The following is a 72,089-nucleotide window of genomic DNA, read 5'->3' on the forward strand; positions in this document are numbered from 1 at the left end:
ATATGTGAAATCGTGTGTCATATTTATTGTTGTCTGTTTCTCACAAGCATATATATATATTAACATGGCGAGCGATCAACAGTTCTGGAAGTGTGTTCATCCCTGCCCTCGTTTCATCATGGGTGGGGATACACACCAAATGTACGTTGTTTGTTTGGGAGTGCAGCCCGCCCAGGCAGCTCTTGAGGGGGCTGTCTGCGAGCACTGTGAGCTTTCTCCCACTGAGAACGCTACGCTCCTGCCGAGCCCTCTTTGAGGAGGGCGGCTCGGCTCGCGTTCCTCGCAGCTCGGGTCCCGCTTCTGCTAAGGCAGAGCAACGGTTTGCAAATGGATCTGACAGAGGGGTTAGAGACGGGCGCTGCCCTATCTCAGATTTCACCTGTCAGATCTGATGTCTCAATTCGGAGTCAGGAAGCACGCGCTGCGGTTTCTTCCACTCCGTTTGAGGCAGTTACATTAATGGCATCCAGTTCTGAGGAATTGGATGTTGTTAGTGTAGCAACAGGTGACACTGAAGACTCGCCACTTCAGTCTCCTGCAAGTGAGGAGCTTATGGAGGTATTAACTTCGTGCCGTGGCTAAGTTAAACATCGATTGGCCGGCCTGAGAAACAAGAGCTGCAAGTTAAGAGCAAGCTAGATGAATGTTTCTTACCATCTAGATCAGCTCAACCTCCGCGACGGGGCTTACCGTTTTTTCCTGACTTCCACACCAAGGTGTCGAGGTCGTGGAAGAAGACCAGTTTCATATTGTGTATATACACCTCAGACTTCTACATATAGCAATGTGTTGGGTATGAGAAGACATGGTTATGGGGCGATGCCAAAAGTGGAAGAGACGCTCACGAGCCATCTCTCCCCCCAGTCAGTATCATCCCTTAAAACCCCGACGCTGCCCACCAAGACACTTAAAGCTACATCCGCGCTGGTGGGCAAAGCGTACTTCGTCCGCGGGTCAGGCTGCGGCATGCTTGCATACTATGTCCATCTTGCAAGCATAACAAGCCAACCTGCTCAAAGACCTGGGGGAAAGTGAAGAAGTAGGGGCGGATTTCATCAAGGAGTTGCGTCAGTCAGCCGACTTAACTCCTCGTGCCACCAAGGAGACGGCCAAATCCATCGGCCGATCTATGGCAGCCCTGGTGGCCACCTGAGAGGCATCTCTGGCTAAATCTTACAGAAATCAAGAACAGAAATGAGACTTTTCTCCTGGTATGCTCCACTTAACCCCTTGGGCCTCTTCGGTGACGCTATATCGTCTGTCACCAAGAGGTTCTTGGAGTGTAAGAAACAGGCTGCAGCCTTACAGCAGTTTCTTCCCCGCCGAACCCAGGTCTCTGCGGCTGCTGGGCGGGAGCAGCCAAAGCCGAGTACAAGATCCAGAAACAACAGAAACAGAGCATTGCCGAGGAGCTGGGAGGCGGGGCAACGCTCGCAGGCGAAGTCCTTGAAGGGCAAGGCAGATCTGAGGTCCATCATTGCTGCTAAGAGGGCTTCGTCGAAAAAATCCTAATGCCAGAAGTGTCAGGATTCTGAGGGTGGTCCCCTCCGAAGCCAGGCGCCGTTCACCCCATCATACGGTGCCCGTCTCTCTTCGGTGCCCTCAGGGGGGGCGCTCTGCCAACCCCGCCACAATGCCGGGGTGCAGAGGGTCCCCGTCATCCGAGGGTGGCTTCACGCTCTCTGATGCAGCCAAACCAGTTCATTCCCTGCCAGTGCGCCGCTTCAGGGCACTGTGTTGGCTGCCCAAAATACACTAGAGGCCAGCCTCAAGAGGCTGGTTCCCTTAGTAGATTTTACTTCCATGTATCCATCCTCCCACAACACAGGAAGTTCCTGAGGTTTGCTTTCGGGGCGAAGCATACCAATATCGGGTTCTTCCTTTTGGTCTAGCACTGTCACCCGTACCTTCACCAAATGTGTAGACGCGGCTCTGACGCCCTTGCGCATACAGGGCATCTGCATCCTAAACTACATCGACGATTGGTTGATTCTAGCTCAATCAGAGCAGATGGCGGTTCAACATCGAGATGTTGTTCTCGCACACATGAAGAAGTTGGGGTTGAGGCTAAATGCAAAGAAAAGTGTACTTTCTCCTGCTCAGAGAACCACTTATTTAGGCGTGGTATGGGATTCGATTGTCATGCATGCTCGTCTGTCGCCCGCTCGCATAGCATCTATTCTCTCAGCTGTAAGAGACATAAAGCTAGGCCAGTCACTCACTGTCAAACAGTTTCAGAGACTGTTAAGGTCTCATGGCAGCAGCATCCAATGTGATAACTTTTGGCCTGCTGAACATGAGACATTACAGTGGTGGCTCAAAACCAAGGGGTTCTCACTGAAGGGGCAATCCTTTTGTGTAATAAAGGTCACAATGTGATGCCTCCGTGCCTTAGTCACATAGGAACAACCTTGGTTTCTGTCCCAGGGACCTGTGTTGGGAGCTCTCAGTTCGTCGCATCACACTAACGACAGATGCATCCCTCACGGGCCTTGGGGGCGATCATGAGTGGTTGCTCTGCTTGGGGTCTGTGGCAGGACCATTATCTCACCTGGCACATAAATTGCCTGGAGATGTTGGTGGTGTTTCAGGCCATGAAACACCTCCTTCCAGACTTCAGAGGCCATCATGTACTTGTTCGCTCAGACAACACATTGGTGGCCTCGTAACATAAACCAAACCGGGGAGTGGAGACTTCACCCCGAGGTGGTGGAGCTCCTATGGGAGAACTTCGGTCGAGCCGATGTGAATCTGTTTGCATCTCGAGAGATGACTCACTGTCCATTATGGTTCTCCTTGACAAACCCAGCACCTCTGGGCCTGGACGCTATGGTACAGGCATGGCCGAGGCTACGTCTGTATGCATTTCCCCAGTTTTGCGCTGCTCCCGGGAGTTCTGGAGAGAGTTCACCAGGATGGGGTCCATCTGTTGCTAGTGGCTCCATTCCGGCTGGCCCAAGTATGGTTCGCGGACCTGATATCCCTTCTAGATGGCACTCAGATGGAGATTCCGATCAGGACCGAACCTTCTCTCTCAGGCGAGCGGGTCGATCCTTCACCCCCGCCCGGAGTTGTGGAAACTATGGGCTTGGCCTCTGAGGGGGCCCAGCTCATGAGTTCAGGTCTCTCAACTTAGGGTTGTTGAGACCATCCTCCACTCCAGAGCTCCCTCCACGAGGAAACTCTATGCCTTGAAGTGGAGATTATTCACTTCATGGTGTGGAAATCACAAGTGGGATCCAGTTAACTGCCCCGTTGGCGTGGTGCTGGAGTTCCTGTAGGAAAAGATTTTCCACAGAGCTATCCCCCTCCATAAAGGTATACGTGGCGGCCTTAGCTGCTTACCAATGCTCCTTTGAGTGGTGTATCTTTAGTGAGACACCTGCTTATTACTTGTTTCCTTCGTGGCACTATGAGACTTAGAACTGCAGTTCGCACAAAGGGTGCCAGCCTGGGACCTGGCCATTGTGTTACAAGGCCTCTCTGTGGCCCCCCTTCGAGCCTATTCGAAGAAGTCCCTGAAAAGTTTCTCACCTTGAAAAAGCTGTCTTTCTGCTTGCTATATCGTCTCTCAAGAGAATTGGAGACATTCAAGCCCTCTTGGTATCTCCCTCATGCCTGGAAATTGCACCCACCATGGTTAAAGTCTTCCTTCACCTCTAGACCGGGTTACATTTACATATGTATATGCTTGTGAGAGACAGACAACAATAAATAGGACACACAATTTCACATATAGCGCTTGCTGAAGGCACAGAAGCTGAATTGAATGGGTTTTCGGGTAGGCTTTATAGTTTCCCCACTTAATATTCTGCAGGCATTCTGTCCTCCACCCATCCAGACGTCAGACCAGGAGAAGCTGAATCTGCTGTGCCCTGTGAGGGCATTAGATGCGTACATCCGCAGAGCTGCCTTTTGGAAGAAAATCAGAACAGTTGTTTGTCTGTTTCGGGTCACCTAGGAAAGGTCACCCTGCATTAAAGCAGAGGATGAGCAAGTGGGTGGTCGAGGCCAATCTCACTTGCTTACAAGTCGGTTGGTCAGCCCTCACCTTTGGCTGTTCAAGCTCACTCGACCAGGAGTATGGCTGCTTCCAAAGCACTTTTGTTCAGGAGTTTCTCTCCAAGATGTTTGTGATGCAGCAGGTTGGTCCTCGCCACATACCTTCGTCAGGTTCTATGAACTGGACCTCGGCTCCACTCCAGGGGCGCAGGTGCTATCGTCCTAGTGTGCGCATCGATTTCACACAGACGGTGACTTTGCTCTTGCTCATATGGTGACGTGGGTATTAGCGTTCCCGCAGCACTTCGATGCAGCTCGAGTTCCCTTGAAAGGGAACGTCTCGGTTACGCATGTAACCTTAGTTCCCTGAGTAGGGAACAAGACGCTGCGTCGCCCTGCCATATTCCCAGCATGCCCGTAAGCGGCTTGCTTCGATCTTTTCAGAAGCTGAATGAATGGGTTTTCAGGTAGGCTTTATAGTTTCCTGGTCAGTGACGTCACCCGCCTATGACGTTCCGTCACTCCATTGGACTGATTTCATTCATGCTTCATGGCGCAATCATGCAGAGGCATTCCCACAGTGCTTTGACACAGTGTCTCGTTCCCTAATCAGGGAACTAAGGTTACATGCGTAACGAGACAATTCATTGTGCAGTGTAGATAGCGGCATTGATTATAATGGGAGTTTTGGCGAGAGGCCAGAACTTAGTCACTGATAAACTCATGATTGACAACTCCAGTGATTATAAATCGGGAGTGTTCTGTGATAATCTTTCTGTATATAATTTAATCACAATTTAAATAACAGTTTTTTTTTCCATCCTAGAGAATACAATGTGAAGTTGATCGTTCAGTCAAGTGGCTTGATTTGTCAATGGCTTGGATTCGTTCAGTCAATGGCTTGATTTGATCTAACGCATAAACAGCAATAAACGATTTTGAGACAAAGAACATCTGACTGTACATGAATCATTATCAGAAATCAGTGATCATAGATTAGGCATTGGAATTAACATGGTTACTTACATGTTGTGGCATTACTGTAAAAGTCTGTTTGCAAAGCCTGTGTTGAAATTGCAACTGACTACCAAAGAATCCACAATTTGGACAAACAAATAATGCTCTACTGAGACATTCACATATTTGAAGATAAATAGCCACTTTCCTAGCATTAGGATCCTTTGAAAGGCAGTGCTATTTTTAGTCCAGTGATCCTGGGCCTCATTTATAAAATGTTGCGCAGAAATCGTCCTAAATTTCTCAAAATCATTTCTCAGATGTGCGTACATGTGATTCATAGAACGAACGTACACACAGAAAACGAGCATAGCATCTCTCTTTCAGATGTGAAATCTATAAATCGCAAATGATCTTGAATTTGTGTGCACAGGTGAATGATTTCAGTTCTTTGCATTGTAAACGACACCTAATTAATGTCATTTACATATAAATGATCAACAGTCAATAGTCCAAATCCTTAGCGAGCTGCATGAATAGCTTAGATTTCCAAAAACCTGCAGTAATCTGACAATGGAAAGTGCGTACGTCTGCTCAGACCCTGATGTGGTGCTAAGCAATTTTTTTCCACGTCAAAGACCATTTTTATAAATATGAGCGTTGCCGTGGATTTAAGCGTACACACACACACAAAGATCAAATCTGTGCGTACGCACGCTTTACGCTTTATAAATGAGGCCCCCTGTATCTATCTTCTCAACTTCTAATATCACTAACGCGCCAGTGGAGGTAGGGCCAAAGATGCAATGATGTAGAAGTAGGTGTTGATTTGATTCTGCAGAGGCGGTCTTTCATCGCACTGTTAAGTCATAATATGACAAAATCTGAAACGAGACATCTTCGGAGCTTGGTTTTAATAAAAGATGTTTTTGGACTAACAAGGAAGTTTTGAGTTCTGAAACTTACAGTATGTTTTTATAGTAGAATGACAATACATGTCAAAAGATCAAGGAAAATTTGGAGTTCTTCTCTGTACTCTTAAGATGTTTCTATAGAATTCAGCATGCAGGGATTCTATGCGGTGTTTGTGCCATTTCAAGGTAATCAACCAGGCATTTTGGGCCCCAAACCTCACAGCCATACAGATGCTTGTCTAGCTTTTATTTTTATTTATTGCCAGAACAAAACCTTCTGAGGCACTGGTTTTTATACCAAGGTAGTCATATTTTAGGGTGTGTTCTGTTGCAGTGTTTCCCAGGGTTTTTTTTTTCTTTTCTTTTTTCTTTCTTCAAATTGACGGTTAGGGCCCAGTTCTGAAAATAGTTCTCCAGCAAGTCTAGATGCTTCTGTAGCCCTTCTGCAGTAGCTGACAGCACCACCAGGTCATCTGCATAGAAAAATTTCTATTTCACCTCTGAGTATTTTAGAGTGAGACTGGGTGTCACAGATTGTTCCAGAATCACTGCCAACTCATTAATATATAAGTTAAACAGAGTTGGACTCAAACTGCAGCCCTGTCTCACTCCGTGAGAGAAGAATTCTGTTATTCTATTGCTAATTTGAACTGCACACGTGTTATCTGAATACATGGATTTAATGGATGTGTCATACATTTTACCTCCTATGCAGGATTGTACAATTTTATATCATAGTCGGTCATGCCATATACTGTAGAGTCAAATGTTTTTTTTTTTTTTAAATTATGCTTTGCTTTTGTGGTGAATGTACTGGTTGACTAGCATCTGTAGTGTATAAATGTGGTCAGTGGTGCTGTTGTTTGGTAGAAGTCCAATCTGACTTTTACTCAAGACATTGTGTTTGGTATAAGGAAGGTCTGTATCTGGGCATTCCCCAGTCTTCCCCAGATTACTTGTAACACAAATGCCTCGGTAGTTACTGGAGTTGTATTTGTCTCCGTTTTTATACAGTGGGTGTATTAATCCCATACTCCAGTTCTCAGGAAAATAACCTGTCTGTCTGTCTATCTATCTATCTATCTATCTATCTATCAAGCATGCGGTGGGTTTAGTGGGGGGTAATTGAGAATAATGAATGGGGGAAAGTTACGTGAGAGGAGGCAGTGTCTCCATCGTGCTATGATTGGATATGATTGGTTACGATCGGACATGATTGGTTCGTTATATGGACAAGTACTTGAACAAGTTAAAGATATAAGATATCTAGGAATATGAATGGATTCCAGGTTGACTTTTAAGATGCATATTAAGAAGTTGGTAGATAAGTGCAAAAAGAGTAATAATATTCCACGATGTTTAACAGGAATGGAATGGGGAGGTAGTAGGATATCTTTACAAAGAATATATAGTGCACTGATTAGGTCAGCAATTGACAATGGATGTATAATTTATGGATCTGCATCGATATCCTTGATTAAAAAAGTAGAAACTGTTCAGGCTCAATCTTTAAGAATATGTAGTGGAGCTTTCAGATATCAGCCATACAAGTGGAGCTGAGAGAAATGCCTAGAAGTTTACGAAAATTGAAATTAACGATGAATTATTGGATAAATGTAAAAGGACATTCTGAGTTACATCCAGTAAAGGACATATTGAAGGATTGCTGGGAATATGGGAGTAATAAAATCAAAAGCTTTGGTTGGACAGCAACTAGAGATGCTACGTTTTTGGGTATTGCAGAAATCTCAGTTAGTCCCTCTGTTGTTATACCAAATATTCCTCCTTGGTTGCTTCCTATGCCTCAAGTAGATTTCAGACAACAAATTATGATTAACACTCTGAGGTCTGAGGGTATCGCCGGCGATACCACCACGGTTTTTTTCTTACCAGTGTGAAAGAGACTCAAAATACTCTGTTAATGTTGCACATACAATTAAGAGTTATACACCATTTTAATCTGTGGAATATCTTCTTTTATTTGTGTACACTCAGAGTAAAAACAAAATGTTGTGCTTTTTGTAAAATAAAGAAAACTAACATGATGCATGATCTCTCGTCTCCCTCTGAAGGAAGTCCAATCTGATAGTTCTCAGAAAATGAACTGTAACTTAGTGAATACTAATCACAAAATAATTAGACTTATGTCTAAAAAAATGTTGAAATGTCAGGTTTTAAATCGTGTAAGTCAAATTGAAAACAAACATTCTGTGTTTATGTAATATGTATGAAAAGAGAGCCATGTCAGAAATCCGTGATTCAGCTCATTATCCGCTAATGCGGCCACGCCCACTGAGCCAGCGCTATTCAGACGCAAATTCAGTCAATACATGCATTCATCGTCTCAATCGTGTATTTATTGTCTTGAAAAGTGTTTTGAATAGCCATAGTTAGCGATCTCTGTCCTCTGTTAGTTCGGTTAGTTCCTGGATTGCCTATTCTTCTTTAGTGCTCAGGCATTTGTGGACTAAAGGTGCACAGAGCGCCCTCCGGCTGCAAGTATGAATTGAAAACACAGTATCCAGCACTCATAGTAATGACAATAAATCCTGAATAAATATTACTCTTCTGTATAGAAAATTGACAAACATATGAGAATCCATCAATATTTCTCCAAATGTGCATGCCTTTAAGCTAAAAGCCTATATGAAATGCCATAGAGGTAACATAATTGTTCAGACACTTTGCATCACAGAAATACATTATATTTTAAAGAATATAATAGAATACCATTATTTTAAATTGTAATAATATTTCACAGTATTGCTGTTTTTTCCGTATGTTTGATATACACCATCACAGAGGGTTTTTTCACAGCCTACCTGACTGAAAGGCCTCATTAATATGCAAGTCATTTCAGGTCATTATTATGTGATTCTTTTGTCTTCTCAGGTGAGAATCACCCATTATACATGAGGATTCACACCTCCACGCATACTGTGTTTCTTGACCAAAGATATTTTAGAAAATTTAAATCTCTCTATTGTTTTATATGAACAAGCAGGCAGCATGATTTTTTATCTCATTTTGAAGCAAAAACTCTAGTCTACAACCTCAAATACCCAGAAGTCTTGTGAACAAAGATTTAATATATATTTTTTGGCTTTATTTCAGTGACTTAAGTTTTTTGTTTTTTCAATAACCACGCATAAACGTTATTCCTTCAAAAACACAAACATGTACATACATGTTCCTCACATATTATTGTAGCTTAGTTTGTGCTGAATACAGTGTAATGACACTTTTTCCATTAATATTTTTATGAACAACTGAAAAAAGCACAAATGTCAGGGCATGTCAAAACTTCTCCAGGGTCCCAAAAATCCTCAGACCCCTGAGGGTTAAGAATGAGAAAGCTATATCTAAGGAGGTTATTGTTCAACAGTATCTAGATCACAGTTACTCTTCAATGCTCCATATCTTCACAGATGGTTCTAAAGATCCTACATCAGGAAATTCAGCTCCAGCTATATATACCCAACGATTACAGATCAACATTTAGAAAAGGTCTAATTATGTATCTGTCTTTACAACAGAGCTAATAGCAATTTTATTAGCTATTCAATGGGTGAAGGAAGTTAAGCCTTCAAGGGTAGTCATTTGTTCTGATTCTTTGTCAGCTTTATATAGTTTAATAAGTGAACAATCAACTTCAAGAAAGGATTTAATCTATGAGGTACTTAGGATTAGGATTCAAGAAATGGGTATAGTCCTGAGGTTCCTATGGGTACCTGCACAAGTAGGAGTACAAGGAAATGAAATAGTCGATAAACTGGCCAAATATGCAATGAAACATATGAACATCGAGGTACAACTTGCACTAAGTAAAGCAGAAATAAAAGGAAGAATTAAAGAACTCATGAATATAAAGTGACAGGAAATGTGGGACAAGGATTTAAAGGGCAGGCACTACAGTATCCAAAAACAAGTTGGTAAAGGGAGAGTATGCTTTAACAATAGAAAAGAAGACATAATTATTACTCGACTTCGAATAGGACATTCTGGTTTAAATCATTCATTATTCATAATAGGGAAACATCAGTCAGGATTATGTACTACTTGCAATGAAGCAGAGATCATTGAGCATGTACTTCTACATTGTGCAGTGTATACCAAAGAAAGAGAGGAGTTATTTAAGAAACTGAGAAACATATGATTATTTAATTTCACTAAATCAAATCTTTTAAGTTGTGCTTCAGGACAGACTAGTATTATGAGAGAAATTCTTAGTTTTCTGAAGATAACAGAATTAGATTTTAATTTAAACTAACGAACAGATCGAGCTACATCAGCTTGTTAACTGTTTTATTTAACGGAGATGTTCGTTGTTGAGCAGTTTAATGAGATTAGAAAACTTAACGGACAGCAACATTCAGGCGGCAGTAGGTTGTAGGGCTCACAGTTTGTAAATGTTATGTAAATTTTTTTGTTTGTTTGTTTTGTTTTTTTAGAATATTTATATACTATTCATTGTTATTATCTTTGTATTTATTGATGTATATATTGTATATAATATTTAGGCTATGTATATATTGTGTGTATTTCTCTCTCCCTCTCTGTCTATATCTACCTACACATTATTTATTTATATATAGGCCTATGTATTCAAGTTTGTTTATTAATTCATGTGTCTTTTGTTTCTCTTGTGTAATTTTATATGCATTCATTTATAACAATAAATTACTTAATTTCGTTGCTCCAAATCAGCCTCTGTCGTGATGTTCACAGACATGTCTTTTTATTCGGAAGTAAAATTTGCTAGCTAAATAGGTGGTTATACTTTGACAAATATTTAACAAGCTGTTGTGATGAAAGCATGATCGGGCGAGCAGCTGACCGACACCTCCTTTGAGCTGTTGATTGAATCGACGTTAAAACACAGATGAAAGCGGTAAGCATTAATAAAAAATATTGCTAATGAAAACGGAGTAGAGCAGGCCCTTTAAATTTTTTCCTTTAAAACGCTGCTTTTTCACGCAAGGACGGAAAAAATGTAACTGGTGCTGCGTTCAATCCGTAAGTAGAATGGGGAACTTTTTGGAGAATACAGAAATGCGGTTTTGGCGGAGGCACTTAGAAGGTGAACATTTGTTTATATAAAGCATATACAGTTGTATTTTTTTCGAAAATTACCGATCGTTTCGCTAGATAAGACCCTTATTCCTCGTCTGGTATCGTTAAAGCCCTTTGAAGCTGCAATGAAACTGTAATTTTGACCTTCAACCATCTGGAGGCCATTGAAGTCCACTATAAGGAGAAAAATCCTGGAATGTTTTCATCAAAAACCTTAATTTTCTTTTCGACTGAAGAAAGAAAGACATGAACACCTTGGATGACATGGGGGTGAGTAAATTATCAGGAAAAGTTTATTTGAAAGTGAACTAATCCTTTAACTTAACCAGAAAAATTGTGTAACAGGGACATAAATGAGGACGTTGCCTCCTCATTTTAAAACACCACCGCACACCACTGCTATCTATCTATCTATCTATCTATCTATCTATCTATCTATCTATCTATCTATCTATCTATCTATCTATCGTTGGTATAAGTGGGTGGTAATAGACAAGAAATGTACTGTTTTACACCATCATGCTGATGTTTCTGCAACCTGAACCACTATAGAGAACCACCCTTATAGTAGGCCTATGAAAATACGGGGACACTTTTTGCCCCAGTACTGATGAAAGGCTAACATTTAAATACGTATAGCTTACACATAAGCTGAACTAATTTGAATAAAGGCCTCTGTTCACAAAAATATTTATTATATTTCATTATGTAGGTTACCATATATCAATGACTTACTGGTGAGATCTGAACACCATGTGTCTACAGACGTCTACAAGAGCAATCCGAAACAGAGTAGAACAAATAGTAAATGTTCATTTCTGTAAATAGCCTTGTAATATATCCAGATCTCCTAGGTAATATGCCTTGTCAGTTTTATTTTGTTTGAATCACAACTCTGACCGTGAATGCAGCAAGGCATTCACGCAAATCTTCCAAGTGTTTACTGTGAGGCGAGTTAATTTGTTCTTTCTAAACATCACCTCGTCTCGCGTGCTGTTTGCGCTCTCTCTAGGGTCCTCAGGATGGGAACATTTTTACCGCGTTTTCCTGCCGTGTCGGCCGATGTACGAATGTAAGTACGGCCTGATGTAGAAACAAGGGTAAATAGTTTTTAATTGGAAAGTGCGAACAGTGTCTCTGGAGCTTGCCGAATGACAGATAAATTGTCTGTCTCTCACTTTTAGCTTAAAACGGTCCCTCTGCGATTAGACCATCTGCTTTAGGTGACGCTACAAGTCACTTAAACACTCTTTGTAAAATGATTTAAAGACGCAGCTGAAACGTTGAGCGGATATAGCGAAACCACTGAAGTACTCAACATCTGAGCTATAATGATCAATGACCAGCTGTTAAACGCGTTGATGTAGAATTGCCAAAGAGTGTTGGGGACAACATGACGATTCTAAAAAAATAATGATCATTCAGGCAAATGATTACTGCAGTAAACTGTGAGGCTCACTAAGCCCTTAAAGAAAGAGTTCACTCACAAATGAAAACAGTCATTATTTACAGTACAAACTCTGCTGTTATTTTCTCTGTGGAAGACCAAAGTAGAAATTTTTTGAACAATTGTTAGGCAGCTATTGTCAAATAATATATTTAAACATGGTTAGTAACCATAGTGACTAATGAATGTGAAGCTCCAAATAGGATGAAAATAAAGCTCTATTCGGACAGGATTTTTGAGTTACAATTCTTATCACATCTGTGATTTCATGTACCAATTCGGATGGGATTGTATATATCTGTGTTTATTACAGAGATATGAGTAGCCTATATATGTGTTTTCTAGACGTGGGTGTTACAGAAGGTCTGCTGTGCTTGCGTGAATCACATAGGCATGACATATAGGTGTTTTTAGTGAATTACTTATTGTTATAACTTAATTTTATTATTAAAACCCCATTTAAATAAACTTCACATGAGTTTATAGAATTGGCTGTTTATAATAAACTCACATATATCATCATGTTCAGTTTAGTTTTCAGGGTTTCTGCAGGTTTCACCAAGTCAAATTTAAGACTTTTTAAGACCTTTTTAAGACCATTAAGAATGAAATTTAAGACCTATATCACGACATCAAAAACACACACACACACACACAAACGAAAATGCAGAATCACAAAATTACTGGCAAAGTAAATTTATTCAAATTGAACAGTTACTGAAGACAGGTTAGATACATTGTTGAACAACAGAGAAAAAACAAACAAACAAAAAAACATCTTGAGTCTGCAGATGAGTGTGCGCGCGTGTGTGCTACATTAATCTCAGCTCTTCTCCCTTGGCCAGAATTTCCTCCTCAATGTTCTTGAGCTCAGCTGACTTCTCCTTGCTGGCCCTCCTCAAAGCATTTGACTTAGTTATTAGTTGAGCCATCTTACTGCCAGCCTTGCCCTCAGCCTCTTCGGCAAATTTGTCTGCATCTCTGGAAAGACTTTCTGCAACTGTTTGCATAGTGTTCCTCCTTTTTTTTAGTTCCTCTAAGTAATCCTCTGCCGCCTTTCTCTTTTGGCCTTGTGCAAGGGATTCCTTCTTCTTTCTTTCTGTCTCAAGGTAGAGACGGTACCTGGTTCTGGCTGATGCCACCGAACTCAAGAGTTCTTTTGTCAGGGGAACTTTGGTAACACCACCGTGTCGAGTGACATGGTCACATACCAGCCTCTGTGCTACTAAAGTGTCCTCTTGCATGTTGCAGGTTTCTATTTCTTTATTAACAGAAAAGCCTCGTTCGACAGTGGCCTGTCCATGAGACAAAATCAGAAGCTTCTGGCAAAAATCAAAAAGCTCTTGGTAGTTTCTAAGGAAACTGCTCAAGAAGACATCAAGCCTCTTTTGCATCTGTGGGAAGGAGAGAAACTCCTCACTTCTGCACTCAACAGACAGCAAGGCATCAAATTGTTGGAGAATGACATCCCCTAAGACAAAATAACTGAAAAAGACAAAAATAGTGAATTTTTAATTGATAAATCATTACAATACATCATGACAATATATCAACAATCTGTAACGGTTATAATGAGCAAAGTCACTACTGTATCTACATTTGTTGATAACGGTGGATAAAGCCTATTTCAATACCAAGTCAGCTATTGCACACAGAACAGGTGCTTAACCATGAATATGACAAAAGTAACAGATCTGCACTCAAAAATATGATCCTGATTAGAAAAATAGAAAAGAAAAAAGTGCACACAACAAATAATAAGTGTACTGAAATGGACAAACTGAAAAAATTGTGAAATTAAACAGCTTTAATGGGTAAAGCAAAAAAGGTCTGGCCATAACACAGATTGTGTTAACAGCACTATTAAAATATTCAAAAACAATTATCTGTGCGGACCTCTTACTTTTGTTAAAAGCCTCTTCTACAACTATTCCTACCAGCAGAAACACCTCCTGTCAGTTGCTTGTCTTGCAGAAATGTCTGAACAAGACATTTCATCTGCCTCTTGCACTTGTCTGGGTCTCTAAACATGACAGAGGGGTCCAGACATGCCATCTGCCTAACTGTTGCATACTTGAGAGGGCTCTTCTCCTGAATTTTCCTGATGATGTTTGAAAGTCCCTGCATGCAGTCTCTTTTAAACTCAAGGACTCAACAATTTTCCTGCTCTGGACGTGGGAATTAAGCAGTCATAATTTGTACAATAAAATGATATTTACTGCTGCTGAACAAAATGTATAAAAAGATAATGACCACACTACCTTGAGTATTGACTCAGCACCCAAGCCGATGTCAATATCCTTTAGTGGGAGCCAGTTCTTCTTGTCAGTTACATCCAGTTTGGTTAGCTGCAGTGTGGTGATGTCCTGGAGGACCTCCCTCTTAATGAAGCGTCTCAGGAGACTCTGCCAAAAAATAATCTCAGAAGTAAATGGAAGTATCTGGTGCCCACATTTCTAAAAAATATAAAGCCATATATATCATATCCTAATTCCAAATAATGAAAGTTCAAGAAATTACTTAGTCTGCATTAACAAAGCCTATACATCAATTAAGCCTAATCCGTAGTGACAATAGTTCTGTGCTGATAATGTACAGAGCTATCCATATAAATCAGCACCTTGATCAGCTCAGCCAGGTCATTGCTGAGGAAAGGCATCGCTGGCTCATCTGTTTGATACTTCTTCAAAAAGGGGCTGAAAAGCCTGGCAACAGTAAAGGAGAAGTGTAACTTGGCCACAATGAGTGCGTCTTTCATGGCATCCTCCACTGTGTCAAAAGATGCTGTCCCAGGGTTTGGGAGTTGTTTTCTTCTCACCGCATCTATATACTGTGTAAGTGATGGCCAAATTTCAAGAGCCCTCTCTATCGCAGGCTGGTTTTCAAGCCACCGATGACCACAGAAAGATAAAGGGAAGACAGAGCTCTTGGTCACAGCAGTGTAGTCTTCTCTCCTAGCTGGGGCATTATGGAATGGCTCTGTGCATGGCTCTCAGCAGTTTTTCCACTTGCCATATGGAAAAGCCACTTTTGACTGCATTATGTAATGTGTGGAGTCCGCAGCTCCCCACAGCAACAAGTTGAGAACCTCCATACCTTTCTGCGTGTTCTTGTTGGAAGAGCTCAAAACATTTAAAATTCACATTGGGCCCATCCATTGAAATGGACACCAGTCTCCTTAGGTCAAGGGGGTCCACACACTCCTGAGGAAAAAAACAAATAAACATAATACTTTAGTTCATATTAATTTACACATATTCTGTTATTTCTGGTGTTGTTTAACCTGTCAACTGTCACCCCCACTTAGACATGACATATGAACATGAAAATGTATATGAACATGCATTTTCATGAATGCATGTTATATAGACATGAAAATGCACTATCCAAACTTAAATGGTTGTAATTCAAGAATACTTTGGAATATAGACATAAGGCTGTTCTTGTTTTAAAGATGAAATTTGGCAGATTATTGTAGAAGTGAAATAACATACGTAAGGGAAAATATATATTTTACAAAACGTCTCGGTTACGTATGTAACCCTCGTTCCCTGAAGGAGGGAACGGAGACGTACGTCAGTAGTGACCGACGAATTGGGATATCGCTAGAGAGCCCTATCACCTTCGAGTGAACTAAAACAAGCCAATGGAATTGGCGTGCGATATTTGCATAATGCGCACCGCCTCCGACAGGTGTATATAAATAGGAAGCTGATGCAATCGCACTCTGTTTTTCGCTGAGGAGACAACTTGTGTCCGCACTACAGCGAGGGTACAGAAACTGTGGCGACGGGACGTACGTCTCCGTTCCCTCCTTCAGGGAACGAGGGTTACATACGTAACCGAGACGTTCCCTTTCAGTCGGTCACGTTCGACGTACGTCAGTAGTGACCGACGAATTGGGATCCCAAATAAAGCGCCACAGTTACGAAACCCCTTCCAGTGCCCAGCGCAAGCTCTAGCCACCCGTCGCACCAATTGGACGGTGAAGGGGGCGAGCTTACGCCGAGAGAGTCTACTGCTGTTCCGACATACCCACTAAGTAAACTAGACTACACTGGGGAAGCGAACCCGTAGGGGACGCTGCGGAGGCCACTACCTACCCAATGGGGAGGAGTTTACGTGGAGAATACACATATGGACTGGCCCGGGGGGCAGTACGCATATGGAGTCCCTGGGATGGCTCTGCCTGGTAGGGGGAGACTCATCTGACAGGTGACAGCAGAGCTGGCTCTGCTAAGGGAAAGACACGGACTCACCCGTAGGGAGTTTTAAACCGTGGATAATTACACATATGGGACTGCTCACGTAGAGGAGTCACGACATATGGACCCCAGCCAACAGACAGCGTCAGCGACGGATGTAGGCCTGGCATCAGACACTCCGCAATGTCCGAGCCGAAGGGGGAGGCGGAGGAACTCGACAGGGTTCGCCAAGCGGGGAACACGACTGGAGTGAAAAGTATGCATGTATCCGGCCCAGGGGGCGGGAATGGCATTGCAAGCCGACACTTAGAGCGGGTACAACACGTCTACCGACTAGTGGATGCGAGTACACGTGAAGATACCGGCTCTACACGTAGGCTATAAAACCTAGCGAACGTGTTAGGTGTCGCCCAGCCCGCAGCTCTACAGATATCTGTCAGCGAGGCGCCATGAGCCAGCGCCCAGGAAGAGGCCACTCCTGGTGGAGTGGGCTCTCAACCCGAACGGGCAAGGCACGCCCTGGGATTCGTACGCCAGGGCGATGGCATCCACTATCCAGTGGGCCATCCTCTGCTTGGAGACAGCCTTTCCCTTCTGCTGGCCTCCGTAACAGACAAGAGCTGATCTGAGGTCCTGAAGCTTTGCGTTCTGTCTACGTACACACGCAGAGCGCGGACGGGACAGAGCAAAGCTAGGGCTGGGTCTGCCTCCTCCGAAGGCAGCGCTTGCAGGTTCACTACCTGATCTCTGAAGGAAGTGGTAGGAACCTTGGACACATATCCGGGCCGGGGTCTCAGGATAACGTGAGAGTCACCGGGCCCGAATTCCAGGCACGATTCGTCGACCGAAAATGCGTGCAGATCCCTAATTTGCCAACAACTGCATGGTGATGTGCGGCGATAGCGGCAACATACACCTTGAGGGTGGAGGGAGACAGCCTTCGCTCCAGGCCCTCATGCAGGAAGGAAAGCACGGATCTGCCGAGCATAATCAGGGGTCCTCTCGAGAGAGGAGCACCATTCAACGAACCGGTTCCACTTCAACGCATAGAGGCTCCTAATGGAAGGAGCTCTAGGGGAAGTGATGGTGTCTACGACCGCTTGCAGGAGATCACTCAGAACCTCCGCATCCCGTCCAGGGACCACACGTGGAGGTTCCACAGGTCGGGACGCGGGTGCCACAGGGTGCCCCGTCTCTGAGTCAGGAGGTCCTTCCTCAGAGGAATCGGCCAAGGAGGGGCTGTCGTGAGGAGCATTAGGTCCGAAAACCAGGTCCGAGTGGGCCAAAACGGAGCCACTAGCAAGACCTGCTCCTCGTCCTCCCTGACCTTGCACAGGAGCTGTGCGAGAAGGCTCACTGGGGGAAAACGCACATAGCGTAGACCCCGGGGCCAGCTGAGTGCCAGGGCATCCGTGCCGAGCATGCCGCCGGTCAGGGAATAGAACCACTGGCAGTGGGCAGTTCCTGGGGAGGCGAACAGATCTATCTGGGCCTCGCCGGAAGCTGCCAGATCAGCTGGACCGCCTGGGGATGGAGTCGCCACTCATCCGCAAGTGGAGGCTGCCGTGAGAGCTCGTCAGCTGCACGGTTGAGCACACCTGGGACATGAATGGCACGAAGCGACCTCAGATGCTTCTGACTCCATAACAAGAGATGGCGGGCGAGTTGCAACATGCGACGGAAGCGTAGACCACCTGATGGTTGATGTATGCAACGGCCGCAGTGATGTCCGAGCGGACCAGTACGTGCTTGTCTGACAGCAGCTCCTTGAAGCGGCCCAGTGCAAGACGTACTGCTAGCAACTCCAGGCAATTGATATGCCAATGCAGTTGAGGCCCCGTCCAAAGACCCGACACTGCATGCCCGTTGTACGTGGCCCCCCATCCGGTGGCAGAGGCATCTGTGTGGACCACAGCGTGCCTGGACACTTGATCGAGGAGCATTCCTGCCCGCAGGAAAGAAGGATCCGACCACCGAATGAGGGTGCGACGGCAGCTCGGTGTCACGGGGACACGGAGCGTGCCGCGCTGCCACGCCCATCTCGGGACCCGGCCGCAGAGCCAGTGTTGAAGCGGCCTCATATGGAGCAATCCGAGCGGCGAGACCGCGGCTGCAGATGCCATATGCCCCAGGAGCCTGTGAAGTCTTTCAGTGGGGCCGCTGTCCTGCGCTTGAGCGAGCTCAGGCAGTTCAACACCGACTGGACGCGCGCCTCGGTGAGACGCGCAGTCCGTGTGACCGAGTCTAGCTCGAGACCGAGATAAGAGATCCTCTGCCCGGGGGCGAGTTTGCTCTTGTCCCAGTTGACCCGAAGACCCAACCGGCTGAGGTGAGCTAAAACCATGTCCCTGTGTTCGCACAACTGCTCTCGCGAGCTGGCCAGGATCAACCAGTCGTCGAGATAGTTGAAAATACGAACGCCTTGTTCCTTGAGGGGAACAATGGCCGCCTCCGCAACCTTCATGAAGATGCGGGGTGACAGGGCCAGCCCGAAGGGTAGGACTTTGTACTGATATGCCCGACCCTCGAACGCAAACCGCAGGAAGGGTCTGTGTCGAGGAAGAACCGAGACATGAAAGTACGCGTCCTTCAGGTCGATCGCTGCAAACCAATCCTGGGGACGGACGCATTCGAAAATGCGCTTCTGCGTGAGCATCTTGAACGGCATCCTGTGAAGATACCGGTTCAAAATGCGCAGATCCAGGATTGGCCGTAGCCCACCACCCTCTTTGGTACAATGAAGTAAGGGCCATAGAACCCTGACTTCATATCGGCTGGAGGGACCGGCTCGATTGCATCCTTCGCCAGGAGGACAGCAATCTCCGCCCGGAGAACAGGTGAACTGTCCAATGACACCTAAGTGAAGTGGACACCCCTGAAAACCGGGGGACACCGGGCGAACTGAATCACATAGCCGAGTCTGATAGTGCGAATGAGCCAGCGGGACGGGCTGGGGAGCGCTATCCAGGCTTCCAGACACCGAGTCAGCGGGACCAAACGCACCACAGATGTACCGGAGGTGGGGCAGCGAAGCAGAGTACGGGGACCCGACTCGGACGGCATGGTAGCGGCCCGGAGTGTGATCAGACTCTGCAAGGTAGCAGTGCGTATGGGAGACGGCACACGGGGTGCGGCCTGCACCATCACACTGGCACCTGCTGGCGATGTGAGAGGGGGCTGCGCGTGGCAAGGCGGGCCTCGCACGCTGACAGCCACAAGCAGAGTACGGGGACCCGACTCGGACGGCATGGTTGCGGCCCAGAGTGTGGTCAGACTCTGCGAGGTAGCAGTGTGAAAGGGAGACAGCAGATGGGGTGCGGCCTGAACCATCACACTGGAACCTATAAGTGAGAGGGGGCTGAGAGTGGCAAGGCGGGGCCCCGCACACTGCCAACCACACCCTCTCGGAACCTGGAGGTTCAGACAACAGTTCTATTCGTGGGTACCGCTGGACTCCGGAGAGCCAGCGGCGGAACAGACCAGAATTCTCCCCCGGCCCTCCTCCGGGGAGAAAGAACTGTTTACCTCAGCTCCAGGTCGCCATATCTCCAGGACCGCTTCCCGCTAGCCAACTGGGTTGACTGCGGGCTAAGCGGGCTGGGTTTTAGGCCAGCTTGTGAGATGAGTGCATCGAGAAAGCGTACTTAGACGACGACATCCCAGCAAGACCAGCCAGGGGTGTTTCCGGACCACCACGGTGGACATTGTCTGGCCAGGGGCCTGCGCTATGACTTGCACCATGCGTAGCTCAACCCCGACTCAGAACTACCCAGATGCAATGAGTGCTTTGGCCTACCACGGACTTGCCGGTGGCCAAGACCCATGCAGGGCAGAGGTGGTGTGATCGTAGCACTGCCACCCCACCCCAGAGGGTAGTGAGAGAGAAAAAACTTGTAATGCAGATTATGGCCCCTTTGGTGTTCCATATTTGACACCAAAAAAGGCAACAAACCGCCAAGTTTTTCCATGCACGTCTGGGCAAAGACAGGGGGCGGGGCAAGGCGAGTACGCGTCGCACCACGCCCCCAGGGCCCGGGAAAGCATGGTTGTCAAGTCTGAATCTGATTCAGCATGAGCACATCACAACCGTGGGACACTCAGCCTCATCTTCACGTTCAGAACTCAACAATACTCTCTCCAATGTAGCAGTCGACGTCTAATCCTCTGCTGGAGCCCTGACTAAGATGCTAGGTCCCCCATGAGAAGGACCAGCAATCCATGCAGAGGCTACCAGCCATGTTGGACCATGAACGTGGCCGTCCAACTGGACGACACACGGCGCACTGGGCGCCGACGTGGCTATGTTGAACTAAACATGAACCACCCACGAACAAAGTCACAACATGTTTGCGATGCACTAGAGGAGTGGGGGCCCACGGAGAATGGCTCGGCGGGTAATGCCCCACTGTGATCCTCTGGTCACCCAGGCTTATTAACCAAAGTAGTATTTCTCTGATTCAGAAAAATAAACTAGATCGGGGAATAAGTGAGGGGACTCCACCTCATTAAAGGCACTCGAGTCTCGACCGTGCATCTAGAGCGCCAGACAGCGCGCAGGGTCGCCATGGCAACGCGCGCTGTCAGCCGGCAGCTCGACGGCACACGGCGCGCTGAGCGCTCAACCCTTACGAGAAAGGCGAGACAAACAACGCGCCGACGTGGGCATATTCTCATAAGAGAATATGAACCACCCACAAACACAGTCTCAGCACGCTAAGCAGACATGAGAGAAAGTGATTGTGGCCGTCAGTGAGGATAGGAAACGACCGCCTCCAGAAACGCACAGACAGAATAACGTCTTGAAAAAGACGCAGTGTCTGTCTGTGAAGCTCTTTTAGAAGCTTTTGTTCTTTGTGCCGAAGCACACAGGGAACAGCCGCGATGTGACTGCAGGAACAGCTTTCACTCCCTGAGTCACATACACAGAGGAACCGGCCCAAATCGCAAACCAAACGGGGCAAATAATGCTGTGAAAACAGCAGTTGAGAGCTGAATAACAGCTCGGAAAGCTCACTCTGGAAAAGCTCGCAGCCTCGCTGTACGGTGCCATAATACCAGCACTGTAGAACGAAAGCTCTTCAAAGGCTTGAGAAGTCACTCTCAGTCTAATAGCAGGAACACACAGGTTGGCTCCGAAGCGAAAGACAGAGTGCGATTGCATCAGCTTCCTATTTATATACACCTGTCGGAGGCGGTGCGCATTATGCAAATATCGCACGCCAATTCCATTGGCTTGTTTTAGTTCACTCGAAGGTGATAGGGCTCTCTAGCGATATCCCAATTCGTCGGTCACTACTGACGTACGTCGAACGTGACCGACTGAAAGGGAACAAGTTTTACTCTAAAACTGCAAGGAAATCAAAGCCAAAAGTCTGAACAAGTTGTGTTCCAAATTTCAGGTTGATATCTGAAAAAATGAGCTTTCAGTCAGATTTTGTTTGGGCGCAGTACCACACTTTTTCACTAGATGACAACCAAGCTCCATTACTGACCATATAAAGGCGCCTCCATTTCCATATATGGTTTGAGTGATCTGAACCATATATTTTCATACAATTTATGAAGTAGACATCCTATATAGAAGTAGTATGGGAAGTTTGGCAGAATTTGATATGAATTCAACCTCTAATAAACATAAAAACAACATAGATGTGGGTTATAGATTGCCACCACAATCATAAATGTATTTTTTTTTTTTTTTTTTTTGTTCTGTTAAAAACATTTTCAGATCTTTTTTTCTCAAAAATTGATGTAATCTTTTGAACTCTTAGCATGAAAACAAACATGTTTCAACCAATCTTTAATGATTTTTCATGTTCATCGCCATTTCAAAATAAAGGTCTGAACATGCCTTATGAGTATGAAAATATGCTTGTTGCAAATTGATAAATTACTGCTCCTCTGTAAATTATTTTGACAATCAGTCACCAAATATAAAAACTAAGCTTTCAAATGATATATAGTTTGTCAAGATTAGTTTAGGTTTAGTATAGGATATTACTGTTTTAAATATGTATTGGCTGTGGGCCCACCGGTGGGCCAGTGACAGTTAACAGGTTAAAATTAACCAAGAAATTAGTATGCTTGCATTATAATGCTGGCACCCTTCCCTTTTCTATTGTGTAAATATTCAATGTCCATACTTTTTTACTATGCCCATTGAACCATGTATATAAGCCTATATAATGGTCAACATCCTAATACTCAACTATCTGGCCCTTGGCAGATAGGTCTTTTCCTTTCAGCCATGGATCTGCTCAAGGTTTCTTCCTTTATACTGTTATTGATGTTATACAAATTAAGATGAATTAAATCAAATTTAATTATTTCTTGCAAAATAGCCATCTAGCACAATTATAGTTGGACACCATACTGTTCAACAGGTAGTATAAATAGGAAAAATTGATAACAATCCACTTAATGCAAAAGAAAAATTAAGCCAAATCACTCATCTGCTAAAATACACACACACACACACACATATATATATATATATATATATATATATATATATATATATTTTTTTTTTTTTTTTTTTTTTTTTTTTATTACACACGTGACAGTAAAAATGTTATAATAAAACATTTACTTACTTTCACATGCTTCATTAAGTCCTCGGCTGTAGCATGCCCCATGAACTGGGATCCCAGGTATCTTGACTGTACCTGCCCGCCTTCCCAAAAACGTACGTGAAGGTCCAGCTGTTTCATTTTGGTGGTGCGATTCAGACTTTCGTCAAACATCAGCACGAATGGTCCAGTCACTTTCGAAATTAGTTCTCTCTTGATAAAATCTGCAAGTCCAAAGCGCGCAATGTATGCAGTTTTATCTTTCCCGCACCTGAATGTTTTAGCGATGTTAGAGTCCGGAAACATTGTCTGAAACAATTCACCGATTTCCTCATTCGCATTATAGGACTAGTCACGGTGTGAAGGACCCAGAGCACCTCCGCTCTTAGTGTTGGCTCTGATCCGAAAGCGACACGGAGGTCGCTCACAGGGGTTGCGGAGCTGCAGTGTGTTTCTCGCCTAGGCAGTGTGGAGCCACCAGATACTTGGCAGAACTGGCTGATGACTGTCGTTTGCTGGAGGCCCTTCACAACAGTTAGATGTTTCTCACTTTTTGCATGATACTCCAGCGCCCGTACACCCAACGTTCCCAGTTTAATCGCTTTCTTGCATAGTAAGCAGTAGGCTTCAAATACGTTGTTAGCAACTGGCCTTAACCAAGTCCTAAATTCAGTTTTTTCAAGCCAAGTATCGCTAAACTTGCACTTCCCCATAGCTGAAAAGTAAAATCCGTTTTACGTCTGTGGTGCAAATCGAGAAAAACTCGTGCCAATAACAGAAAGCTGATTGGCTGTTGCATGTTGGTCTGTTTTGTAGTCGTAATACAGCGAATTATATTTGGACTAGCGAAAGAAAGAACTACAACACCACGGAGTAAAAAAAAAAAAAAAACATTCTAAAGTGCTGAAGGATCATTAGAGGTAGCGCTACATGGCAATCAAAATTAAGACCTGTTTAAAATTATTTAAGACCTAGAGCAGCGAATTTAAGACTTTTTAAGGCCTAAAATTCTGATTTTTAAATTTTAGACTTTTTAAGACCCTGCGGAAACCCTGGTTTTGTTCGTGAACTTTCAGTTTGTAATTCTAGAATTTTACATTTTACAAAAAGCAAAAGAAAACAAAAAATACATTCAGAAAATATATAAAAAACAACGAATGATAATATCAACAATATAAATGGTTATTAATAATTATTAATATCATCAACCATTAATAATAATAATGAAAATAAAAATAAATAAAAAAAAAATAAATAAAAAGACTAAGAACCAGGGTGTGTATGCAGTTCCAGTGGTAGAGCACAAACAATCAAGCATTCAGTAGAAGGCAGAGCAGACAGCATGTTATGCACTACATTACTGATCAGAGCTAGCATTTAACTGGTTAAGATGATCCAGAAATGGTTGCCATATACTGTAGAATTTATCAAGGTTACCCATAATTCCATACCGGACTCTCTCCATGTACAATATTCCAGTAAGATAAGTCAACCAGGTCTTGAACTGAGGAACAGTATCCGATTTCCAAAGTCTTAAAATGATGCTCTTAGCAATAATCATTCCATAAATAATGGTGCTTTGTACAGAGACACTATGTTCTGACAGAGAAACAGAATATCCAAATAATGCAATCTCTGGATCAGGCTTAAACACAAAACTATACATGTCAGAAAACCACTTAAATATGTCACACCAAAAATTATACAGTTTAGGACATGTCCAAAAGAGATGGGTAAGAGAGCCCTCTGCAGATTTACACCAATCACATGTAGGAGAAACGGTTGGGAAAATCCTGTGCAATTTAGATTTTGAATAGTGCAATCTATGCATCACCTTAAATTGAATTAACTGATGCCTGGAATTAATAGAACAAGAACGAACCCTGCTAAGGCTCTCCTCCCATACTTCATCTCCAATCTGTATACCTAATTCCTCCTCCCAGGCAATTTTTAAAGAATGCGTAGAAAAACTAACTTCTTCAACACAATTACAAAGTCTGAAATCAAATGTTTGGAATCGGGTGAGCCCAGCAATAGTCTATATATCCTTCTTTCCTCCGTCAGAGACTCAAAACTAGACACGGCATGACGTACATAATTTCTGATCTGTGAGTATCTAAAAAGTGTGTTGTGGGAAGTGAAAATTTCTCCTTTAATTGAGAAAAAGAAGCAAAATGTGTATTAATGTATAAATCTTCCAAGGTAACTATACCACTCAGCCTCCACATGTTGAATGTTGCATCTGAGAGGGAAGAGGGAAACGCGTGATTGCGATATACTGGGGCAAAAATAGCAGTGTCAGGTAATCGGCATCCCTTCTTAATTTGGTGTCATATTTTCAAACAGTTTGAAACAATAAAATTATTTACCTTGACAGATGAAGGCAATACAGAAGCAGAAAAGAGGAGAGCTGGGAGTGAACTGTTTTTAATGCCATTTTTTTCAATAGAAACCCAAGGGGGAGTGTCAATTGATATTTCTGTTTTATAATCCTCCTGCCAGTAAACTAAGGCCCTCGTATTCGCTGCCCAGTAATAATGCAAAAAGCAAGGCAACCTTTCTCTTTCGGTTTTTGTAAATGTATTTTTGAAATTCTGTGAGCTTTAAAGCCCCAGATAAAAGGCAGGATTACCGAATCTAATGATCTGAAGAAAGCTTTGGTCAAAAAAATAGGTAAGTTTTGAAAGAGATATAAGAATCTAGGCAGAGACACCATTTTGACAGCATTTATGACCTATGATAGAAAGATGAAGAGTCCTCCATTTGCCAATGTCTATTTTTAGATCCTCTAATTTCTTAAGAAAATTCAACTTAAAAATGAATTAAGGGTTTTTAGGCAGAAAAACTCCAAGATACTTAAGTTCTGTCTGTGATTTTGAAAGGGAGATTGTGTAGGAATTCATCATCAAGTTCAGCACTTAAAGACATGAATTCACTCTTCTGCCAATTAATTGTATATCCAGAGACTATACCAAAAGATTTGATAAGATCTAACAGTAAAGGAATTGACTGCTCAGGGTTTGACAAAAAGAGGACAACATCATCCGCATATAAGGAAATGTAATGATCTACATTTCCCAGTCTTACAGGTTCGACAGATGGATGGTTTCTAATACTGATCGCGAGGGGTTCGATCGCAACTGCAAAAAGCAAAGGGCTAAGGGGACATCCTTGACGTGTCCCACGATGTAATAAAAATGATTTCGATTTTTCTTGATTTGTGAGTACAGCAGAGGTTGGGTAAGCATATAGCGTTGTAATCCATGACACAAAACCACCAAACCCACATTCTTCCATAACCTTCATCATATAGGGCCATTCCACCTGATCAAAAGCTTTCTCTGCATCTAAACACAGAGCAGCCGCTTTAGAGCTTTTCTTATATTTATGGTACATAATGTTCATTAATCTCCTAACATTAAAAAATGAAAATCTATTAGGAACAAAACCAGTTTGATCCGAATGTATAATTGATGAAATGTATTTATTTAACCTATTGGCTAATAATTTTGTAAAAATTTTTATGTCAGAGTTAAGTAATGCGACAGGCCGATAAGATGAAGGCTCAGTCTCCTCCCGACACTCTTTCAGTATTAATGAAATATTAGCATCATATAACGTGTCAGGGAATTTTTGAATTTCAAGAGAATGAGTGAACATCCTCAGTAAAAGGGGAGCCAACTTTCCAAAATATTTTTTATATAATTCAATACCAAAACCGTCTGGCCCTGCCGCCTTGCCATTAGGAAAAGATTTTATAGCATCAATGATCTCTGGAATAGTAATGTCAGAGTTTAAGGCCTCACAGGCAGCGTCACTCAATTTAGGGAGATTCAAAGGTCCTAGCCAATTAGAGATGTCCCCTCTTGCTCTTGATGTATATAATTGTTCATAATATTCTCTAAAGCGATCATTTATAGCTTTAGGATCCACAAGCATGTCTCCTGCTTCTGATTTAATTTTGTGTGTGGTTTTATTAGCTTGTAAACCCCTCAGCTGTCGAGCCAGCAATTTATGGGGCTTATCCCCTAACTCAAAATATTTTTGTCTTACCCTTAATAATTGATCCCATACCTGTCCAGATAGAATAGTGTTATATTCATACTTTAATTTGAGAATAGTCTGTAAGGTAGAAGGGCTAGAGGAAATTCTATAAGAGGGTTCCAATTGAGATAATTCCTCTTCTATTTCTGAAAGGCGTCTACATTGAATCTATGAAAACATGCACAGACAAATCCAAATTAAACCCTGCGGCTCGTGACGACACATTGACGTCCTAAGACACGAAACGATTGGTTTGTGCGAGAAACCGAACAGTATTTATATATATTTTTTTTACCTCTAATACACCATTATGTCAAACTGCCTTGAGCGTGCACATGGCATCCAGTGAGGTGTGTTTTTTCAAGCACCTTATTACGACCTATATTTACAATTTAAAGTAATGCGCCCTCTAGCTGGCGTAAAAATAATGACAGTGTCATAACATTGGTCATCATGAAATGACGTATGACCGTCGTTACCAATCAAAATGCGTGTTCATTTAAATGCAATGTGTGGACTTTTTAGACTGTCCCTTACCTGTCTTTTTATTAACAGCTACACCTACACCTACCCCAACCCTAAACCTACCCTTAGTGATTTATAGTGCATATACACTTCATGAGCAAATGCGTTCCCTGGGATCAAACCCACGATCACATGATCGCATATTGTTGTATATTGCAATACTCTACCAATTGAGCTATGCAAAACACAAAATATGATTCAGATAAAAGGGAACAATGCATTAAAATGAAAGTGTCCTGTTGTCGATAGGGGCGCAACTTTAGTAAACGCCCTTATGGGTTGTATTTCAGGTAAGTGACAAACAACCTATATGGGCCTATATCTATTTATCTATCTATCTATCTATCTATCTATCTATCATTGACCCATATAAAACTACAAACTACAGTGCTTTTATGATTGTTATTTTTTAAGCTTTTGTATGGCAAGAGATGTCTAATGATACAGCATGAGGGTGAGTAAATGTTTAACACAGAATGTTCAGTTTTGAGTGAATTATCTCTTTAAAAGTATTAGCACTTGTTGTTTACAGTTCTCAATAGATAGACCTTGAAATTTGAAATGACAAACCATCCACCAGGGCATATTGTGCCCTATAGTGGTGTTCGTGTCTAAAAATATTCTTTGCCTGTGGTAGCACATAGCCCCGTCTCTAAAAAAACAGCAGTGGTTCCTGTCGCTGCGCTCCATGGCTGTCCATCTGGGAGGCAGCCTGCATACACTTCTAAATGAGAAAGTTGGGTCTGATCGTCCAGCCATGACAAAAATAGATTACTCTGGGAAAAAAGAGAGGGGAGAGACCAACAGAATGAGTGTGTATTTGTGTGTTTGTGTTGTGTGTGTGTGTGTGTGTGTGTGTGTGTGTGTGTGTCATTGGATCGATTGACATAAGGTAGACAGTCGACTTGTAGAATGTGAAGTGCAGAATGCCTGTATTGTTTGAAAAGCTGCAAAAAAGGCAAAAATAAATAAATAAATAAAACAAACATCAACATAAAGTCAGAGTGCAGTTAAAAAAATTTCAACCCTTCACATTTTGAGCTGGGGTTTGAGAAGTATTTATTTTTTTTATTTTTTTTAAAATTTGCTTCAAGGAATGTGAAATTTAATGCTATATTAACCTGTTACTGATATGTGACTGTTAAATGATTTGGTGGGTTAATGCTGCACAGTTTTATGTGTTTAAAACAATCATACTAAAAGTAAATTTGAACAAACCCACAGTATTTACAAGTAATAGCTAAATATTTTGTCAGGTATGGAAGAGGATTAGGGCCAAGCAGTAATAAAAAAATAAAACCATCTCGAGATTAAAGTTGTTAAATTACGAGAAAAAAGTCTAAATGAAATGTTGAGAATAAAACTCATTAAATTCCGAGAAAAAACTCTTTAAATTTCGAGAAAAAAGTCGAGATAAAATGTTGAGAATAAACTCGTTAAATTATGAGAAAAAAGTCGTTAAATTTCGAGAAAAAAGTCGAGATAAAATGTTGAGAATAAAGTCATTAAATTACGAGAAAAAAGTCGTTAAATTACGAGAACAAATTTGTTAAATTATGAGAAAAATGTCGTTAGATTTCAAGAAAAAAGTCGAGATAAAATGTTGAGAATAAACTCATTAAACTATGAGAAAAAAAGTCATTAAATTACGAGAAAAAAGTTGTTAAATTATGAGAACAAATTCGTAATTTAACAAGTTTTTTCTCGTAATTTAACGAGTTTATTCTCAACATTTTATCTAGACTTTTTTTCTCGAAATTTAACAACTTTAATCTCGAGATAGTTTTATTTTTTTTATTATTGCTTGGCCCGAATCCTCTTCCGTAGTCAGGTCATATTTATTTGCCGCATGTTTTTTTTCCCTTTATAGGAGCCAATGGCTCCTTAATGAATGTTTTTGTCTGGAGCCCTGTGTTTGAATATTTTATTACAAAAATCTTTAATATTGTGCCTTTAAGCCATTTAAGACATTTACTTCGATAAATGAAAAGATTAACGCATTTACATTGTCAGTTTATTAAGCATAATCGGATTAAGATCGCTCATTGATTATTTTTATTTAAAGAAATTGTATGACTAACATCTCAGATGAAGCTAATAAAAAAATAAAAAAAATCTGACCAGCATCGCTTTGAAGCTCTTCTTTTTCTCGAGAGAGTAAAAGTGCACAAACAGATAGCAGGGTAAGCAGGAAAAAGAAGTATATTTTCTTTCTTTTTTACATTACAGATTGCTGCATTTATTAGATATGTTGCAGCCATTAGATATTTTGGCCTCATGGCATTAAAATCGAAAGCAACAGAGAGTACAGGGCCAAATGGTTAGCCAATAGCGCTTAGGTTCGAAATCAGGTAAAAGTGTAAGTGTCACAATCTTAAAAACCCACTTCATGTTTTACTGATAAGCACACAGCATTTGCCAAGAGCTTGTGTGATAACGCTACTGTACGTCAGAGACGTGGCCAGCTAAAAAAACACAAGGTATACGGAATTCCATTTACAAGGACCAGCGACACATGCATCTGAAAACATTGCTTTTAATAAATGTGCTACAGGGTTACTATGGAAACAAAAGCTGTCCATTAAAGAAAGAGCCCATTGTGTCTGGGGGGGAAAAAAAGCTGTGTTTTGCTGCTTGAACATCTAAACATTTGAAAATAACCCTGGGACTGTGCCCTGGAAAACTAATCATGAAAGGTATCTGATTATATACGTTCCCATTCAGTCGGTCACTTCGACGTACGTCGGATGACCGACGAATAGGAATCTCGCTAGAGAGGCCAATCTACTTCGAGTGTAACTAAACGAGCCAATGCACATTGGCATGCAATCATATGCATCAGCTGCTCGCCTCGCAGCGCGGGTATATAATGAGCAGCAGGTGCGTTGCATCTTCAGCTTTTCGCTTCGGAGCCGAACTACACATGGTAGTATCTACGAGCGAGTGTGAAAGGAACGAGCCAGCTCTCTCTACTGCTCTCTCGTCTGGTGCAGGTGGAACAGCACAGCAGCGGGGCCGATTCTCTCCTTTTGTTTCTTGTTTATTTTCTTTTTGCCCACTGAGCAAAGAAAGCTGTGTGTCAGCTGTGAAAGCCGTTCTTACGGCTGGTACGGTGCGCTTTAAAGAGCGCTGAAAAGCTGTTTTCACGGCTGGTAAGAGCGGCATCTCCAAGGAGAGTGCACACGACAGGCTGCACATTTCCCTGTCTGTGCTGCAGCGGCTTTCCCCTGCGTGCTTCGGCACTTGAAAGAGCAGTTCCTGAAAGAGCTTACACGAGTAGTTCGCGTCTTTTTAAAGATGTCGTTCTACTTGTGTGTTTCTGGATGCGGTCGTTACCTGGCGCCTCGGGATGGTCACCAGCGCTGTATCGCGTGCTTGGGCTTAAGGCACGCTGAGGCGGCGTTTGTGGACGAGTCATGCACCCATTGTGGGATGATGACCGTCGCGGAGTTGCGGTCGAGACTCCACTTCCTGCAAAGGGGTGGAGTCCCGGTCCCGGCGCCTCGTTCCAATCCTCCTCAGAGGGTTGCTTCGGGCGCTGGGACTGGTGACTTGAGGATCACGGTGAGCGCGCTTCCTTCGGGGAACCAACCCCCTAGGAACCCTCATCCCTCGTGCACTCCGCAGCCAGTAGAGCTGCCGGGGGAACGCGGTGGACCACCCCAGAGGTGTGTACCATCCGTATCCTTCGGAGCTCCCCATGACGACCAGATGTCGATCGCTGCATCGGAGGGTGAGCCTGATACTTTCGGGGATGACGATTCGGCGCAGCTGCCTCCTTCGGGGGTGACATCTGTGCCCGATTCAGACCCGGAAATGATGGCTATGCTTTCCCGGGCCGCCAACAGGGTCGGGCTCGTGTGGAATCCTCCACCGTGTCCCGAGCCCTCGCGGTTGGACGATTGGTTTCTCGGGGTGGCAAGGGCTGGTTCTCAGTCCCCCACCCCAGTGCCTTTCTTCCCGGAGGTGCATGAAGAACTCACTGGCACATGGACGGCACCTTTTACTGCCCGAAACCGTGTCGGTGGGTCCTCCTCCCTCACCACCCTTGATGGCGGAGCGGCGAAGGGTTATGCGCGCATACCCCCTGTGGAACGGGCCGTTGCTATGCAACTGTGCCCTAACTCCACCTGGCGGGGGGAGCCGTCTCTCCCTTCCCGGGCCTGTAAGCACTCGTCGGATCTTACCGGCAAGGCTTATCAGGCCTGTGGGGAAGCCGCTTCTGCCTTACACGCTATGGCGTTGTTGCAGGTCCATCAGGCCAAGGCACTGAAGGACCTACACGAGGGTGGTCATGATCCGCAAGTTCTACAAGAACTTCGTACCGCGACGGACCTCGCGCTTCGTGCGACGAAGGTTACGGCGCGGTCAGTGGGTCGTGCGATGTCCACCATGGTGGTCCAGGAACGCCATCTCTGGCTGTGTCTCGCGGACATGAGGGATACCGACAAGGTCAGGTTTCTTAATTCCCCCGTGTCCCAGACCGGCCTCTTCGGCGACGCGGTCGAGAACTTTGCCCAACAGTTCTCGGCTGTACAAAAGCAGTCTGAGGCCATTAGTCACATCCTGCCGAGGCGGTCAGCTGCTGCACCCCCACCGCCGGCGGCACCTCAGTCTGCCCGTCGCCGAGGGCGCCCCCCTGCGGCCGCCCCCGCTCCCACGCCGCAGCAGCAGCCTCCATCCAAGCGGCGTCGTGGAGCCGGTCGCGGGCGGGGTGCCCAGCCCGTCCCGCCACCCCCTAAAAAGAAGGGTGGCAAGGCCAAGTCCAAGCGGCCCTAGGACGGGCGACCCGGAGATGGATGGGACTGCTCTTCAGGAGGTGGTGACCGCACCGCTCCTTCCCCCGGAGGAGGGCCGGGTGGAGAATCTTTTGTTTCCCCTTTTTGTTCCGCCGCTGGCCCAACGACCAGCGGTACCCAAATTTTCAATAAAAGAGCAGTTTCCTCTATCTCCGGGTCCGAAGAGGGCTTGGAGAGCAGTGGGAGGGCTAGAACCTCACCACTCTCATCCACCTCTTCTGTCGCCAGCGGACAGCAGCGAGCAGCAGGTAGGCAAAACCTCGACTGCTCCCTCTGTCCACCCGTGGAAGCAGGTAAGTGTTGCACAGCACACTGTGACCCCGCTTCGGGCCGCCTCACACAGAGAGCCCCCCGGGCCGCGTCCCTGCGTTCCACCTCGCTGCCCCGCGGCGGGTACGCCGGTGGTCCCCTTGGTGCCGCTTGTGCGGTCTCTGAGAGCCTGGCTAGCGCTCCCCAGTCCGTCTCGCTGGCTCCTTCGGACCATCAGGCTCGGCTATGCGATTCAGTTCGCCCGGCGCCCCCCCAAGTTCAGGGGCATCCTCTTCACTTCAGTGAAAGATGCCGATGCCCCTGTCTTGCGTGCGGAGATCGCAGTCCTACTGGCGAAGGACGCGATAGAGCCGGTCCCTCCAGCCGATTTGAGGTCAGGGTTCTACAGCCCCTACTTCATTGTACCCAAGAAAAGCGGCGGGTTACGACCGATCTTGGACCTGCGAGTTTTGAATCGGAGCCTCCACAAGCTACCGTTCAAAATGCTCACGCAGAAACGCATTTTCGAGTGCATCCGTCCCCGAGATTGGTTTGCAGCGATCGACCTGAAGGACGCGTACTTCCATGTTTCGATCCTTCCGCGACACAGGCCATTCCTGAGATTCGCGTTCGAAGGTCGAGCATACCAGTACAGAGTCCTACCCTTCGGGCTGGCCCTGTCTCCCCGCGTCTTCACGAAAGTCGTGGAGGGAGCCCTTGTTCCCATGAGAGAACGGGGTGTTCGCATTCTCAACTATCTAGACGACTGGCTTATTCTAGCACAGTCTCGGGATCAGTTGTGCGAACACAGGGACTTGGTGCTCAGTCACCTCAGCCAGTTGGGGCTTCAGGTCAACTGGGAAAAGAGCAAACTCGCCCCAGTGCAGAGGATCTCTTTTCTCGGTATGGAGTTGGATTCGGTCGAACAGATAGCACGCCTCACAGAGGAACGTGCTCAGTCGGTGTTGAACTGCCTGAATACGTTCAACGGCAGGACAGCGGTCCCACTGAAGTTCTTTCAGAGGCTCCTGGGGCATATGGCGGCTGCAGCGGCTGTAACACCGCTCGGTCTGCTTCATATGAGACCGCTTCAGCACTGGCTTCACGGCCGAGTCCCGAGATGGGCGTGGCAACGCGGCACGTTCCGGGTGCCAGTCACTCAGGAGTGCCGCCTAACCTTCAGTCCGTGGTCGGACCCTTTGTTTCTTCGGGCAGGAGTGCCCCTAGAACAAGTGTCCCGGCATGCTGTGGTTTTCACAGATGCTTCTGCCACCGGCTGGGGTGCCACGTACAACGGGCATGCAGTCTCAGGGGTTTGGACGGGACCCCATCTGCATTGGCACATCAATTGCCTCGAGTTGCTGGCAGTACGCCTTGCTCTGAGCCGCCTCAAAGGCCTGCTTCGGGGCAAGCATGTACTGGTCCGTACGGACAACACTGCGACCGTTGCGTACATCAACCGTCAAGGTGGTCTACGCTCCCGTCGCATGTCGCAACTCGCCCGCCATCTCCTCCTCTGGAGTCGGAAGCATCTGAGGTCGCTTCGCGCCATTCATGTCCCGGTGTGCTCAACCGTGTGGCCGACGAGCTATCACGAGCTGCGCTGCCAGGAGAGTGGCGACTCCACCCCCAGGTGGTTCAGCTGATCTGGAGAGAGTTCGGAGAGGCTCAGGTAGACCTGTTTGCCTCACCAGAAACCTCCCACTGCCAGTTGTTTTACTCTCTGACCGAGGGGACACTCGGGACAGATGCACTGGCTCACAGCTGGCCCCGGGGCCCGCGCAAATATGCGTTTCCCCCAGTGAGCCTACTTGCACAGACCCTGTGCAAAGTCAGGGAGGACGAGGAGCAGGTCTTGTTAGTTGCGCCTTACTGGCCCAACCGGACCTGGTTCCCAGAACTCTCACTCCTCGCGACAGCCCCTCCCTGGCCCATCCCTCTGAGGAAGGACCTCCTCTCTCAGAGACGGGGCACTCTTTGGCACCCGCGTCCAGACCTCTGGAAACTCCATGTCTGGTCCCTGGACGGGACGCGGAGGTTCTAGGTGACTTACCCCCTGAGGTACTTAACACCATCACTTCGGCACGTGCACTGTCTACGAGACGTGCTTACGCCTCGAAGTGGAACCTGTTCGTCGAGTGGTGTTCTTCTCGCCGAGAAGACCCCCGAAGATGCTCGATCGGAGTCGTGCTTTCCTTCTTGCAGCAAGGGTTGGAGCGTAGGCTGTCCCCCTCCACCCTCAAAGTCCATACTGCTGCCATATCCGCTTACCACGACCACATAGATGGCAAAACTGTTGGTCAGCACGACCTGGTCGTCAGGTTCCTTAGGGGGGCGAGACGGTTAAATCCTCCTCGTCCCCCCTCCATACCCTCTTGGGACCTCGCTCTGGTGCTAAGAGCACTTCAGATTGCTCCCTTTGAGCCTTTGCTGTCAGCAGACTTAAAGATTCTCTCTATGAAGACTTTGCTGCTGGTGGCATTGGCCTCCATCAAGAGGGTAGGGGACCTGCAGTCTTTTTCGGTCGACGAATCGTGCCTAGAGTTCGGGCCGGGTGACAGCCACGTGGTACTGAGACCCCGGCCTGGCTATGTGCCCAAGGTTCCTACCACTCCCTTCAGGGATCAGGTGGTGAGCCTGCAAGCGCTGCCCTCGGAGGAGGCAGACCCAGCCCTGGCTTTGCTCTGTCCAGTTCGCGCCTTGCGACTGTACATAGACAGAACTCGAAGCTTCAGGACCTCAGACCAGCTCTTTGTCTGTTACGGAGGCCAGCAGAAGGGAAAGGCTGTCTCCAAGCAGAGGATGGCCCACTGGATAGTGGATGCCATCGCCCTGGCTTATCAAGCTCAGGGCGTGCCCTGCCCGCTCAGGTTGCATGCTCACTCCACGAGAGGTGTAGCATCCTCCTGGGCGCTGGCTCGTGGCGCCTCGCTAACAGACATTTGTAGAGCTGCGGGCTGGGCGACACCTAACACGTTCGCTAGATACTATAGCCTTCGTGTCGAGCCGGTCTCCTCCCGTGTTCTCGCCTCAGGTCAGAGGCACGGAGAGGCCCCGGCTTAGTGTCGGCTTGCTGCGCTACATGCGCGTTCTATTCTCCAGAGAGTCCCTACAAGGCAGACCCTGTCGAGTCCTCCGACATCCCTTCGGCAGCCGACGTGGCGGAGCGTCGGTCGCCAGGCCTATACTCCGTTGAATCCTTGAGAACCGGATTTAGGCTGGGTTCCATATGTGTGACCCTACGGGGATCCCATATGCGGCTTCTCCACGGTTGCTCCTAATCGAAGCCCGTGTCTTTCCCTCTGGGAGAACCCACCAAGTTGGAGTCACCCCAGTTCTTCCATATGTTGTACAGCCTACAAGGTTAGTCCATATTCTTCCATATAACTCCTTCGGGGAAGCATATGGATTCCGCAGCGTTCCTTATCTGACGTAAGGTTACGCTCCCAGTGGTATCTAATAGTCTCACTGAGTGGGTTTTGGGAACAACAGTGATCGACCCTCTCTGTGTGAGCCCGGTCCCACCGTCCTTAGGCAAGGGGGTTCAGGTGGCTCACAACAGAGCACTGGAAGAGGGCACCTCCTGTGGCGCTTTGGTAGGGATTCCTATTCGTCGGTCATCCGACGTACGTCGAGGTGACCGACTGAATGGGAACGTCTCGGTTACAAAGGTAACCCTCGTTCCCTGAAGGAGGGAACGGAGACGTACGTCCCGTCGCCACAGGCGCTGTCCTGCTGATGCTGCCACCTGCTGGGTTCGGCTCCTCAGCGAAAACCTGAAGATGCAACGCACCTGCTGCTCATTATATACCCGCGCTGCGAGGCGAGCAGCTGATGCATATGATTGCATGCCAATGTGCATTGGCTCGTTTAGTTACACTCGAAGTAGATTGGCCTCTCTAGCGAGATTCCTATTCGTCGGTCATCCGACGTACGTCTCCGTTCCCTCCTTCAGGGAACGAGGGTTACCTTTGTAACCGAGACGTTTTGATATCAAAATGCAAAACCACATTTTAACATTTTCTGACAATGAGTCGGTACTGCAATTCTGTAGGGTGTAGTGAGTGACTCCCAGGGTGTTGCTATGCCCTGATCACAATGCCAGCATGTTGCTACATGGTTGCTTACAGGCCTTGGCCCAAATCTTTATATGATGATCTGGTCTACTGTACAAGTGGTTTGGGTCCTTCTTTCAGTGCAAAGGTGCAATCATACAGTATTTACCATTGTTTGGCAAATGTGAAATCCAGGAATTTTGCTTAAGATTGAAAGATTTCCCTGTGCAAATTTTACAACAGACTCAAATTGGTCATGTGAAAAACGCAACATTGACTAAAGGTGCAGTCACGTTTACCATTCAGAGAATTTTCGCTGGCAAAATCCAGTCATTTCAATAGGAAGCCATGCGATTGGGAATTACACATAAGGTGAAGATTCTGCAACTGGTTCAAGTTTTTGACGGATTTGTCGCGTTGACCAGCAGAAAGCTGCACGGTTTGAAAGTGACTTCTGTGCGAGCTGTGCTTCATACATTGCTACACGATGTGAAATTGTACGGTGAAAATCTCAAGTCAAATCATTTCGAAAATAAATAGCTCATCTCCTCTCTAGGGATGCACCCTAATTATTTTTGGACTGTCACAAGTATAAAGCAATATTTTTTGAACTTATACTCAATGGTTAGTCTGTGAAGCCAATGACTAAAGTGTGAATTTCATGAATGAAAATACACACTTCAAGTTAAAATCGTATGGAGACGTTGTGTGTATACAATGCATACTATGATTAATGATATTATGATGTCTAGTACCACAAAATAAATGGGTTTAATAACTTTTTTCCAAGTGAAGTGAATTATTCTAAAGTTTCACTTTCTTCTGCCTGTCTTTTACCAAACAAGTTATATATGCATATCTAACTAACTAGTTGATAAATCACACCTCTCAAAGCGTTCCAGAGTTTTTGCGTACTGACATAGCGTGTTCATTACTCATCTTTAAATTGACTGCTTTGAGGCATCCAGTAATAAGGAAATATGATCGTTTCCTCCTTCCATTCCCTGAATATCATCTCTAATTACATTTCTGCTTCATGTCTGTGTTAAATGAATGCTCTCTGCCATTTCCTCTTCATTTCTGTTAGCATTCCAGAAAGTTCTAACACACAGGGAAAGAGGCTCAGATTGCTGCTTTTAGGTATATGTATAAACAACCACCTAGATTGGTAATCATTTCGCTTTGCCCGTGTTTGCAGAGGAAACAAGCTTGGCTTCAAAATGGCTGCTTTCGAGTACTCTATTGATCACCTCTGAAGATGACTGCTGCATGACAATGTCACCAATTCACAAAAATGAGACTAGGAGAGAAAATTAGCCCATTTTGTGCAGTTTGTGGTTGTTGTTTTTTATCATGAGGAAAATGGAGCTCTCTCCGACGTGGGTGAAATCATGTGAAGTACTCTGATTCTGGGCTATGATAAACAAAAACTGAATAGAATTCGTTGAGAAACAAATATGTAAATGTTGCCATGAATCAAAAGAGTTTAAGCATTTTCAGGCGCTCCAATTGGCACCTGTCTTTTCACCGCAATTTCAGTTTGGGTCATAACAGAGATCAAAGAAAGGAAGTAAATGAAGATCTGGGGAGGGGAGCTGTTAGATTAGCATCTTCGGTACCAACCTCCTTTACACAGGTGAAATGCAGTTAATTAAAAATCGGTCTATCTTGGCTTCATTCACAGTGCTTGTGAAATCTTTGCCTTAAAAGAAGAGGAACTGGCAGTGATTAGTTTTTTTAGCAATAAATAAATAAATAGTGGTGTCAGTTGTCAGTGCTTGGCCAGTGCATTGCAAGCATATTGTCCTGTTGTAAATACTTAGGGGGACAATATAATATTATGCATATATGAGATTGAACTCATATTGATTGCGTGGGGTTGGAAAAGATGAGGGAACGCGGACTGACATGGCACGTGGTGTCGTTTATGCGCTGAGAGCGAGGATGAATGATAAATGCGGACCAGGACCCACGCTGGGAGCCAAATGGAGCTGTCTGCCACAAACCACCATTTTGAAGAAAGAAGCATTTGCTTAACATATTACTACAGCTGCTGGCATATAATATGATATAATATAAACACAGTAGCAATGCTATTTACACTAGGTGAAAATAGCGATAGATTCTATTTACAACATGTAAAAGTATCAGTTCTTTGCAATAAGAGTAAATAGTAATTAGATGCTATCTATACTTTATATTGGCAGACACTATTTGCACCTCAGTATTTTTGTACATTAACAGGATGCAATAATATCATAGTGTGTAAATTATCATATTTATTAAAATTATTAAATGGATGCTGCCTTATTGGGAGAATAAAAACCCTCCCTACCCTTTCCCTGAACCCTACCCAATAATCACTTTTAATATTCTTAAACACTTTAAAATATAAATATACTTTTTTTTTTTCCATGTTTAAAACATTATTTTCATTTTTATTGAAAATAAATGCAAGCTTGGCAAAAGGCGGATTCAAATCCGCGTCGATTGCGTTAAAAGCCAGGTTTGCGAGCCTCACTACTGCTGCGCCACTGAAGATGTTGAATTCTGTCTTTTATTTTTTTTAATTTGAGTGGCCCAACCAGACATTGGTGGGCGGAGCTAGTGTACATAGCGTTTGCCAACAAGGGACGCTATTTGCACTTAGTGTAAATAGACACTCTGTTATTTTATATGTAAGGAGAACTCAACAACATGAGAGCAGGATCCAAATGCAAATGCATTAAACAATACAATAACAAGAGTATCATAACATAAACATGGAAAACATGGAAAACTTATCTAAGCTCACCTAACAATACAAATGGACAAGACCTAACAAAAAACATGAAACACACGCGCTGCATCCGTATATGCCTACTTTCATACTAGGCTATACAGTATGCAAAAAAAAAAAAAAAAAAACAGTCTGCCAAAAGAATAGTGTCTCCAAATTCCTAGTTTTTGAAAAAAAAAGATAGATGGCCATGTAGCCATGAAGCAATGATAAGAGCACTGCAGTCTCTGAAATGACAGACGTAAGTTTAACACAGAAAGAATAAAGCAGTCAAATTTTTGACCAGTCTATTTATTAACTTACATCGTCTTCTGTATAGCAGAATAACCCGTGTCATCGCGGTCGTGATCAGACGTACAGTTCAGTGTCCTTTGCATAACGTTACAGAAGAAGACGTGATGAAATATGTGCGCATACACGCTGCTGGTTCATGTTTAGAGCACTAGAGTATATGAAATAGGTCTATAAGAAATCGCTCGCTCCGGTCTATATATCCATGTGGAGAAAGTTTATCTCATCACGGCGCTGCGCGCAGAAACCGCTCTCTCGCGCGCGCCGCGTGAAGTTTGAATTCTTCGCTGTAATCAAGGGCTGAATCCGAAATCGCCTCCTATAACCTCAAATAGGGCATTATTTGAGGCGACAGCCATTTGTAGTGGTGTCTGAAACCATAGTGGACGTTATTGAGTGCACTCATTCAATGTCACATTGCACCGCAATAACGAGTGTACAGCCGATGTAACGTTACACACAACGACTGTCCGAATTCACTCACTCGTTTTCATTCACTCTTTCAAGTGAACAATATAAGTGGATAACGTAGGGAATAGTGAATGAGGCTTTAGGGGGGTGATTTCGGACTTACCTGAGGCTGTGATGCGATCTCAGCTGTGCTCTCACTACAGTGCAACAGTGAAACGGGACGCTCTCAAACAAGTGACGGGCTGCGCCGCGTTCTGAACGTTGGTTAAGCGACACATACCGGTATTGCGGTATCATCAAAATTCATATAACAAAAATAAATACCGGTATTCGGTATGAACCGGTATACCGCCTAGCACTATAAGTGCTCCAGATGGAGATTTCTGATCTATGATTAACGCTTCAGCCTGACAGAATCTATGGTGAAATAAAAGAACATAGTATTTAATTAAAGTATTTAATCATTTGATTAGCTCTCTCCTTTTTATCCAAAGCAATTATGGTATATGGAAATACACAGTTCTGTCATGAAACTCTAGATGGCGCAGGCTGATCTGCTTGCAGTCACATCATTCTTTATAGGGCACAGCTGATTGGTTTCCGCTGTCCAGTAGCCAATGAACTCGCTGCTCAACGTTCAAATACTTGGTCAGCATTTGCTTTAGTAGTTTGCAGCGTGCTTTCAGAAACCCTCCACCTTCCCCAGCTCCACCTGTATACTGTACATATGCTACGGGTAATTCATGCCTGATATATTGTACAGCAGCAGCACGTCTCACTTGCTCACAGCAGCGTGTTGTGTGTATTGGCAGTAGCAAGTCCCGTCCTTGCTCTGCAGCAGCAGCAGTAGAGGCGGAAAACCTGTAAATGATAGTGGTTAAACGGATTGTTGTTGATCCGTGATCCGTACGGACAAGCCCCACATTCGGGAGAGTGATTCGTGGATCAATTGAGTTTAACCGAATAGAGAAAGGTTATCATTTGCATGTTTTTGTCTTGCTATACACATTAAATAGATATAAAACCATTCCAGCTCTAGAAGAGGCAAAAGAGGATTTAATTCGGTATCGCACGCCACGCTGTTATCGGTGCGCACAGACGCATTACATCTCGCGCGCAAACAGAGAGAGAGAGAGAGAGAGAGAGAGAGGCGTTTCATATCGCTCGCAAACTCCAAATTGATTTCTCTTTCGCGTCCTCAATGCACTTGGATGGACACATACACGCATTATGTCAGTCAAAATACCTCTCTCGGCAAGTATTCTTGTAAACACATTTGGTTATGTCTTAAAGGTGCCCAAGAATGCTTTTTTCACAAGATGTAATATAAGTCTAAGGTGTCCCCTGAATGTGTCTGTGAAGTTTCAGCTCAAAATACCCCATAGATTTTTTTAAATTAATTTTTTTTGGGCATCATTAACTATGCACTGATTTTTTTCAGCGCGCCACCCCTTTAATTCGCGTGCTCCCTGCCACACGAGCTCTCGATTATATTACAGCACATTTACAAAGTTCACACAGCTAAAATAACCCTCAAATGGATCTTTACAAGCTGTATGCATGCTTCGAATTATGTGAGTAAAGTATTTTGATGTTTATATTTGATTCTCTATGAGTTTGAGGCTCTGCTCCGTGGCTAACGGCTAATGCTACACTGTTGGAGAGATTTATAAAGAATGAAGTTGTGTTTATGAATTATACAGACTGCAAGTGTTTAAAAATGAAAATAGCGACGGCTCTTGTCTCTGTGAATTCAGTAAGAAACGATGGTAACTTTAACCTCATTTAACAGTACATTAGCAACATGCTAACGAAACATTTAGATAAGACAATTTACAAATATCACTAAAAATATCATGCTATCATGGATCATGTCAGTTATTATTGCTCCATCTGCCATTTTCGCTGTTGTTCTTGCTTACCTAGTCTGTTGATTCACCTGTGCAGATCCAGACATTACTGGCTGCCCTTGTCTAATGCCTTTCATAATGTTGGGAACATGGGCTGGCATATGCAAATATTGGGGGCGTACACCCCGACTGTTACGTAACAGTCGGTGTTATGTTGAGATCCGCGTGTTTTCCGGAAGTCTTTTAAACAAATGAGATTTACATAAGAAAGAGAAAGCAATGGAGTTTGAAACTCAATGTATGTCTTTTCCATGTAATGAACTCTTGTTATTCAACTATGCCAAGGTAAATTCAAATTTTGAATCTAGGGCACCTTTAATTGAATGAGATGAGAATTCGGATGTGTGCCTGCATGGGGTCTTACTCTTAAAGTGACAGCAACCTATAAATACCTGCTGTTGTCTGTCATGTAAATCAAACAACAAAACACAGCTTTAACAAAGATTAATCTATATTAAATTGATACAGTGAACAGTCTCATTTAGTTATTAAATTTCTGTACATGAAAATTAATACTACAGTTAGACCTTATAATTTATTTGTAACATTCATGTTGTATTTATCTATGCTTGTAATTGGTGTACAGTATTTGTTCTTTTTACTGTCTGTTCACTTGCCTCTAATAATGTATTAGTTAGGCTAGTAGTTTCTGCTGTGGTATCGGAGTAGTTAAAGTGGGCTAAGTAATAAATGCAAAGTTACCCCCCACCTCCCAATTTTTTTTTTGCTGCTGATCCGAAAAATGATCCAATCCCTGACTTAATAACCGTGATATGATCTGAACCGTGAGTTTTGTGATCCGTTGAACCACTAGTAAATGAACATAGAGAAAATTATGACTACATCAAACTAATAATAATTGAATAATCATAACAAATGAAATCAAAATTTAAGTTTTTTAGCTTTTAGTATGAATATGTTAGCCCTAAGGTTATGAATAAGCTGGTGTGTTCCAAAACAATGACAAAATTTCCAATTAGGAGATATAAGCATTCAAAACTTGAAATCAGTCATTTGTTCACACATTTACTAGTTTCTACATGGTGAATGGCACATTGTGCACTAAATAGGGGATAGGAAATGATTCAGACAGTGTAAATATGCTTTTCATTGACGTGAATGAAGTCTGTTTTTGCGTTAGTGTCATGTGAACCGCCGCAGCGCGAGCACATTCTGCTCTGGTCCAGAGACACGAAAGCACAGAGTGGATCATATCCGTGAGTCGGCTCAGACCACAAAAGGTATCGGACCCATTTGATTTCTGCACAGAATGCTGTATTTTAAAGTGATAAAGAGGAGATTTGGAGAGGAAACGGTTAGAGATTAGAAGGAAACTGAGGTTTTACCAAGTTTAGCGGCTCTGGCCACGCTGTGGTATAAACAAAACGCTACTGGCTATTTTAAAAAGGTGGCGGAGCTGTCCGATATGTCCTGCCCTGTCTTCCTGTTTCAGTTGAAATTACATCAACACATTGAATAATGCTGCTTGTTCCATGGCAATTCAGTGGGCCTTTAATTTCTACTCTTCATCGGGGTCCTAATCATACACCCTGCCGGGGTTTTATTTTGCGATAATAACCGACTGAGTGTTCATTATCCCTTACAGAGCTTATATTACCACTAATCTGCCAACAATAAAGAAACTTAAGTTTCTTTCATACTTTGCACAGTGAAGTGATCCCTAGTTATAATTCACCACTCTTTTGAAGCCTTTTGTGGTGATGTCACTGGCGTCTTTATGTAAGATTATTCTTATCATGTGGGACAGCCTGAGGACAGACAGACAGGCATCTCCCCTTTAATTCCCCCGGGTGGCATGTGTCTCCTGTTGTCTGTGCCATAAATATTAGCTTAAAGGCTAAGAGGACTCTTTCATTCACGTATTAGCTTCCACACTGATGTGATTTCCACAGGCGGTCATGCTCATAAGGGCTGAACAGCGGCTGTGTAGGATGAGAGGAATGTTTCTGTGATCTTCTTTCTGCTTGTGTCAGCTTAAGCGTCTTTGACTCTGGCGGGGTTGAATGAAGCGTTTGCCTACAGGATGTCCCTCTCGTGAAGAGCGCTGGAGTCAATGTATTTGTCCTCGGCAGAGTTGTATCAGTAGAATCAGTAGGGCCCTATTAAGTCCTTTTTATTTTTTCCAAATTCTGTATTTTCTCCCAAAATCTTTTTTTTTTTCTGCTTTAATTTTTAAGTATTCCATTTTTGTTTTTTCTGAATTCAGTTTATTTCCATTTTAATTTTTCTGGATTCTTTTGTAATGGTTAAATAAAATTTTACTAATCAAAAGCATGTCTAATTAATTGAAATCATGAAACTTATAAAATTTTAACAATTTAATAGTTTAATAACTAAAAAATAGTTTAACAAAAATGACATTTTTAGGGCTCTATATGAAATCTGTTTAATTTCTTCCCAAATTCCATTTAATTTTTCCCAAATTCCATGTTTTCTGTTTTAATTTTTCTGGATTCCATTCCAAAATTTTTTATCGAATTTTAATAATCAAAAAGCAAGACTTTCAATCAATCAATCAATCAATCAATCAATCAATCAATCAATCAATCAATCAATCAATCAATCATTATTATTATTATTATTATTATTATTATTATTTACAGTAAAAGGGCCCTATGAAATTTTTTTTTTTTTTTTCACCCCAGAAATTGTGTTGTTAATATTTATTATCAAAAATGGTTGTAATTAAATAAAGGAATAAAATATTAACAATTTAATTTATGTATTAAAATGTAATTAAATTAAAATTTAACATTTCCTTTTATTTAATTTATTTTGGCAATTTTCAAAAGAATAGATGACATTTGGGATGCTGAGAAATACTTATTAAAAGTGATCTTGGCTTGGTTATCAAATAGAACAGATGTCATTCAGCCTTAAAAATAAAAATGTGTATTGTACAGTAATTAATTTATACCCTGCCTGGTTATATATGAAAATAAATTAGAATTCCCTTAGTTTTTTAGAGCAAACCCTTCAGGTAAACATAGCTATCACAAGCAGCAAACATTAAAATATATTACTTTATTCAGCATTTCTAAGAGCCCTCCGAAAACCGGAGAACCGGTATCTATATCTATAACATAATGAAATCTGAAAATACAGCATCTACCAGCAGGGGTTAACTTTAACAGCTGAACCTAACCAGCCGTTGGTTTTGAACACTATATCATAATATGGATCGGATCAGGTCTGTTAGCCGTGTGAATATAAGTCCTTTCTGACAGTGCGCTGGCTCTTTTGTAAGCCCAGTGGCACGTGGGTGTGTGTGTAATGGGGCCACACGTTACCACAACACGCTGACTTGCATTTATGGAGCGAAGTCATTGCTCATTATCTGCCACTGCTGGACTTATGTAATGCACCTCAATAATCAGTCCAATTTCTTCATAAAAGGTCACCTCTTGCCATCACTGTGAAACATGAAGAGTCCTTTCAGACCAAACAGTGCTGTCATTTTAAATATCAAGCACAGAAATATGACTGACATAAATACATGGGTCGACATCAAGAATTGGTTTTGTTTTCAAAGGTCATATTCACAGAGTTTCCACACCTTTTGCCCATTGCATTTCCATGACTTTTCTGTGTTTTTTTTTTATTACTGAATTCTTAAAATAATTATATACAGTACATTGCACTCACAAAGAACAATTTCTAAACTGTGAAATATTTTAGAGCTGAACATAACTAGAAGACTTATGTTCACTGTAAATGTTCTTGAATTTTAAAGGTGCCCTAGAACCAGTTTTTACAAGATGTAATATAAGTCTAAGGTGTCCCCTGAATGTGTCTGTGAAGCTTTCAGCTCAAAAATACCACATAGATTTTTTTAAATTAATTTTTATAACTGCCTATTTTGGGGCATCATTAACTATGCACCGATTCAGGCTGTGCGGCCCCTTTAAATCGCGCGCTCCCTGCCCCCCCGAGCTCTCGACTATAAGTGTATTTACAAAGTTCACACAGCTAATATAACCCTCAAATGGATCTTTACAAGATGTTCGTCATGCATACTGCATGCATGCGTCGGATCATGTGAGTACAGTATTTATTTGGATGGAACATTACACACTGTTGGAGAGATTTATAAAGAATGAAGTTGTGTTTGTGCATTATACAGACTGCAAGTGTTTAAAAATGAAAATAGCGCTGCTCTCTTGTCTCCATGAATACAGTAAGAAATGATGGTAACTTTAACCACATTTAACAGTACATTAGCAACATGCTAATGAAACATTTAGAAAGACAATTCAATAATATCTCTAAAAAATATCATGTAATCATGGATCATGTCAGTTATTATTGCTCCATCTGCCATTTTTTGCTGTTGTTCTTGCTTACTTACCTGCATAAAGTCTGATGATTCAGCTGTGCACATCCAGACGTTAATACTGGCTGCCCTTGTCTAATGCCTTGAACATGAGCTGGCATATGCAAATATTGGGCGCGTACATATTAATGATCCCGACTGTTACGTAACAGTTGGTGTTATGCTGAGATTCGCCTGTTTTTCGGAGGTCTTTTAATCAAATGAGATTTACACAAGGAGGAGGAAACAATGGAGTTTGAAACTCAGTGTATGTCATTTCCATGTACTGAACTCTTGTTATTCAACTATGCCAAGGTAAATTCAATTTTTGATTCTAGGGCACCTTTAAGATGTTATTTATCTCCATTCATTCCATTCATTTTTTTGCAGACCTGGAAATCATAATTTTATAATATTTTCATTTTTCTGTGACTACTTAGCAATGAGAATTATTATTAGGGCCCGAGCATTGATGGTGTGAGGACCCTATTGTAATTACTCTGTCAGTTATTCTTCTTCTCCGAAATGAATCACATTTTTTTGGCCTAAACGTGCTCAAAAACTCATGAAACTTTGCAGAGGCTTCAGAAGTGGTGTAAATGTACGTCTGATATGGGTTTCAGAATCAGGTGTGGCAAAATGGCTCAGTAGTGCCACCTACAATATTTAAATTAAGCGCCTTTTGCGCTACATTTCACGTACAGGTATGAAATTCGGTAGACACATGTAACAGCCCAATACCTACAAAAAACTCCCAGGGTGCAAAATCTGAAAACCCAACAGGAAGTGAGATATTTAGAATTTTCTCTGCAAATTTCTTGCTATTTCAAGACGTTGTACTTTGACAAACTCCCTCCTGGAGATTTTGTCAGAATAATGTCATATTTGGTCAGTCTAATCTAAAGGCCTTTGTGACGTTAAATTACAAAGTTTTCACTGAAGGGCGTGTCCGTGGCGGCCTGACTAATTTCAATGTTTTGCCATGAAACAGGAAGTTGTTGTAACTCGGGTATACAATAGAGTGCCTCAGGGATGACACATTTTTGTAGGCAAAACCCAGGAAGCGAGTTAGCATTTTAGGACTTCCGGTTCCAACGCCGTAAAGTCTAATGGGTTTTTTGAATGGGTTTTTGCTAAATCGCCTGAAATAAGGTCTGTGGTTAACAAAGCCTATAAATACTTTCACGTTTTGATCTATGACCATAAAACACACCAGTTATAACCCGCTTGTGATTTTTTTAAAAACTTTTACTGTGTCTTAAAATCGGCGGTTGCTAACAAATTGCTAAAAGGGACTACTTCCTTTGGCTGGGACTTTAGATGTCATCATTAAAAACGGGACAATTTGGACAGCATTTCTCATAAAAAAAGTGGATAAGTATTCAATACACAGCGCCGATCATAATCAGCGAGCATGTTTATAAATAAAGTTGTTTTCTAAATAAAGTCTGAGGAAGCTTGGTGGTGACGACGTTGATCTGCGACTATGGTGTGCTGTAGTCCGTTTATAGCCTACTGTTAGCCTTTTATATCTGACCGACTTTATTTAGGCTTCAAAATCTATAAATGTTGTGTTAACTTGTAAAGATTATCTTGATAGACAAAACGTGTAAGTGTCATAACCCTTTGTTAAACACAGAGCTTATTTTCTGCGATTTTCCAAAAGTCTATGGGAAAAATGCACAGGCTTTCAACCGAGGGAATCCCATGTGCCGCTAACTTCCGGGATTGGCCTACAAAAACACGTCATTCCCTGGGGTACTCTATAGCCCTGTCCAAATACCCACACTTGCGGTCTTCGCACTTGACCACTCGCCTACTTATATGACTTATTTCCTGTATTTGGCTCAAGTGTTCAAGTGGGCGTGAAGACTGCAAGTGTGTGTAGAACTTTTGAAATACCTGATGGGACACACTTATAGTCTTGCAAAAAAAATGCAAGTGTTTACAGAGCTTTTTTTTTATTTTTTTTTTTTTATTATTTTCAGTGCTTTGCATTTTAAAATACACTTCTAAATGTTTGTTCAGTGGTCGCTATGTAACTAACAGAAGACACAATATTAAAATTGTGGTGCTTCTTTAGCAGTTGCAAATGATGTACAAAATACACAGCCTTCGCATCTTTGCATCAATAAAATGTGCAACACTTTATATTTTACTACCAAATTATATGTAATATATAATTAATTTAACTTACAGTCGAATGTTTTCCTTGACATCTCGCGATTTCGCGATTTTGAGTTCCTGAACATAATGCATGATGGGATACGCTTAGCCTCGAAATACTGCTCAGAAGCGTTATTCAAGATAGTGTGGGTTTAGTGTGCATTAAGGGCACTGCACTTGGGCATTTTTAAGACATGGGACAGTCTTGCGCACTTACTTCCTGTCGCGTGTACGCGCTCTTAAGTGGCCAAGACCACAAGTGTGTGGGTATTTGGACAGGGCTAATGTCCGATCCACTTCACATGTTTTAAAAGAGTCCTGGCCTGAAGGCATCTACATGCCAATATTCAGTTAGTCATAGCGCCATCTGCTGGCAACAGGAAATGGCATGTTTTACACTGTGATTAACTCCTCATAGAGATTTAACCAGATCAACATCATATGTGGTCAGTCTAATTTTAAGGCCTTAGCGATGTTAAATTGCGTAGATCTTGAGTTTTCACTGAAGGGCGTGTCCGTGGCGGCCTTGCAAATTTTCATGTTTCGCCATGAAAGAGGAAGCTGTTGTAACTCAGGCATACAATGTCCGATCTGCCCCAAACTTTGCAGGTTTGATAAGAGTCCTGGCCTAATGACTTCTTTTATGCCAATATTCAGTTAGTCCAAAGCGCCACCTGCTAGCAACAGGAAACGGCATGCTTTACACTGTAATTCACTCCCAGAAACACATTTAAATATGCCAGGAAGTATCAAACATTAGAGACACATTAAATCATGCAACACTTGGCTAAGTGCTAAAGTATGCGATTAATGCCACAAAACGGGAAGTTGTTGTAACTCAGGCATACAATGTCTGATCTGCTCCAATCATCACATGATGATAATAGTCCTGGCCTGAAGACATCTACATGGCAATATTCAGTTATGGTCAAAGCACCACCTGTTGGCAGCAGGAAGTATGGCACGTCAAAATGACTTTGCCATATTTCTCCTGTATCTACTCACTTACATGCATAGGCGCCCACTGTTCACTGTATTCCTAAGGCCACCAGGGTGGCCGTGATCCTGGGTGCGAAGCACCCTTTCATCACTGCTTGAAGCTTTAATTATTATTATTATTATTATTATTATTATTATTATTGTGAAATTATGCACTCATTTGGAAGTTTCGGTAACACTTTACTTGAAGGGGTGTGCATAAGACTGACATGACACCTTCATAATCATGACATGACACGTGTCATGAATATGAAGGAGGTTTTATGAATGTTTATGACAACTGTCATTAAGTGTCATTCGCTCAATTATGTCATTTTTAATGCAAAGATGACATTGTTTGAGATGTCCGAGTTATGACAACTTGACATAAACCAATACATCATAACCTGTCAGTGTCTTTGTCATGACAACTTGACATCATTTAGCTTTATGGGTTAACATTGCATTAAACTGTCATGTGGTTGGTTTTGACATGAGGCCATTATAATAGTGTCATGAATATGTATCTTGAGATCAAGTACAGTGGTACAAATTGAACTTGTCATTAAAATGTCATTAAGTGACAATACTCTGACAAATAATTTTATAACAGCATCATGACTATTTTTCATTTCATGTTTTTTTTTTTTTTTTTTTTTAAGTTTCCTCCAACAGAAGGTCAGATAATAGACAATTTCAAATTTCGTAAAAAAGATGACACTGTTATAAAATAATGGTAACACTTTATTTTAGGGTCTTTTAACTAGTTGCTTATTACTATTAGCATTCATATGGCTAAAATATTGGCTATTTATTAGTACTTATAAAGCACATATTAATGCCTTATTCTGCATGATCTTATTCTACATTCTTAATCCCAATACCTAAACCTAACAATTAACTATAATAAGCAGTAAATTAAGAGTTTATTGAGGGAAAAGTCATAGTTAATCGTTTATATATGTGTATACTGAAATGTTACCAAAATAATGTGATGTAATGTTAACCCATAAAGCTAATTCGCTTTTTTTTTAAGTTTGATAATTAATCTGCTATGTCATGTTTATGACAGGTTATGATGTTTTGTTAATGTCAAGTTGTCATGACAAAGACACTGACAGGTTATGATGTGTTGGTTTATGTCAAGTTGTCGTAACAAAGACATCTCAAACAATGTCATCTTTGCATTAAAAATGACATAATTGAGCGAATGACATTTAATGACAGTTGTCATAAACATGCATAAAACCTCCGTCATGTCAAGATTATGAAGGTGTCATGTCAGTCTTATGCACACCCCTTCAAGTAAAGTGTTACCGAAGTTTCCATAAATTAATGTTTATATTAGTCCAGATGTTGAGGTTGTGATTAAGTACACTCTTAAAAATAAAGTTTATTTAGATCAGTGGTTCCCAAACTGTGGGGCACGGAGTTATGAAAAGTGGGGTGCGGCAGGGCTGAGGGATAGTAGTTAGCAGATTATTATGCAAAAAGAAACCTCTGCAGGGTGAAACAAGACTACACTGCATAATTATGGGGGGTGGGGGCTTGAAAATATTCTCTACAAAAGGGGGGTTTGGCAGAAAAAGTTTGGGATACACTGCTTTAGATTATTTAAAAAAAATTCACACAAAGAAAAAAAAAAGTGGTTCACTGAAAGGTTCTTCCAGGAACCCAAAATGGTTCTTCTATGGCTTTGCTTGTGAAAACCCCCTTTTGGAAGCTTTATTAATATGATTATGAATCAAGCTATCATGTTGCAAAGTGGTATTATTGTCCTAACATAAAAAAGAAACCCTCTGTGTAAGAAAGTACCACAAGTGCCACATTCAGGTTTGTAAACTTTTCTAACAAGATTCGAGATTTCTTAACTTCTGATTGGCTGGGAGAACACCACCAGGCTGAAGCAGTGCATGCATGGTAAACTCTAATGGTGCATTTCCACCCCATAAACCTCTCAATAATAAATGAAAACTCCAGGATGCTATTACCCAACACAGGAAGTATTTTTTGATGGTGTAGATTAGACATCATTTGTGTATGGCCTTTTATCAATGCGTACTGCACCCTGCATAAATAAATGTAGTCACTTATTGATACTTAATAGTAAAATTTTGCTTTCAGAGTCTCATTAGGAAAGTAAAATTTTGCAATGAACTCATACATATATATTCAGTGTTTGCTTTGATCAATTCCTACTGTTTTATTGCTTCATCAGTCCATGTCTTACAGATTCACCTCCACAGTCATGCCCATGTGTTTTTAACCTGTGTTTAAGAGACTCTGAACGGCAACAGAGAGCACAGGCTGCCTGTGTTTGCCCGATGAAAGCTTCTGAGTATTAACAGCGGGAGTCTGTCCAGATCGATGCTCTGTGGGTTAGTGCTGGGACACATGGCGGCCTGCACTGCTGCTGCTGTGTCACTGGGTCCATGCCGAGAGGAAATCAATACTCTCCCAGCCGCACCATCTTACTGTGTTTGGCTTGTCTTTCGTGTTCAGTTTTTCTTTAATTTTCTCATTCGGTTCAATGGCAGGGAAATAATCCATATTGTAAAGGCTCATTGCAGGAAGTCCAAATCAGTTTTTGCTTTGTGGTAAATGCAGCAGATGTCTGCTGTAGGAGAATCTGGCTCCATTTGAACTGTGATTGCCTCTCTGTCTCCATTAAGTCTCAGTGGGAAGTGGGTTGAATTATAGTAGCACACAGTGTGGTAGCTGGAGGTAAGACCTCCATGAACTGTGCACTGAAGTGGCTAAAGACCTACAGTATAGGACAGACAAGACTAACATATGTTGAAGTACAGTATGTTTGTTCAATTCTGGCATTATTTACTCACCAACATGTTGTATGCTGCTGTTTTGTTATCTAAAAGAATCTTCACATAGATCTTTTCCATTCAGCAACAATCAAATATATGAAGTATTTGAGTCAAATATGATGCCTATGGCACAAATGAGATGTCAGTGACATCAAATGTCTATGTCAAACCTCAGCCATAGTTGCTGTGAAGATTTTTAGTGAATAATAGTTTAAATAACGGTCTATTCATCATTTAAAGTGAATGTATTGCAGTGTTGCCACGTCTGCAGTTTTCCTGGGCTACTTTTAAGTTGATGCCGCAGGTAAAAAATATTCCCCGGGTTGATTTCCACTCCCGTACGTACAATTTTGGTACTCCAACACCCCCAAAACACCACCCAGACGTACAAAATTAGTGGAGAATTCAGCCCCCCAGTGGAGAAAATCGCATTGGGCTATTTTTGGGCTACTTTTGTCTGGCTATTGGGGCACAGACCTGGCAACCCTGATTACAAGTCTATTATATCTGCATTTTAGTTCTTTTTGGAGCTAGACAGTCTAAGTTCATTATAGTGTAAGTTCATTATTGTTGTACACTAAAATAAACTAAAAATAAAGGTTCCACAAATCTTTATTTTTTATTTTATTTATTTTTTTTTTTTGCAGTGGTGCCTTAGAAGAACCATTTTGGGTTCCCAAAAGAACATTTCTACGGAAGAGGATTAGGGCCAAGCAATAATAAAAAAATAAAACCATCTCGAGATTAAAGTTGTTAAATTTCGAGAAACTCGTTAAATTTCAAGAAAAAAGTCGAAATAAAATGTTGAGAATAAAGTCCATTAAATTACGAGGAAAAAGTCGTTAAATTACGAGAGAACAAATTCGTGAAATGATGAGAAAAATATCATTAAATTTCGAGAAAGTCAAGATAAAATGTTGAGAATAAAGTCATTAAATTACGAGAAAAAACTCGTTAAATTTCAAGAAAAAAGTCGAGATAAAATGTTGAGAATAAACTCGTTAAATTACGAGAAAAAACTCGTTAAATTTCGAGAAAAAAGTTGAGATAAAATGTTGAGAATAAAGTCATTAAATTACGAGGAAAAAGTCATTAAATTACGAGAACAAATTCGTTAAATTATGAGAAAAATGTCATTAAATTTCGAGAAAGTCGAGAATAAAATGTTGAGAATAAACTCATTAAATTATGAGAATAAAGTCATTCAATTCAGAGAAAAAAGTCGTTAAATTATGAGATCAAATTCATAATTTAACGAATTTGTTCTCGTAATTTAACAACTTTTTTCTCATAATTTAATGACTTTATTCTCAACATTTTATCTCAACTTTTTTCTCTAAATTTAACAAGTTTTTTCTCGTAATTTAACAAGTTTATTCTCAACATTTTATCTCGACTTTTTTCTCTAAATTTAACGATTTTTTTAACGAAATTACGAGGAAAAAGTCATTAAATTACGAGAACAAATTCTTTAAAATATGAGAAAAATGTCATTAAATTTCGAGAAAGTCGAGATAAAATGTTGAGAATAAACTCATTAAATTATGAGAATAAAGTCATTCAATTCAGAGAAAAAAGTCGTTAAATTATGAGATCAAATTCATAATTTAACGAATTTGTTCTCGTAATTTAACAACTTTTTTCTCATAATTTAATGACTTTATTCTCAACATTTTATCTCAACTTTTTTCTCTAAATTTAACAAGTTTTTTCTCGTAATTTAACAAGTTTATTCTCAACATTTTATCTCGACTTTTTTCTCTAAATGTAACGATTTTTTTTAACGAAATTACGAGGAAAAAGTCATTAAATTACGAGAACAAATTCTTTAAAATATGAGAAAAATGTCATTAAATTTCGAGATAGTCGAAATAAAATGTTGAGAATAAAGTCATTAAATTACGAGGAAAAAGTCGTTAAATTACGAGAACAAATTCGTGAAATGATGAGAAAAATATCATTAAATTTCGAGAAAGTCAAGATAAAATGTTGAGAATAAAGTCATTAAATTACGAGAAAAAACTCGTTAAATTTCAAGAAAAAAGTCGAGATAAAATGTTGAGAATAAACTCGTTAAATTACGAGAAAAAACTTGTTAAATTTCGAGAAAAAAGTCGAGATAAAATGTTGAGAATAAAGTCATTAAATTACGAGGAAAAAGTCATTAAATTACGAGAACAAATTCGTTAAATTATGAGAAAAATGTCATTAAATTTCGAGAAAGTCGAAATAAAATGTTGAGAATAAAGTCATTAAATTACGAGGAAAAAGTTGTTAAATTACGAGAACAAATTCGTGAAATGATGAGAAAAATGTCATTAAATTTCGAGAAAGTCGAGATAAAATGTTGAGAATAAACTCATTAAATTATGAGAATAAAGTCATTAAATTCCGAGAAAAAAGTCGTTAAATTATGAGATCAAATTCGTAATTTAACGAATTTGCTCTCGTAATTTAACAACTTTTTTCTCATAATTTAATGACTTTATTCTCAACATTTTATCTCGACTTTTTTCTCGAAATTTAACAACTTTAATCTCGAGATGGTTTGATTTTTTTTTTTTTTATTATTGCTTGGCCCTAATCCTCTTCCGTACATTTCAGTGAACTGTTCTTAAAAGAATATTATTTTCTTAGTGTTAAAAACATTTGATAATCCAAAGAACCATTTTCCGCTATAAAGAACCTTTTGCACTTTGAAAAGGTTCTTCATAGAAGCATAGATGCCAATAAAGAACCTTTATTTTTAACAGTATATGGAAAAGAACTGTATAAATGTTCTTCAGAATTCTCCTTTTGTGTTCCATATAAGAAAATAACAGCTTATGGGTTTGGAATTACATGGTCAAATAAAAAAAATGACAGTATTTTTATTTTGTGTGAGTTTGTATAAGGGTTGTGCTATTATCCTTTTAATACAGCAGTGATGAGAGTTTAAACTGTATTCATTCAAAATAACCAGATTAATTTGCACATGCTTTCTTTCAACCAAAGCATAACGAATTGCAGTTTCCCTATGATAACATAATAATGGTAGATTAAATTCCATTTAATCCAATTTTCATCTCAGCATCTAGTCTGTGCACTTTATCAAACTGGCCTGGATTTCCCTTCCTCTTCCAATGACAGATCCACCGCTGTGCCTCCCCCACATGACCTCAGAACCCAGACAGGACTATTTCTAGCAAATATGCTAATGTGTTTTCCTGAGAAAAATCCTTCCTGCTGAAATGGGAGGCAACCCCCACACAGGTGATCTAAATCTGTGATAGCATATGTCTCAGTTTAATGAAAATTTGGGACAGCATAGTGCAAAAGACTATGAAATTATTGAAAGGCTATGAAGCTCTAGTTTGTACTAAATATATACATTTATATATTTACACACACACATACATAATATAATTAGCTATATATTACATTATATAAAATATAATGTAATATATAGCTAGTTATATTTTTTGTTTTGAGTAGATTATAGATCATTATGAATCTACTAAACGCACCCATACACTGCAACATAATCAGGCCAGAATCGGATTTTGGGCCCAATTCTCCCCTTCTGACAATCCTATAGGTAAAGTCCCGATTATCTTGATGGTTCTACAGATTATCTTATCAGATTTTCTTGTGGTCTGATGTGTGTTTAATAGTTGATTAAATCTGCCTGGAAAAACGTTGGGGCCACACTAATCTCAAATCATAAATTACCACCATGTTGATTATTTACGAATCAGAAGTCCTGTTGTGTGGGGGAACACTGAAGGATAAACGCGCATGCACTCTGTAGATTGTCATGAACGAAACCAAATCAGAAAGCGAGCTGATGAAGGATGGAAGCATAACACGACTTCATCCAAACCTTTTAATTTTGTTCATGCATTTTTTTTTTTTTGTTGTTTTGTAAAAAGCAGTCCAAACACTATTGTCACCATTTCTTTTTGCCTGTTGTCCACCATGTTTGTCACCTTTGACTGCTAGAGATTTTGCTAGATTTCCCCGTTTTCACAGTCAGGAATCTATTTTTTTATGAAAGGAATCTATTAGGGTGTCTCAATCAGCTCCCTAGCACGTGAATCAGTATTTTAGGCACATGAATCTGGGCACTGGTAAGGACTCTGGTTCACTGCACATTGGGACAGTGATTACTCAATTTCCGGTGACATGACTACATACAAACTTACAACAAACATACAATGCTAGAGGTCGCTTTTTCAAAACATTAAAGGGATAGTTCACCCAAAAATGAAAATTTGATGTTTATCTGCTTACCCCCAGGGCATCCAAGATGTAGGTGACTTTGTTTCTTCTTTAGAACACAAATGATGATTTTTAACTCCAACCGTTGCCGTCTGTCAGTCGTATAATGGGAGTAAATGGAAACTCGATCAATAAGAGTCGAAAAACCTTGCATAGACAAATCCAAATTAAACCCTTAGGCTCATGATGACACATTGATGTCCTAAGACACGAAACGATCGGTTTGTGTGAGAAACCGAACAGTATTGATATCATTTTTTACCTCTAATACACCACTATGTCCAACTGCGTTCAGCACTCGCTTAGTGAGGTCTGATCGCGTTCTGACAACGGCAGTGATGTCTCGCTCTCATTATATGCGCGAGACATCACTTCCGTTGTCAGAGGGATAAAAAATTATATAAATACTGTTCGGTTTCTCGCACAAGCCGATTGTTTCGTGTCTTAGGACATCAATGTGTCGTCATGCAAAGTTTTTTGACTCTTATTGATCGAGTTCCCATTCACTCCCATTGGAGTTAAAAATCATCATTTGTGTTCTACTGAAGAAACAAAGTCACCTACATCTTGGATGCTCTGGGGGTAAGCAGATAAACATCAAATTTTCATTTTTGGGTGAACTATCCCTTTAATAAAGTCATAGCTTGATGATGCCATGAATCAGCATGGAATCATTGGAGTTGTCGTCTTCACTTCCACAGCCGATGGAAAGCAATCTGACGGGACTGTGGTAAGGAAGCAAGAGCAAGGGTAGCGCGGATATGACGTCATTGACAGGCGACGCAATGACACGGAACCGTTACACTGGATAAAATAGCTGTTTTCTTCTGGATTTAAATGTTGTTTGGAATAATAGATAATGTAAGTACACCAGTCATCAACAAAATATATAACATTGATCTAGTGGCTTTTAGGATGTATTTAATCCAAAAATCTTACATATTGTGCCTTTAATCAACAACAGGCAAGACCTATTATCTTTTTCATAATTTTATATAATTTTTTGTGCTGTTTAAATACTATTGTTTTCTGTTACATATCCTTACAACATTTCAGCCGAAATATTAATTATTGAATGTTCAACTAGATGTGTCACTAACCTGTCTAGCGAATGTATTTTTGCTGAACATTAAAAACAAACAAACATACAGACAAACAAAATAACTGTTTGTCTTTTCTAATCCTTTCTATTGTGTGTCATTGTATCTGAGTTGGCGTGTGCGTTTTATGTTTCCCGCTTTAGAAATATGATGTTAATTTTTAGGTAAGGGAGCATAGTGAGCATTGATGCTCCATGGTTTTTGCAGGTGCATTGTGGGATTTTTAGGGAGCAAATGTTCCAGTGCAAACAGAAAATCTTCTGCACATACACATTTAACAGAATCCTTGGAAAATCTAGTGAATTATTCATGCGTGTCAGTTCGTAACACCCAGATTTATTCAGGAGACAAATAGCCTCATGAAATATGAACAATAAGAAAAGCGTTATATGGATACTGTCACCTATGGATGTCTTGCTTTGCCATTTGAGTTTTCTTTTTCTTTTTTCTTCTTTTGTAAGGAGAACATGTTGGTTTTGGTAGGGTGTCGAATTAGACACTGCTTCATGATTTGGTTTAAAAAAAAAAAAAAAAAAAAAAAAACTTGAAAAAAGACCTAACCTCTCAAAGGATTTATCTACTATGCATTTCTGCATTAGATTCTCTTTAGATAAGTGTCAGTAATGGCTTTGCAGATGAGCTGTATCCTAGTAATGCATTGAGAGGAAGTCCCAGTAAATAGCTTCCTGTCAAACAGGACATAAACCTGCAGGAGGTGCTCATTTACTCTCGCATGCAGCTGCTAATCACAATTAGAGAACCACAGAGAAGGTCACATCACTGTATCGCCCTGATTTATTGATGACACATCCTCATTGATGATGCTTGCAGTAATTCCTGACCAGTTATATCCTTCTGAACACAAATATATGTACTAGCTACTTGATGCTACCTGCTAGCTTTGTTTTAGTACATAAAGTCAACCAATATCAACTTCCTGGTTCAGGAAGTTCAGGGCACCATGGCAGAGAAGGCAGTTCACCAGGATTGTCCTACGTGGTCTTGACCTTTAGCCCAGCCACGATGATAGGATACATACAGCCCCATCAACCCCAAATCACACAATTTTGTTTTTACTCTGGGTATACACAAATAAAAGAAGACATTCTATAGTTTCAATTGATATATTCTGTCTCTATGACAAAAAATGCTGCAATTTGAAAAATGTTTTGCTGCAATGTGAAAAAAATCCTGCAAAACGCGCCGGTGCGTTTCCCGACTCCAGGGGGAGGAAGGGCGGTGGCGGTGGTAGAGAAAAATCAGCCATCCTTGTCACCAAAATGTGGTGTAGAATAAATCACAATGCATGTCTGATTGAGCTATGTGTGATTGGTTCTGCCTAGTTCTGTGGGTGTTAAAGAGTTTTGGAGAGTAAGAGTGAACAACTCTCAGTACTCTTACTCTCCAAAACTCTTTAACACCCACAGAACTAGGCAGAACCAATCACGCATAGCTCAATCAGACATGCATTGTGATCACAGACCAGTCTTTCTTTTTCATAAACAGTGCTTTTTCACCCTAGTGGACACAACAAACTACACTAGGGTGACCACCCGTCCTGCTTTGCGTTGTACCCCACAGCATTTTCACCCCTTGTCCCGCATGTCGCATATTAAGAAAATGTCCTGCGTTTTTATCAGTCTGTTGGTTTTTAATTATCATATTAAGAAAATGTGCATGCATTCTTTTGCAAAGAAAATGGCATGTGGTCAAACGAAAGCAGCATCCATAATAACAGACATGCTTCAGCCTTGTGTGCTCACTTGTGCTGAAGGAGAACAGAATTGATCAACTTTTTGCCTGCTGTGGTTGTTTTAATTCACATCCTTTCTAAAAATATGAACGTTTTTGGTTTAATATATTCTTAATATATAAGACTATCAATTAATTAATTTCATGTTGTTTTATATTTTATTTGTTCATTATTCATTTTGTTGGATTTTAGTTGGAATTGGTCAGAACTGTTTCAAAAATAGTTACCTACATGATGCCTGCTGCCTTTGGGATCAGTGATGTTGAATTTAAATGACATGTAAAATAAAGACATGTTATGCTACATTGTGATGTAATGGTGTTTTCTGAAAGGCACTAAAGAACAAAGTATTTTTATAAACTGAAAGCCAGAATACAAATGTTTTTATGAAGTTAGATAGACATTATATAACAGTTATGTTCAGGTTATGTTGTCCCACACAAACTTAGTAATCATCCCACATTTGGTTTGATGGTGGTCACCCTAAATTACACTGTTCTTCATGTTTATGTGAGTTGTACTTGCCATCAGGATTTTGAAGTGTGCCTCTGTATACTGCCCTAATTCACAAGTTACTATGATAGTTTGGTGCTGAGATATGACAGGCGCCCACAGGAGCCTCAGAGATGAGTTGAAATGCTGTCATCTTGGGCAGAAGAAGAAGAAGAAGTATTGCTTATAAGAATTAGTTCTGTAGTCTTTGTTTCATGGCATCTGCAAAATGAAGTGCTTGTGCCATCTTGTGGTGATCAGGAGAAATGATTACTGGAATGCAAATGGCATGTTTAAAGTCATTATTTGTTTTTCTGTGCAGTTTAAATTAAAGCCAATGGAAGGTTTTGGTCTTGTATTGTAAATCTCAAACTGTTGATCATTTACATCAGCAGCATATATCGTCACATCATCATCCAGCCCTGCTTGATTTTAACTTAAGACCTGATTTTTTTTTCCACTGATCAGAAAAAAAAACAAAACAAAAAAAAAACAACAACAAAAAAAAACACTTGATATTTGCTCTTCTCCAATATATAAATGAGTCTAAAAAACAAGATTTGTGCAAACTTTTATTAGATGGACACCAGGACCAGGGTTGAAGCAACAAAAAATGCATCATATTTTAACCATACAGTACTTTTGAACTAGCATTGAAGATTTTGAAAAGAACATATACTGGAACTTTACCTAATGAAAAACTGAAAGACAGTTTATGTTCACAACCAGTGTTGGGGGTAACACATTACAAGTAACTCAAGTTCCGTAATCAGATTACTTTAAAAAAAAAAAAAAGTAGGCATTACTTTTAAATTTACAACAAAATATTTGAGTTACTTTTTCAAATAACCTAGTAAATGACTTTGTTAGAAGTTAAAGTCATTGTTTAGAATATTACTTGAGTAAAAGTTTTAAAGTATGTGATATTTTTTGTACTTAAGTATGAAAAGTATTGTTTTATATATATATATATTATTTTAAACATACTTAAGTATTGAAAGTAAAAGTACAAGTAAATGCAAAATACAAAAGGAGCAAAAGAATATTTAAAATTGTATACACAGTTTGAGCAGCAACATTGTGTTCAGTTTTAACTTTCTTACATTTTGTTTTCTTTAAATTAAAAAGGCAAAATGTTTGTTTTAAATATAAAAAATACGAATTATACCTTGATCATACATGATAATTCATAGTGCATTAATGTAAAAGACGACTTTAAAATGTTAAAATGTAAATTGTAAAATGAAAATGAACAGTGAACAATATTAAACCTATTTAATGTTACAAACTCTTATTGTAAAGTGTTAACATTTCATATGAATCCAAAGTCATGTTTAAAGGTGCAAAATGTAAGAATTTTGCAGTAAAATATCCAAAAACCACTAGGCCAGTGTTATATATTTTGATCACTTGAGTACTTCAAGTATCCCAAATGTTTCCAACTGTTTGTAAATCGTGAGAAAATTGCAATTTTAACCAAGGCCCAGGGACATGTAAGGAGTCGCCTGTCAATTCCGTAATACCATGCGTTATCCTCTGTTTCTGTTTTTTTTTTTTTTTGTAGAAACCATGGAAACACCAAAGACGCTTTAATATATTACATGTTTTAATAGACAAGGGAACATCTGTTTTGATATATTTATAGACAGAAAACTAATTGTTATATAGCTCAACGCGTTTAGTCTGTATCTAATATGATAAACAGAGCTGCGTTACCTCATACTCATGACCAGAAAAGCGGAAGCGGTGCCGGCGACTGTGGCATAATAAAAGTTCTGCTGCTTATGAGGCGTGTGTTGTGCAATCGCTCCAGCAACCTCGTTCAGCTCCCACAACACTCGGTCCTGCTCTGCTTCATACTACAGTAACATTGATAATCGCATCCATGAACATGATTTCTTCCTGAGTCCTATCCTGATTATTTTCCACCAGCTGTGAGGTGAAGACCACATGTCCCAAGATTCCGCGCTCAAACTTGGCGTCATCAAGCTACGTCTTGTTTGAATGGGCTTCTAGCAGACAGAAAATCCTACATATTGCACCTTTAAAAATGGCCATCTTTACACACAAAGGCATAGCATATTATGATGTGTGAAAGTATACATATAATAAATGTGTTACAGTGCCAATAAAAAAACAACAACTGAAATCGAATGCATTTCTGTCGGCTGCATGATGAGGATAAAGTTTAAATATGCAACTTTGTTGGATAACAAATGCATAACAGCGAACAAATGGATATAAACTAATGCAAATAGATGGTAACAATCGTGACATTAAACAGTTGGTGTTTTTGTCACATTGTTTTAACCGCTTGAGGTACAACTAATGTTAGCATCCTCTCAGCCTCAACAGCAAATGTACTATTGTTTTCCACTTATGCAGCATCTAGTCAATAAACTAATTAGGCTACGTTATAATGATATGAAAACATGTACTGCAGTATAACATACCGCTTTGTTGTCTATCTTTTAAATCCTTTTTTGAAGTGTCAGCCTCACGTCACATCAAAACAAACTCTATGAGACATCAGTTTTTATTTCGCCTCTAGAGGCCGAGTATAATGACAGCGCATTCTTCTCAGCCCAGCAACGGACGCAACCCGGAAAATTAAATTAAATCAACTGTGGTTTTGCAAGCATTTGTTTGCAGTGTTGTCAACTTAGCAACTTTGTCGCTAGATTTAGTGACTTTTCAGACCCCAAAGTGACTAAGTGACTATTTTTCAAAAAAACGCCTAGCAACAAATCTAGCGACTTTTTGGACAAACCTCAGTAACTTTCCAAATGTCACCAGCAGTGCCCTGTGAGCGTGAGGTCTTGCTCACACCTCTCTCAGCGTTCAGTGAGTGGCTGGGAGGAGCAGCAGCACATTCCATTGAGTGCAGGGCATCTGACAGACATGAATGAGTGCAGGGGCGGCTGCAGGATGTTATCTCAGAACTAGCAGCCACCCCCACTCCTCTTTTTTTTTTTTTTTTTTTTTTTTTTTGCTGTTCGCAAAAAACGATTAAATCAATTATTGCATTGGTGGGAACTATCTCATGCTGTACAAATCGATTTATCAACTGTCTTTTTCCTGTTCACGCAACTGCACAGTGATGTGCTTGTGTACATAGATGTTATCTCTGAGTGGCTTTGTCTCAAAATGTGCATATTGTTTTCAGAGAAACGTGATTAATGAAAAACGAAGCCTCACTTTCTTTCCAGTCACTTGAATGCTTCACTTTGCATGTCAGAATGTTTGAACCCAGACTCTACAGGTATAAGGATGTTCAGTTCAAGTCAAATTACTAAGGGTTTTCCACTTTTGATCGCAAAAATGAAATTGCCCTTTGCAGTCGTAGCGCGGTGCCCCTACGTTCCCATTTCTTCGATTTCTACCGAGGTTGACCCACAACCCTTCACCACCCCAACGCGATTTTGCCCCTGCCCTCGCAGAGGTTTGTGCATTTCCTCAAATAGTAAAAGAAAAACTCCACAATTGTGTTTTCACAACTTTCAAAAAGAGGAAAAAAAGAGTGATTGATAACGGCAATCAGAAGAGAGAAGATGTTATTTGTACTTCCATTGCTGATGTATTAGTTTTTTTGTAATTTGATGCAAAGATAATATAATACTAAGTATAGTGTTATAAATGTACATACGTTTTTCTAAAAATGAAAGTATAAAAAAACTTTGCCAGATTTACGATATTGATGACCATTAAAACGCGTCATCACAGTCTGTGCAAAGGGTCCATTATACTCTAACAGAGTCCACCAACTACTTCATTACGTAAGGTCAGGGCTCTGAACCGGTTCAAGGAACGAAAACGAAAACCAGAAACGAACGAAATTTTGACCGGAACATAACCAGAAACGGAAACGAAATCAAATTTAATCGTTCTGAACAGAAACGCTAATTTGAAATGGCCATTTACCGGTTAATAACGTTATTTTATCGTTCCGTTTAAAATTTTGATTTGGCAGTCAACCAATCACGAATTGAAATAGTACAGCGAGTGAAATGCCCGCGCTGATGCGCTCAAGTCATCACAGGTTAGGTAAGTCACAATGCACTGGCTGGCATTAGTTATTCCGATGATATATGTCACCAACTGTCAAGTATTAGGCCTACATTTAAGTGAAAATGAATGTCAGCTTGTTGTGCGTTTTGAAACCAGCGAAATTTGCAGGATAATACAATTTTCAACGTCACATCACGCATCTGCAGCGCTTCTGTGAACGGAAAAAACTAGGCCTACCTACATATAAAATAAAAGGGAATATTTAGGCCTATAGGCTAAAAAATTAGGTCTACAGATTAACAAAACGAAAGTGGTTATTTGTGGCGCAGTCCAAAGATCTAGAAAAGGAAACCGACATTCTGTTTGTTTTCGTTATTTGAGTGTCTTTTGTAAATGTATGAATTATGTCTTGCTTTTACCTATGAATTACGGAGACAGGTTTCTGTCTTATAGAAGGAAAACAAATCCAGTGGTCGCACTGGCGCCTCACGCACACTAATTCTTGCATTGCTTACTTGATATTGAAGCCTGTTAAATAAAATTCTGCACTGTAAAAAATGACCGTGATTTTAACAGTAAAAGACTGTAAAAATGCTGCGGTGAAAAACTGTCAATTGGTTTACAGAAAGTTTCCGTACCATATACGGTGAATAACTGTAATAGATCTAACGGTACATTTAATGTAATTTTACGGTAAAATACCATTAAATTCACAGTTTTTGGAAGTGAAAAATAACAATTCATTGTCAAATTTACAGTGAAAAAACGTAAATTGACATTCCCACAATTCCCTGCGTGACACTTCACATTTGATATATTTTCGTTGAAATAACTCTGTTTCTTCTTAGTTTTTATCATTTTTTTCTAATCAGTTATGTACATTAGGGTTTTATGTTACATCTAATGTTGTTAAATTAATGTTTATTGGATTTCATGCATGTTACCATGATGGTGTTTAGTGTGTGTGTGAATGACACTGTGTGCACCTTCTATATGTTGTCCTTCTCAGCTTGTGGAAAAGCTACTTTGATTCATCATGTGACTCTTATCACCACTGTGTTTGGTGACTGTCAGTGTATTATAAAGGTACAAAACAGATATTAGTAGTTCATTAGGTTGGTAAATTAACATTATATCAGTTAATGAAATACATTATTTTACCGTAAATTTAACAGATTTTTTTTTACGTTGCTACTGTATTTTTTACAGTAAAGTTCTGGCAACCACAGCTGCCGGTTTTTTACCGTAAATTTTACTGGGATTTTTTTTACAGTGTGTAATACAATCTGCCGTTTACCACTTGTGACCACCGCCTCACTGTGCTGTTATATGTGAAGGATGATGTTTAGTTGATAATGCGAGTGAAGTAAAAAGCTTATATGGAATACAGTTGGATTCGTGCCGATTGAGAAAGGTAGGCTACAGGTTCACTTTAAATGAATTCGTTTTGCATCTTATTTGGTTTTATTTCCAATAAATAAATCAGTTTCTCGCCTTGAATAGCAATAGAAGCTGGAATGGCGTTAAAAAATAAGAGAGATTTTTTTTTTTTTTTATTCGTTTTGGCTTGACGTTTATATAGCCTGAATAGTCCAACTGTTAATTTTAGAGGTTTTGTTGTGGAGTATAGGCTAAGTGGATAGGTAAAATAATATAGGACAGTTTTGTTCATAATTTATGTTTACAAACATTATAAACAAAGCTATGTAGACTAGGCTAGTTGTAAACATTTTACTTTATTTACCGATAACTTTATTATCATTATTTCTGAATGTAATAAAATGCGACGTGTAGGCCTATGCGACTTAACTTTTTTCCTCTAAGGAATAGCGTCGGTATTTTTACCATGCAGCAAACATTAAAATATCTTGAAAAAATACTTTAATATATAAACCATTGTTTTTCCTTTCGTTTAATAGGTTTACATTTGGACAGAATCTTGTTATAAAAGATATAATTGCCTAATTGTATGCCTATTTGCTAAGATGGCAAATACACTCTCTTTGTTTTTTAATAAATAAATTATTATTTTTATTAAGTAGGCTACATGCAAAAATAAAAAATAAAACAAAAATAACGTTATTAACCGTTATTTTTTCTTATCAAACCAGTTTTGAAACCGGTTTTCAGAAACGTTAAAATACCAATTCTGCTCTGAGTGGAACGATTGAATTTTTTTTTTTTCATTTTTAAGCCCTGCTTCAGGTTAAATCATTCTGATTGGCTTAGAAAAACAGACAAAAATAGTAATATTCCACATATGGACAGATAGTCAGAAGCATATCTCCATCCTTCAAGATGCAAACAGACAAAAATAGTAATATTCCACATATGGACAGATAGTCAGAAGCATATCTCCATCCTTCAAGATGCTGACGCTCGGACCCTGAACCCTAGGTGCCCTAGAACCCTATTTCACAAGATGTAATATAAGTGTAAGGTGTCCCCTAAATGTGTCTGTGAAATTTCAGCTCAAAATACCCCATAGATTTTTTATTATTCAAATTTTTAACTGCCTATTTTGGGGCATAATTATAAATGTGCCGATTCAGTGCGTGTCCCCTTTAAATGCTCATGCTCCCCGCCCCCAAGCTTGCAACTCTATAATACATTGCATAAACAAAGTTCACACCGCTAATATAACCCTCAAAATGGATCTTTACAAAGTGTTCATCATGCAGCATATCAGATCATGTAAGTATAGTATTTATTTGGATGTTTACATTTAATTCTGATTGAGTTTGAGGCTATGCTCCGTGGCTAAAGTTAATATAGCCACGTACATATTAATGATCCCGACTGTTGCGTCACAATCGGTGTTATGTTGAGATTTGCCTGTTCTTCAGAGGTCTTTTGCACAAATCAAATTTACATAAGAAGGAGGAAACAATGGTGTTTGAGACTGTATGCCATTTCCATGTACAGAACTCTAATTATTTAACTATGCCGAGGTAAATTAATTTTCAATTCTAGGGCACCTTTAAGTCATGAAAAGACATCTGCAGGTCTCAAGCAGAGTGCCAGATGTTTAAAAAAATGCTTTTACACATTTTGAAGAAGTCTTTCAAATAATTTAATATGTGACCCGCTCTGGCGAAATGAGTCGGAAGTCGCAACGTTCTATTTTAAAATATGGGCCGATAATGTCATGATTGATCACAGGAAGCAAATGCGAGTTAACACGTTTTATTGAAAAGAAGAGAGATGGAACACAGTCACTGAACGGGCAGGCCTCTGGTGACGCAGGGATTGAGATGATCGGCTGGTGGTGCGTGGTGGTGATGAGGGGTGCTGACGTGAAGTGAATCCAAGGTCCAGACATAGAACGAGAACACGAAGAAAACCGAACTGGAACTGGAGACGACACGACTGGAACTCCGGGCAGGAACAGGACGAGACAACACAGCACAGAACACCAAACAACGATCTGACAGGGAAGATGAGAATGAGGTGAGCTTATAAAGGGTAAGTGAATGAGCAGCAGCTGGTGAAGTGATGAGTGGCAGCTGGATCCACTGATGAGCCACGTGGCCTGGACACACCTACAAACACACACACACACATACATGCCCACCGCTGTCACAACACAGAACACGCGACAAGAAGGAAACAATGCATCTGCGAACTGTGACAGTACCCCTCCTCCTAGGAACGCCTCCTGGCGTTCCCCGACTCCCTTACCTGTCGATTGTAATCATCGATAAGGGTGTGATCCAGAATGTCTCTGGCAGGTACCCAACTCCTCTCCTCCGGACCGTAACCTTCCCAGTCCACCAAGTACTGGAATCCGCGTCCCCTCCGCCTTGAGTCCAGAATACGGTTGACCGAATAAGATAGTTCCCCATCAACGAGTCGCGGCGGTGGGGGAACCGGGACTGGCGGATTAATATTGGAATGAAACACGGGCTTAATTTTAGAAACATGGAAGACGGGATGAATCCTCCTGTACGCCGGAGGAAGTTTGAGGCGGACTGCCACCGGACTAATGATCTTGGTGACGGTAAACGGACCAATAAATTTGGGAGCAAGCTTATTAGAGACGGATCAGAGAGGAATATTCTTGATAGAAAGCCACACTTTTTGACCAACGACGTATACGGGAGGCTTTGACCGGTGGCGATCGGCCTTGGCCTTGGTGCGCTCCTTCACTTGGAGAAGAGTCTCTCGGGCTCTCGTCCAAGTGCGGTGACACCTCTGGACAAAGGCGTGAGCAGCGGGGACCGCAACCTCGGATTCCAGACTAGGAAAAATAGATGGCTGGTAACCTACACTACACTCAAACGGCGATAGGCCCGTGGACGACACTGGTAACATACTGTGGGCGTACTCCACCATTGAAAGTTGCTGGCTCCAGGAGGAAGGATTCTTATAGACTAAACATTGCAGCGTTCGCTCCAAATCTTGATTGGCTCTCTCAATTTGACCATTGCTCTGGGGATGAAACCCTGAGGATAAACTGACAGTCGCCCCCAGCAATCTACAAAACTCTTGCCAAAATCTTGACACAAATTGGGGTCCCCTGTCGGAAACCACGTCCATCGGGAGGCCATGAAGCCGAAAGACGTGGTCAACGACTATAACCGCTGTCTCCTTGGCTGATGGTAATTTGGGCAAGGGGATGAAATGAGCCGCCTTTGAGAACCGGTGCACTACGGTCAAAACAACCGTGTACCCCTGGGAGGGTGGGAGGGCCGTGATAAAATCTAGCGAAATGTGGGACGAGGGTCTCGAAGGGACTGGCAGCGGTTGGAGCAACCCATCCGGGGGACGATTGGAAGTCTTACCAACGGCACAAACTGAGCAAGCCAACACAAAATCGCGGACGTCCCGAGCCATAAGAGGCCACCAGAATCGTTGCTTGACTAGAAATTTAGTGCGTTTAACTCCTGGATGACACGCTACATTAGAACAATGACCCCACTGGATGACCATGGACCGTAATCCCTCCGGTACAAATAAGCGGTTCGGTGGACACCCGGGCGGAGGCATTACCCCTTCTAAGGCCGTCTTGACCCTCGATTCGACCTCCCATGTGAGTGTGGAGACCACTAATGTCTCCGGTAAAATGCACTCGGGAGAAGACGGGCGTTCGGAACGATCAAAAATGCGTGATAAAGAATCGGGTTTGATGTTTTTAGAACCCGGGCGATACGAGAGAGTAAAGTCAAAACGTCCGAAAAAAGTGCCCACCGAGCCTGCCTGGAGTTCAATCTTTTGACAGTCCTAATATATTCCAAATTCTTATGATTGGTCCATACAATAAAAGGCACCCCTGAACCCTCTAACCAGTGGCGCCATTCCTCTAAGGCCAACTTGACTGCCAGCAACTCCCGGTTACCAATGTCGTAGTTACATTCGGCAGGAGATAAACGATGGGAAAAAAACGCGCACGGGTGCATCTTATCGTCTGCGGGAGAATGCTGGGATAACACTGCACCTACCCCCACCTCTGATGCGTCGACCTCCACCACAAACTGCCGTGATGGATCAGGGGCAACGAGAATGGGGGCTGAAACGAAGCAACCCTTCAGTTTGGCAAACACAGCCTCAGCTGTGTCTGACCACCTGAACGTAGTTTTGGGGGAGGTCAAGGCAATCAGAGGCGCGGCTAGTTGGCTGAAATTGCGAATGAAACGGCGGTAGAAATTGGCGAACCCCAGAAACCTCTGTAGGGCCTTACGGGAATCTGGACTTGGCCAATCCACCACAGCCTTTACCTTCTCAGGATCCATGCGTACTCCCTCAGTCGACACGATGTACCCCAGGAAAGGAACAGACTGTGCATGAAAAACGCATTTCTCCTCCTTGACAAAAAGCCCATTCACTAGCAACCTCTGAAGCACTCGTCGAACGTGCTGCACATGCTGCACAGAGATGAAGAAAAAAATCAATATGTCGTCCAGGTAGACATATATGAATTGATCGACCATATCTCGCAGCACGTCGTTGGAAGTTGGGGAGTTGGAAAGCCCGAACGGCATAACCAAATATTCAAAGTTGCCCCCTAGGGGTGTTAAACGCGGTCTTCCATTCATCCCCCTCCCTGATGCGGACCAAATGATAAGCATTCCTTAAATCCAATTTTGTGAAAATAGATGCTCCCTGCAACCTCTCGAAAGCTGAAGACATTAACGGCAAAGGATATGTATTCTTTACCGTTATGTTGTTCAGCCCCCGGTAGTCAATACAAGGTCGCAGAGATCCATCCTTCTTACCCACAAAAAAGAATCCCGCCCCCGCTGGAGAAGAGGAAGGGTGGATGAACCCCGTTGCCAGTGAATCAGAAATATATTTCTCCATAGCCTCCCTTTCAGGAACAGAAAGTGAATATAACTTGCCTTTAGGCGGAGATTTACCTGGCAATAAGTCTATAGCACAGCCATAGGGACGGTGCGGAGGGAGAGAAGCAGCCCTAGACTTACTGAACACCTCCTTCAGGTCATGGTACTCAGCGGGCACGTTAGACAGATCCACTGCTTCCTCCTGTAAAACAGAACCAGAGACAGACGAACATGCAGAGACAAGACAAGACTCATGACACTCCTTGCTCCAGGCCACAATGGAATTCTGGATCCAGTCTACCCGGGGGTTGTGTTTGGTGAGCCAGGGGTGACCAAGGACGATGGGTGTGAGGGGAGAATCAAAAATCAGGAAGGAGGTGAGTTCAGTGTGGTTTCCAGAGGTGATGAGTGTGATGTCTTCGGTGCTGTATGTGATGGTGGGGAGACTCTGTCCGTTGAGGGCGTGCACAGCAATTCTGTTGGTGAGTGGCTTGAAGGGGATGTGGAGTTTTATTGCAAGTGATTTGTCCAGAAAATTACCTTCAGCCCCGGAATCCAACAGTGCTCTGCAGTCGTGCGTGTGGTTCGACCATCTCAATCTAACCGGGAGGAGCGTAGATGTTGATGAGGTCTTCTCGGCGGAGATCCACCCGACAGTAGCCTCATACTTACTGTCGGGCTTGCCCTTTTAACGGGCAGTTGTACGTGAAATGGCCAGCTCCGCCACAATATAAACAAAGTCCCTGGGTTCTCCGCCTTTCCCTCTCCTCCCGGGAAAGCCGAGCTCGACCCCAGATAATGTGGAGAAACAATGAAAAACAATGGAAAAATCGATTTTTTTTTAAGCTAATTTCAAAGAACAGCCTGGTTTAATAGCATTTACATATATAAAAATGTCTTTGGTCAAATTAAGCTGTAAAATAAATAGTTTATCCCTTTAAATGCAATGGCTTTTGAAAGATATCAACAAAAAACGGGCAAAAAACTTTAAAAGTGATTTTCTCAGGTTTTCAATTGGAAAAAGAGGGCAGACGACCATAATTCAAATGTGTATATCTTTAAAACGATTAAAGGTATGACTTTGACTAGGATATCATTTTAAAGCTTATTGTCTCATCTTTCCATTGATACCAAAATCTCAATTTTGAAATTTGGGTCACTGTGACTCATTTTGCTGGATCAGGTCACATATTTAGAAAGAAAAAATGTTGATTAATAACTTGATTATAAATCACTCAAAATATATATGTTGATACTTTGCAACACAATATACTTATACTTTTATGTGGGTCAATATCACCGTAGACTGCCTTTCAACCCCCACAATACTCACAAATTTTGGTTTTAATTTAACTTTAAGTCTTGTCATAAATAGTAGACACTTAAGTACTGTAAAAAATATATGGCTGAGCTCCCACACATTTTTTTTTTTTTTTTTTTTAGATAATTAAGGGACATTATTCAGAGCATAAACCATAAGATAGGCCTATGTCCACCCTGTCGTGGACATATAAATTACTGTTAAATACGTATTAATTGCAATATTAAGATAAAAAACTATATTTTCTGAAAGGTATGATGTCCCTTTTCTAAACAAGGTGCCCCCACACCTAGCTATTGAAAACACTGGATTATTTGCCTGGAAAATCCAGCCTCACCACTGTAC

General features: G+C 41.6%; 1 protein-coding gene and 1 long non-coding RNA gene across 2 annotated transcripts; both read right to left on the reverse strand.

Annotated features, from left to right (window-relative positions):
* Positions 1-13,012: 13,012 nt before the first annotated feature.
* On the reverse strand, positions 13,013-14,539 carry LOC125249594. Its single transcript, XM_048161914.1, has 2 exons — positions 14,331-14,539; positions 13,013-13,864 (listed from the first exon to the last, which is right to left on the reverse strand). Exons 1-2 carry the CDS (start codon positions 14,518-14,520, stop codon positions 13,206-13,208), a joined length of 849 nt encoding a protein of 282 aa, XP_048017871.1. The 5' UTR covers positions 14,521-14,539; the 3' UTR covers positions 13,013-13,205.
* Positions 14,540-14,653: 114 nt separating this feature from the next.
* On the reverse strand, positions 14,654-23,526 carry LOC125249104. The gene is made up of 3 exons (XR_007180499.1): positions 23,192-23,526; positions 15,014-15,596; positions 14,654-14,798 (listed from the first exon to the last, which is right to left on the reverse strand). It is a non-coding gene; the product is annotated as an uncharacterized LOC125249104 (long non-coding RNA).
* Positions 23,527-72,089: the final 48,563 nt, after the last annotated feature.

This window comes from Megalobrama amblycephala, linkage group LG16 (assembly GCF_018812025.1).
Source record: "Megalobrama amblycephala isolate DHTTF-2021 linkage group LG16, ASM1881202v1, whole genome shotgun sequence".
NCBI lineage: Eukaryota > Metazoa > Chordata > Actinopteri > Cypriniformes > Xenocyprididae > Megalobrama > Megalobrama amblycephala.

What these genes read in the sequence shown, in the direction of transcription:
- LOC125249594 (XM_048161914.1), bottom strand. Translation starts at nt 14,520, where the DNA reads ATGCAGGGACTTTCAAACATCATCAGGAAAATTCAGGAGAAGAGCCCT. An exon ending in GACAGGAGGTGTTTCTGCTG is followed by an intron (nt 13,865 to 14,330) that starts GTAGGAATAGTT and finishes ATTTTGTCTTAG; the next exon opens with GGGATGTCATTCTCCAACAA.